This window comes from Lepidochelys olivacea (assembly GCF_965140295.1).
Source record: "Lepidochelys olivacea isolate rLepOli2 genome assembly, chromosome: 2".
In the NCBI taxonomy this organism is placed as follows: domain Eukaryota; kingdom Metazoa; phylum Chordata; order Testudines; family Cheloniidae; genus Lepidochelys; species Lepidochelys olivacea.
The window spans coordinates 244,047,165-244,119,253 of record NC_140412.1 but is presented as its reverse complement, the minus strand read 5'-3'; positions in this window follow the sequence as shown (position 1 = coordinate 244,119,253).

Sequence of the window (72,089 nt, the reverse complement as noted above, 5' to 3'; positions counted from 1 at the left end):
TATTTGTGGGGTGGGGGGAAGAGAAGGGGAAGGACTTGGCCACTTGGGGATATTTAGACAGCAAAACGGTTAGGTCTGCTCCTGCATGCCACGTATCTGGAAGGGGTTACCTTTGTTTTTCTAAGCAATGAAATGTCTCTATCAGCTATGAGACTCCAATACATCCAGCTTTCCTTAGTTAAGGAGCCGGAGCACTCACAGGTGTGACTGGTTTCGCAGGAGGTTTTTCTTTGGGTACCTCTACACTACGAGCACTACAGCAGCACACCTGCAGCTACGCCGCTGTAGAGCAGACATGTGGTACACTGACAAAAAGGGGTTTCCCAGCATTGTAGTAAAACCACCTCCCCGAGAAGTAGAGTGATAGAAGACTTCTTCTGGCAACCTAATTGTGTTTACAGTTTAAACTTCAGAACTGTGATATAAAGAATACTGCATGATTTCCTTTATTATGAAAAACACTCTCCCAGTGTCCCTTAACCAGATGTGTGTGAAGTGACATGCTGAAAGGGCTGAGATACATTCGTCATGAGAAACAGTTGTGATAAAGGGGAGATGGTGTTAGTAATCAGCGAACTTCCAAAGGTGACAGAGAGCAGCGGATTTGCCCTCCCAGAAGAGACAGCAGCTCCATCAACAAATTTGAGAAACATCCGTCAGGGTTTGCTCCAGAGATGCATCCAGAAGTTCAGATGGTTATGTGAACTTCTTTGGTCTAAAAATCTTGCTTAAAACTTCATGAGAGAATGTTTCTATTTGCTTCTGGTTTAGACCAATTTGTACATTCAGTACCTCTAGAATAGATTTCTCTCACTGCATTTGGTATTTTCCCTTCCAATCCCAGTCAAAACCAAAGAAGAATGAGGACACACATGAAAGTGACCTCCCTTTTCACTTCTCCCAAAAGTGTTAACTAATGTGACACTCTTCTCAGGGCAGCCCAGAAGCGTAAGCCAATGTATTACCCCTCTGCCTCAGCAAGAGTGAGCTTTGCTGGAGATTAGACTGTGTGTCAGCTCCCGGACACATCACTCTGCATGCCCCACCAGCATGCCAGTCTGAACGGTGCCTTGCAGATAACAATCAGTGAACTCCAGTTCCCAAGTTCCCCAGATGTCTCTCTGCCGCGTCGAGTCCCTCCCACTGTGACACTCACAGAACTAATTAAGTTCCCTGCCTCCAAAGAGACTGTGAGCACACCAGCCTGTTAGGTTAGCCGAGGATGCACACATCACTTTAATACACCACACAGAAATAGTTTGGTAATAAAGCAAGAATAAGTTTATTAATAAAGAGCACAGATTTAATTGATACTAAGCAAAAAGAAAAGAGACAGGTATGGTTACTAACAAAACAAAATACAACACACTGTCAAGTGTCTAAAGCTTGACAGAGGGCAATATGGTGTCAGGAAATTTCTCACTTATAGTCAGTTCCCAAAGACGTCAAACCACATGGTTGAAGGATCCACCTTTCACAGACTCCAAGAGGTCTGGCCTCTTTTGTCCCTTAAGTGATGGATAACTAAAATGTCTCTATGCTCCTCAAAGTCCATTGTCTTTGCCACAAGTGCTAGGAAGACTTCCTGAGGGTGCAGACTCTGTCCTCCAATGTGCTTACTAAGCTGTTTTCCACTTGTTAGCTTAATTGCTTTGTTTACCTTATATGCAAATGTCCTTTCGTTGTCCTCTGCCTGCAATTAAGCTGATCAGACAGGTAAATCCACATTCCTTTGTCTAGGGAAGGTTTGATTTATGTACATATTAAGAATGTATTTCCAGTACACATCTATAATTTTCTATACACAACCCATCCATATACCACACAATGATATTCATGACCAGTGCTTTACTAATTTACATATGGTATCTTACAAGAGACCTTTCAGATCCACATTAAGACAACAGTGCATTGCAGCTAGGGAGTGTCAGGCCTGATATGAGTTACAGTATAGTGAGCTCTCTGCCAGTTGGCATTGAGGGGCTTTTAGGGTCACAACTAAACTTTTTAGACCTTAACCAATGGGTCAGCTTCAGTTTAGTTTGAACATTGGGTAAAAAACTTGTCAGTTCATATTTCATCCAAATTAGTTTGCACAACCCTAAAACAAATGTACTGTGAGCCTTTTGAAAGCAATCCAACTTTAGCATTCTCTCTTATATGTGTTAATTGAATAGTAATTGCACTGTATGCATCACCACAGATGGGGTTAAAAAATAAAAAAAAATTTGATCCAAATGTGATTTCCACCATCTTGGCCAACACACTGGAGATCCAACAGGGGGTGTCCTGAATTAATAGCATAAAAGTCTTTACCACTTGAGCTAAAGAGCCAGGAGCTCTCACATGCCAACATCAGCTATAGCTCAAGCATAACACACACAGTTTGACCAGTTACATACTTCTGGCCAGAGGAAGGTTACATACTTCTGGCCAGAGGAAGGTCAGTCTGAGCATGTGAAATTCCAGACAAGCTCCCACTTATATGACAGCTGCCCTCTTGGACAACACCAGGGACTGATTGGAGAACCTCCCAGGCAGAAAACCTGTACCTCTGCACTGGCCTGTTGAGAGAAATGTGGGGAACCGGTATACCAGCTTTCCTGGACCCCACCCTCTTCCCATTTCTTTATTTACCCACATGTTGCAGATGTTTTGGAAGCCCCCCGAGCTCAGGGGACTAGTATAATTGTCCCTCCTTTCTCCCCTTCTCATCAGCCCTGCCTCTACAGCTTGAGCTAAAGAGCTGGGCTGTATAAATGGCAGCTTTAACAGACTCACCCCCTCTGTGGATTGGACACAGAGGAGGATGCATAACATATACTGATAAGTGGATTACACAAACACCTTTGAAATCTGGGAAAGTTCAGATCTGGATTTGCACCCCAAGCCCTCCTATTATGGCTACTTTCATCCAACAAATCATTTGACGAGATTTGTACACAAAGAATTAATCCACACAACACTCCTGTTAGTACAATAGCTGATGACTGCTATACCTATTTTACAGGTGGGTAAACAGAGATCATATTGTGCACTGAATCTAGATATCTTAATTCCCACTCCCCTATGCTAAAGCCTCCTGCCTCTCCACTAATCCCACTCATTTTATTGGCAGTTTTGTAGATAGAAGATTCAGAAAACATTCCAAGGTGTTTCAGCCCATCCATTAGTCAGCGGGGGGTGGGGGAATAAACAAAAAAACCCACCTCTTCCTATCTGCAAACCTATGAATATCTACAAGTTTAAAAGTAAGTTTCATTCACCAAATCAGTTCTGGCCATTTCTGCTACATACTTTTATTCTGTGCTCATCACTTTCTATATGGTAGTTAGTAACAGGGGTCTTTTGAGTTGCTGCTTCCATGATTACACACCGACGACACATGGCTCACAAATGAACCAACAGCATGAAAATGACTGCAGGACATGATTATAGTAAGGAATAATTGAAGGCACTTAAACCTATGGGACAGAATAAATTGTAGCCTGCCACTCATGTAGTGCTCTGTATATCTTCATTACCATTCAGTGGAAATGCCACATGCAGAAACAAAAAGTTTACTATGAACACTAGAAATTCTCACTAGCAATAAGGCAATATAGTCCAGCTGTATAAAGAATAATTGCTTGAATGAATATTTAATGGCTGCTTAAAGAGGATCGCACAGGGAGTGAGGAGAACAAAGTTTGCCCTTCAAAGATTGTTCCGGTGTAAGGTCACTGCAATTTGTTTTGCAACTCTAATGGAATCGAGTATAAACTCCCTTTTTACTTTATAAGGTTTGCCTCACTTTAATTCCTTGCAGCTACCAGACTGACAACTGTGAAAACACATGATATTTCAAGTATCCTACAAAAACAGTCCCTGCATAGCCACACAAATACTGAGAGAGTCTTTGGTGCCTCAGCAAGTCCTCTTATTCCATGTTGCCTTGAAAAGGAGAACTTAACAAAATCAGAATGCAATAGAGACTAATGCCCAGAAACTACTGCAGCTATTCATTCTCTGTACATTGATCTGAGCGGTCACTGATCTCAGTGTCTTGCAAAGTTTTATTCAAAACCAGTTGGAAGGAGAAACTCAAGGATAATAAAAGGTGAATCAAGAGTAATTCTGTCACCTATCCAAACTCAAATTTCAGGGTCTAAGAACCTCTTATGCCTGCATGGACTCAAATCTCAAAATCCTTTGACAGTATGGAGACCAATCTCTTATTTATTTATTTAATTTATTTATTTATGGATGTATTAGTTTGGGGAAAGTCCTTTGCTGTCTTTCCTGTCTACCACTAGACTTTCAATCTTTCACCTGAATAGCTATGTGCATTCAACACCATGCAGACGAAGGCCACTTCCAAAGCAGAGAGCACTTTACCTGGGCTGCTTTGTGGCTCAAGATCCCTTTTTCAGGCAGCACCTCATTGCTGCAACAAACAAACCACAAACATGCTGGTTTGGTAATGAAGTGATCTGGATTTTCAGGACTGCTTGGGGCATTATACGTATTACCTGAAAGAAAAATGAGATGTGTGCTTAGCACCAGAAAATGTGCACTGCATTGCTGTCACAGTGCAGTTTTACTCTGGCATAAACTAAGCTACATGATTACCAAGGGATTGGTAAATCTCAAAAGGTTTGGAGGTTCATTTGGGTTTGGTGTGGATGATTATCTAAACAATTGTGCTAGAAATCTAGTGAGGACAGGCAGACTTCCCAGTAAAGCTGCATGGATCTTAGAGGGTGCAGGAGGGGCTGTTTTCCATGAGTTTGGGGAAATAGTCTGCAAGGATTGGCACAAGGCTCATTCCTGACGGTTAGCGCTCGGTTTGGATTCATATATAAACTGAACAGCCCCATCTCCTTTACCCCTCTCCCAACCAACCCCCAAGACCATCGTGACTGGCCACACTTTTTATCATTTTTAGAAGGAACGTTGTTACAGGGTCATTCAGCTTGCTTGAATTCAGTAAAATTACATCCCATACACTAACGATTGTTCTTCCTTTGTTTAGGCATAGATGGCTGTTATATAAAATAAGATGAGACTTCAGTGGGGAAGAGGTAGAATGGATAGCTGCTCTTGGCTCTGTGACCTGGTCTACACTAGGGAAATTAGGTCAGTAAAACTATGTCAAGGGGGTGTGAAAAATCCAAACTCACAGCAGGACAGTGAGTTTGTGTGTGTGTGGGGGGGGCAAAGGGTGAGAAAACCTGGATTTGTGCTGGAAATGGCCCAACTTGATTATCATACACATTGTAAGGAGAGCGATCACTTTAGATAAGCTATTACCAGCAGGAGAGTGGGGTGGGAGGAGGTATTGTTTCATGGTCTCTGTGTATATAATGTCTTCTGCAGTTTCCACAGTATGCATCCGATGAAGTGAGCTGTAGCTCACGAAAGCTTATGCTCAAATAAATTGGTTAGTCTCTAAGGTGCCAAAAGTACTCCTTTTCTTCTCTTCATGTAGTCACGGATGCCTGTGCAAAGTGAGTATAAAATGTTACCATTCTGATTCGGTGCATTTAACACTCACTTCAGACAGGTGTAAATAACTATCTAAGGTACAAGACAGTGCAGGATCAGGCCCCAGATGAATGCGGGCTGGAACCCACTGTAGAAACCCACTTTTGAAACAGAGCCCAGGAGTGATAGAGAGCTGCCTGTGACTCATGGAGCATGAAATTGTCTGATCAGAATGCAATAAATGACAGTCATGACAGGTGTAAATATACAGCAGTGTAAATCTCATGAAAGCAATACATCTGGGCATTCTAGTGTTTCACTGCAGTGTACCAATCTCTGCATTTGTACAGATAAGCTCCTGTATGAAATTCAGAAATGGCTATCTAAACACAGTGCAAGGGGAAATGTGAAGGTGTATGGGGCAAGGATGGACAGACAGTAATAGACTAATCAGTAACAATTCACCACCCAGTAAAATTAATACTGTCTTTAAGACCATAAGAATGGCCCTACTGGGCCAGACCAAAGGTCCATCTAGCCCAGTATCCTGTCTTCTGACAGTGGCCAATGCCAGGTGCCCCAGAGGGAATGAACAGAGCAGGTGATCCATCAAGTGATCCATCCCCTGTCACCCATTCCCAGCTTCTGGCAAACAGAGGCTAGGGACTTTAACACAACTAGCTTGAACACATGCCACAGCCTCTAACCTTCCACCACCACCACCTTTTCCCCTGTCCTTTCCAGTATCTCTCATTGCGATGATTAGGATTTATTCATGTTCATGGAATCAGAAATCTATAAAAACTTTCAACACTGACAAGGCTGAGCTGGACTTTCTTTAAACCTTCTGGAGGCTGCCATTGGGGGGGTTAGCCATAATAATTAAACAGCTAGGACCAACATTTAAAATGAAACAGCACAGCTCTGCTTTTTTTACATTGACTGTCAGGATTAAATGGAGAAAAAAAATCTTTGAATCCATGTAAACAAAAAGGAAGTTCAACCAGAAGATGAATTTGGAAAGAAACTCCAATTCTCTCTCGGAAAGTGAGATGCTGAATGTGGCCTAAGATCTAAAACTTTTGCAAAATGCCATTAAACGACCTCGAATTTTTTTTAAAAAGCATAGATAGGTCTCCTCTGAATTGAAGGTAACAAAACACCCTTATGTAGAGAGCTGGCAATCTTTCTAATCATCACTTATCACTTCATTCACAGTTGCGGTAGCAGAAAGTAACTGAACTATTTCAAAGGAGGACTTGTGGCACCTTAGAGACTAACCAATTTATTTGAGCATAAGCTTTCGTGAGCTACAGCTTACTTCATCGGATGCATGCAGTGGAATGCAGTGGAATGCCCCACTGTATTTTCCACTGCATGCATCCGATGAAGTGAGCTGTAGCTCACGAAAGCTTATGCTCAAATAAATTGGTTAGTCTCTAAGGTGCCACAAATACTCCTTTTCTTTTTGCGGATACAGACTAACATGGCTGCTACTCTGAAACCTGAACTATTTCAAAGAGTGTACTTTCAGAATCACTGAAAGTAGGGCATGAAGGCATTGCATTATTCTCGGGGAGAACACCAGTCTAGCATGGCAGTAAGGGCTGGTTTAAATTAACAGTAGTTAGAAAAGTGAGGGTTAAGGTTAAAGCATTTCCCCTGCCATCACCCTCCACAGCTTTGTAGAGTTCACAAGGCACTATTAAAGTAGTTAGGGCAGTAGTGCCCAAACTTTCCCTCTCTCTTGCTCCCCCTTACCAGTAATGGAATGTGTCCATGCACCCCTGGGCCAGGAACGGATTCACGGCCAGACTAGAAGATGCGGTCAGGGGCCGAGAGCAGGGGGCCCGAGAGCAGGGGCCAAGCCACAGCTAGGAATGAGGTCACAGCCAGGGCCTGGGGCCAGGAGCAGAGCCGGGGCCAGGAGCAGAGCCGGGGCTGCAGCTGCAAATGTGAGCCGGGGCTGGGGCCAGAGCAGAGCTGGGGGCAGAGGAGGGCTGGGTGGCGCTCTCTCACTGCCCCCACAGTGGGGGCTGGACCGGGCCCTTCAATGCCCCCCAGATTTTCCTCCATGCCCCCCTAGAGGGGTGCACCCCACAGTTTGGGAACCACCGAGTTAGACTGTGAGCTCTTTAGGTCTTTTTGTTCCGTGTTCGTACAACACCTAATACAATGCTGTTCTAGTCACTACCATAATTCACATAATAAATAACAATAATAAATTAAGACAGAGTGTTCCCCCTAAAACTGCTCTTGTGTCTAGATATTCTAGCTCCTACAGTCTTCCTTATGGGCTTTCGCCCTGTTCAGAGCCCTCCCCACTAATGGCAGCCATGGAGTAAGTTAAAGGAAGTCTGCAAGGAAGATTAAAATCAATAAGTATCCTTCATAATAAAAAAAGAATAATTATTAATTAACAATCAAATCAAATCAGAAGCTGCCATGGTGAGACTCTGACTGGGCAGAGAAAGGACTCAGGGAATTTATGAATATATGTGAGGGCAGGGAAGTTCAATGGCAGTATAATGTACATTCTGTTACTGTTTTCTGTTGTTTTTGGTTAATTTCCCAGTGGAGAAATATTTACCCCTTTCACCACCTTAGCTCCCTGGGAATTAATGCCAAATACTCATTTATAGAACATAGATTATTTTTTCAATATGGTGGTAGTCCTTCAGACCTGTGACAGTGTTTATATTATAATAGCACCTAGAAGCCCCAACTAAGATTGGGGGTTCATTGTGCTATGCTCTGTCCACACATACAAACACTCTTGTCCCCAAAGAGATTAACTCTAAATTGACAAAACAGGCAAAGAATGAGAGAAAAGAACTTCAGTTCCCCATGTTGTCCAAAGATATATAGGAAGAGTGGCAGATTCAGGAATACAGCTCAAGTCCCCAATTCCCTGTTCACTGTCTTCGCCCTTCCTTTCTTACATCCTCTTCCTCTGTTACAGAATATTGTATAAAAATCCTTATATTACATACATGACCAAGATAACAATCACATACACTGATATGCTATCATATTCCGCTAAGCACAGATAAAAGTGCAAGCTGTGGAATAGATTAAATTTTATAGTGTGCTTGTGAATGTGCTTCCGATCACCTACAGTAATGTGCCTCATTGTTTCCATTGTAGCTAGATAATGTGAGCCCCTTGGTGTGTGCCATTGTCTCTGCAGGAGTCCAACATCAAGATGAGTCTATAACAGTGATCTTAGAAAATGAATTTTGTATAGTATTTTTCATGCAAAATGTATTCCAAAATGCTGTGCAGATTTGAATAATGCAATTAATTCTCTACTAGCAAAGAGGAAGTTATGCATATGGGAGGAAACATGTTTTCAGATGTTCTAATGAGTTAGAGATTTTTTTTTAAGGTATCAGAAGCTACAGGGTAAAAGGCTTTCACAACAAAGTAGAAAAGATTGTATGAAGAGACAGAGGAAAAAAATCAGCATTAGATGGACTGACAGAATAAGGAGAGGGAGAAGGGCAGAAAAGGTACATGAAGAGTTTGGAGCAAGTTCATAGGTTAGGTTCATTCTCATGGTGTCACTTAGACAGCATAGAGACCACTAAATGCGTTATGTGCCTCCATGATGTTCTGTCCTGAGCAAAATCTGACACATTACTGGATAGGATGTCTGTGAAGGGCAGGTGTCAACACCACCCAACCATTGTGGTTTAGGTCTTTTGAGGGGTTTTTTCCATCTTGCTTTCATTGGGTTAAAATTGAAGATGATTCTTGCAGGGAAGCTGGCAGGTATTCGGAGCAGATGACCACACCACCCCAGAGAATGTTGGGAGACTGGCTGTAAGAGCAGGACCTGTTTAGTTAGAAAATGGATCTCTTCACTAGACTTGTCTATTAAGAATTTTAAAGACAGAATGAGTCCTGAAATAAATAGGGAGACAGCTGATGTTTTTTGAGAATAGTGGTGATATGATCCCACTTCTTAGTAGGTGTATGAAGGCAGGGAGCAGCAATCTGTGCATGCTGACAGAGAGCTGAAACTTGGGGAGACCATAAGGATGTGAAGAGTCAAGGTCAAGTGCAAGTGTCAAGTGCAAGAGTCAAGGCAAGAGGATGTTAAGCCACAGGGACACTGTCAAATAGCAGGAGGAGCAAAGGACAAGGCATCCATAGCAATAGTGGCTGAACTGTGCAAATAGGCAGAAATGGAGCTAGTGGCAGTTGACCAGAGGATGCAGGGAGGGGAGTAGCCAGAGACAAGAAAGGACTGCAAATAGGTTCTGGGTAGACTACACCAGGGCCAAAACAAAACAAAAAGCCCCAAAGGATATCCTAAAACTCTCATAGATTAAATATAGATGTGTCAGAATTTAAGTTGTAAATGCATCCGCAGCACAATAAAGGGAAGTGCTAAATATGTCATGGAAAAAACACATGAATTACTGCAATGAGGGAGCAAGCAAAGATCAGTCTCAAAGCAGAAGATGCACAAACAAGCCAAACTGAAGGCTACCCAGCAACCTCCAGCATGGAGCTACAGTGTACATTCTTCCCAGGAGTCATTTGTACCTAACTGAAGGATGACGCCCATCTCGCCTCCCACTCACTGTGGAAAAACTCTTGCAGGGGCAGGACAGCTACTCACCACCACCCTACTCATGAATGTGTTTTAAAGGCATAATGTAGCCCATAATTTGGGCACCAAGACTTATTTTTGTTTCAGAACAGAAATTTGTGTAATGGTTTGAAATTTATCCTGGGGCTGGTTGTGACACTTCCCAGGTGTACGCAGGGTTGTGAGGCACCTTGCCAACACCTGCCCTTAGCATGAGAAAAACTTCTCTGTGCCTCCTGAGGGTCAGTTTCCCCAACTCCACCAGTCTCTGGCAACACAAGCACCGCCTTCCAGGACCTCCGCAGGCCGCGCTCATTTTACACAAGTTAATGATAGAAACACACCAACCCCCGAGCCCTCCAAGAGTCCACCTGCAGCATTCAGCCCCTGTTCCTTTGGCACGCACAGAATTCATAGCTTTGCTACTCTGAAAAGAATAGTATACACCAACTTACCAGTTTCACCTCAGGATCACCACTCTGCTCAGCACCAGCACTCAGATGTGTTTATAATAAAAACAGGAAGACGTTTATTTAACCAAGAACAGAGATTCAAGTAATAGCAAGTAGATAGAAGTATTGGAAACAAAGGATTACATACTAAATTAAAATCATAACACAGCCTAGATGCTGATATTGCTCACTAGCATTTTTCAGCCAATTGTGATCCCTTTTTCATGGGCCAAGTCACACTTTCAACCCCCTGCTTGTCCCCTCAGTAAATGATCAGAATGTAGTTCTGTACCTACAGTTATAGTGCACAAATCCATTGTCTACACTTGCAAACAGGACTCCCTCATGATGGTTTATTTCTTCCTGTAAATTCCCCTCTATGGAAGATTTCACAGTCCCTTCATTAGCATTCAGATCAGACAGTAAATGAGTATCCATTGTGAACCATACCATACTCAGTTTACATGTAGCCAGACAAACAAACATGTCTTGCCTGAAAGAAACCCGTATCTCACCTTAGCCCCAAGTCACAGACTTTAAGAATACAATTTTTAGTATACACACATAACTCCTTACCTATTATCCACACATATATTTCACCATGATTACAAGGACCAGCGTGACACAGGCTTTCAGTAGAAACCTTACATGACACTCTTTGGTGAGTTACTACGTAGATACCAAACCCAGGAAATCTCTGTAACCCAGAAGCTCCCAAGCTGTGGGTCATGACCCCAAATGGGATCATGCCATCAGCAGATGGGGTAGCGGCAATCCCTAGTGTATGAAGGATGTTATTTTGCTCCTTCTAGCATGACCTCACATGTATGGTGCATGCAAGGTCATGATGCATGGAGGATGCCATTTTGCTCCACTGTATGACATCCTCCATGCAGTGTGACTTCATAAAAGTGATGTCATGCTGTGTGGAGGACACCATTTTGTAGAGTAAAATGGCATCCCTCATCAGGTGTGACCTGACATATACAGTGCATGTGACATCATGCTGTGCAGAGGACACCATTTTGCTCTTCAAAATATTGTCCTCCGTGCTGTCTGGGGTCCAGTGAAGAAATAATTAATTAAAATGGGGTCATGCCAGCAAAAAGCTTAGAAGCCCCTGCTGTAACCCTTATGCACCCCTGCGCCCTCTTCAAGTTGGCACCAAGAAAACCCTGGGTCATTCCTGTGGAATACAGGAACTTTTGTGATGACCACTTATACGGCTGGAATGTTATTGAAATCCTGTAATTTGATGTATTCTTATGGTTCAGTTATTATTTGATACAACTTTTCTCTGCCTTTTGATGTCTAAAAAGTTAAATTAATTTTAAAGAGCCTCCTTCTGGCATGCATGAGACATGCATGGCTGGGCTTGTATTCTCTTACCATTTGTATCCCTTTAATGATTTCAGCCTTCAAGGGGGCTAACAGCATTTCTTCATTTGATCAGTAGCATGAACAGTTGCTTCAAGCTGTAGCTTGCAGAGTGGAAGGGATGGGTTGTTGGCCCAGGGAGTCCTGCCATTGGGGCAACTGCAGCACTACCCCATTTACAAAAATAAGTAGGAGTGAAGAAGTCTCCATCCCAGTTTTATGTGTCCTTGAGAGTTCTTTACTGATTCAGAATAGCTCTAAATTCAGATGGTGGCTCCACGCATATGTTCCAAAGCAGTGGCTTCATTGGTGAGCTCCCTTGTTATGGCAGAGCACTGCGGGGCATTCTAAGGTGATGTCTACACTGCAGCCAGATAGATGCTCCAGCAATCGATGCACCAGGGGTTGATTTAGTGGGTCTAGTGAAGACCCGCCAAATCAACTTCAGATCACTTTCTGGTTGACCCCGATACTCCACCCCGAACGAGAAGAGTAAGGTAAGTCAATGGGAGAGTGTCTCCCATTGCCCCAGCATGGTGTAGACATGACAGTAAGTCAACCTAAGCTACATCGACTCCAGCTACGTTGTTCACGTAGCTGGAGTAGCGTAACTTAGGTCAACTTACTGCGGTAGTGTAGACATAGCCTAAGTAATCATCATGTCTTGGGACACTTTATAGTGCCTCACTCAAAACTGTGACCAACAGTCACCCTTAGGAAAGTCTTCAGTTAAATTTTCATTGGTTGTCCCAAAACTTTGCCTCATGTCATTTTGAAGGGAAACCCATGAAAGGAGGGAGGGAAATCTTTGTAAAATCATAAATGCAGGAATGATAATTGTGCTGAGAATATTACCAGTGTTTGAGAACAAGGCTAATCTTCCCCAAGTTTACACTCAGTATGAAAGTGAGATCATGTCATCTACTGTGCAACAGTGTTGCCTTAGACCATCCTCTCTTCCTATTACTTTTCATTTAAATCAGGTTGGTAGGGACTTTAAATGGACTGAATAAACATATCTAAGTGAGAGACGCACAGATATGTGTGTGGAAAACTGAGCTTCTGCAACAGTGTACAACAAGGTAATAGGCACCTAGGTTTCTCCACACATTTAGGCTTGCTTTTTGGGTTAGAATTGTCATTCGCTCATTAGGGTGAGACCACTGAAGTAAACATGAGCAAATCTGTCACACACGGGATGACCAAATAAAATCGAACTTTAACTGGACAATTTTTTCCGTTCCCTGCCCCTACTCTCCAGTCTTTCAAACTGCCATCTTTTCCCTCTAATGAAAATTCCAACTCCCCCCCCGCCCCCGTGCCCATCTAGTGAGTTGTCCTACCCTACCCAGAGCTCTTTTACTTTTCAACATAGATGGTGCAGCATTGACTTCTGGGCTTCTGCTGCCCATCCTTCCACTGAGATCAGATTTCTCCTAAGCTTTCAGCATTTTCTTCATTTTAGGGCACTCTAAATAAGATTGTGAGCACACTGAAAATATCCACAAACTAAAACCATCAGATGAGACAACATCACTAACAAAATTTTACAGGTATTTAGTACCTTACCTCAGGTGGGATGCTAAAATGCTTTACAAACTATATGCATGAAGTACCACTGAAATACAAGCAACCTCTCTGTGCAGGGGTGGGGGTAGCAACCAAATGGCACACAGCCTGCTCCACAACTGTGAGAAAGAATAGACTTTTGGCAAGTCTTTAATCCTGTGGGAAGTGTCATGAGATCTTTCATGTTCACCCACAGTAGATGGGTCTTAAGACTTCATTTGAAAGACTAGCAGCCACTGAACTACTGGGTAGAAAATTGATGTACTTCCAAAGGATAAAGGGTTGAGCCTACCAGTTTGTTTAATCTGAGTTCAGACTGTCTTAGTATACTAAAAACAGTGCTTACACTACAGTGACAGTTGCACTGTGGACACCTGGTTTTAATCTGTACTCATCTACTGGATCATTGTATGACCTCAGGTAAGCCAAATAACCCCCCTACATACGCATGTGCAAAACTTGGATAACAACAATTATGCACCTTTGTAAAGCTCTAAGACTTTTGAATGAAAATCATGATGTAAATACGAAATATTCTTATTGGACGCAGGGTGCATCGGGGTGGGGAGACATAGTAAGAAAAGGGTGAAGAGATAGGGCTTAGGGCTTCCATTCTAAACTATTCTGGGTAAAGGAAAACTGATCAGAACCTGTAATTGTTTCATGCTTTTTTAGGTCACCCACTGTGGTCTCATCACAAGGAACAAAACAAAAAAAACCTGTTTCGTTACCTCCCCTAAACCTTTACAAGTGCTTGTGTTGGACAGCTGGGTGTTCCACAATTGATAAGTCTCTGCAACATTGTGCAAAATCCTTTACAGTCCATCAGAAAAAAATGAATAATTTCTCACTAAGATTTAAGCCAGTCCTCAGGTTACAGAACAAGCCATGTGTACATTTTAATGCAAGTCTGCCAGGGATGATTATTACCCTAGCAACTATGTTCATTGAATGGGGGGGAAGGGGAACTCCATTAAATTCCTTGGAAGTTTTTTTCTGATATTTGTAATTGTTCTTTACACTTCCTGTTGTCTCACACTGTGATCTTCCCAACTTGTTTTGTATGTGTGCCAAGCTGTTATATGCCTCAGGCAGTTAATATCATACCACATTAAACAGTACAGAAAGAAATAAAGAGAGACTATCTCAGATATTCACATAATATTTCCACTTCTCTCAGAAATTTTATTGTCAAACCCTTTCCTTTGAGGAAGTCTCAAACTAAACTCATTTTGTTGTATTTATTAGGAAAGCCCAACACCACAGACACCTATCCAGAGTAGCTCTTTATCAGGTCATTTGTAAGTGATTACTGCTATTTCACTAGTTAATCAACTTGGTAATTAGCAAACTTGCTAGGGGGTAGAGCGAAGTGTATGTCTGCATTGGATTCTATGTACTGTAATGCTCTCAGGCCTGGTCTACACAACAGAGTTAGCCCTGGTCTACACTGGGACGGGGTGGGGGGAGTCAATGTAAGGAATGCAACTTCAGCTATGAGAATAGCGTAGCTGAAATCAACGTACCTAGATCGACTTACAGCGGTGTCTTCACGGCAGTGAGTCAACAGCTGCCGCTCCCCCATCCACTCCGCTTGCTCCTCCCGTGGCACTGGAGTTCCTGAGTTGATGGGAGAGTGCTTGGGGATCAATTTATCTGGTCTAGACTAGACATGATAAATCGACCCCGATATATCAATCGCTACCCGCCGATCCAGCAAGTAGTGTAGACCTACCCTTAGTTCGATGCAAAAGAGCTAACTACATCGACTTAACTATAGAAGTGTCTACACTAAAATTTCACTCCTGCTGAGGCAACTGCCCAGCTATGCTGACTTAATAACTCCACCTCCACGAGTAGCATAGAGTCAATGTAGTTAGGACGACGCAGACAGTATAATCTGCGTCGTCCTAACTACAGTATAGTTACTGCGTCAGTATAATCTGTAGACAGTGCATTGCTTATGTCAACTGTTACTGGCTTTCAAAAGCTGTCCCACAATGCCCCACACTGACAGTATAATCAATTCAAGCTCCTGATGAGGATGTGCACCGCCAACACACAAAGCAAAGTGTAGACATGCACAAGTGATGTCATTACTATAGCAGCTGTGTGCCAACTTAAGTTAGGTTGATTAATTTTGTAGTGTAGTCTGAATTTTAGATTTAGCTGTTGCCACTAGTATCCAGAAACATTGTAAGAAGCTTTTGTATTGACATAAAGGAACATGTTTCATTCTGGTTCTATCCCATGTTTGAGGATCTGGGCCTACTATGGCCCAATTCAACTCATCAAAAATCAATGGAAAGTCTCCTTCACTCACTTCAGTGGAAGCTGGGTCAAGCTTTTAAATCTACATTTGTTTCATTTCCAAGCACCTAGCATACTTTTGTAGGTAGACACAGTAAAAATAAAATTCATTCTGGTTATATTACTGTATGTGGCCCTTCACTCATTGGACACACTTGTTTGTCGATAGAAAACAGAGCCAACAGATGTCTCCAACTTTGGAAAAATTCCAGAGTGGCAAAGTTACAGAGTTTTGTTTTTCCTTTTGCCACTCTGCAGCTTTTCCAAAGATTGTGAAGTTTTAGAAAGTTAAAAAATAACAAAAGAAAAAAAGAAATAAAAATGAAGAGGGTCTGTGATAATAAAGGCGGGGTGGGGGGGAGTAGCTCCCTTTGATGGACACCCAGCCAGCCAGTTAAAATCCCTCTTGGTAGCTGTTCTCTACTTGCTTTCCCTGTAAAGGGTTAAAAAGTCCCCCAGGTAAAGGGGGAAAAAAGTGGGCACCCGACCAAAACAGCCAATGGGAAAGCTAGAACTTTTTAAAATTGGGAAAGAAACTTTCCCTTTGTCTCTTGTTCTCTGGGCTGCAGGGACACAGAGCAGCAATACTATAAGCAGGAATGCTGTGTAAGGTTTGAATCAGGTATGAAAAAGTATCTTCCATACCTAGAAGAAATTATTTGGATAGCGAATGTTTAGTTAGACACAATCAGATTTATTTCTTATTTTGGCTTGTGGATCTCCTCTGTGCTAACCCCTGATACTTTTGTTTGCTTGTAACCTTTAAGCTGAACCCCCAAGAATGCTAGTTTGGGTGCTTAATTTTTGGAATTGCTCTTTTAAAAATCTAGCAAAAGCCTAAATTCCAGATGTATTTTTTTTCCTTTTTGTTTTTAATAAAATTTACCTTTTTAAATAATAGGATTGGATTTTTGGTGTCCTAAGAGCTTTGTGCACAGGTTGTTTGATTAGCTGGTAGCACAGGTAATTTCCTTTGTTTTCTTTCTCCGCTCTTCTTCGGGGGTGGGGGGGGGCTGAAAGGGCTTGAGGGTACCTCACAGGGAGGAATTCCCAAGTGTTCCTTCCTGGGTTCAAGGGGTTGGGGTTTTTTGGATTTGGGTGGTGGCAGTGTTTACCAAGCCAAGGTTAGAGAAAACCTGTAACCTTGGGAGTTTAATACAAGCCTGGAGTGGCAAGTATTAATTTTTAGAACCCTTCCAGACCCCCACCTTCTGTACTCAAAGTGACAGAGTGGGGATTCAGCCTTGACAGGGTCAGGGAGAGAAAGCCCTTGGACATCATCCTTTTTATGGCATTCAGTGGCAGAAAGGAATAAAGAGGGGAAGGGAAAGAAACAGGAAAATACAAAGTCAATGAAAATGCAAACATTTCAGGGTCTGAGTAAAAAACATGGAACATTATGAAAAATCAAAAGCTCTTGCAGAATGTTTCTGGTTTTAAAAGAAAGGCCATTTTTCCATCAAAAAAAGTTTTCAGCAAAAAGTCTCCAGGTGTAGGCCAACTCATGTGAACTAGTCTGGCACGACTGAAGTCAGTGCATAAGGGATGGTGGGTGTCCTTTTGCAAATGTTTTTCCAGCACCATGATACATTTGAGAAGCAAATTCCACAGGCATGGGGAAGGGATCAGGAGAGTGACCCTCAGGATGCCAGCAAACCTAAGAGGGGGCAGCAAGAGGCCAACACCATTAAATAATAATGAGCCAAATCCTGCAGTCTTGATTCAGGTAGAACTTCCATTACTTTCAGCAAGAGTTTTGCCTAAGTAAGAACTGCAAGGTTTGGCCAATATACAACAATTAGCACTTCTATTGTGCTTTACATCTTCAAAGCTTTCTAATTAATCCTCACCACATCCCTATACAATAAGTGAGAAAGTATTTTCATATCATTTCAAAGGTGGAGAAACAGACCCCAAGTGCTTGCCTCAGGCGCCACAATACAGGTACAGTTGTCGAGCCGGTGGTTAGGGTACTAGCCTGGGACTCTGGGTGCAGTTCCTTGTTCATCCACACACTTCCTGTTAGGGCCTAAGCGACTCTCTCTCAAGGTCAAGCTCCTATTAATTTCAGGAGTTAGGAGACTAAATACCTTTGAGACGCCGGTTAATCTCTCTCTGCATCAGTTCCCGACTTGTAAAATGGGCATAACAGCACTTCCCTACTGCACACATGTGTTGTGAAGACAAATTCATAGACTGTGAGGCATTCAGATACTACAGTAATGGAGGCCATAAGTACCATAGACAGAGCATCACATTCTGTGCTCAAACGAGGGTGACCACTAGATGTCCCAATTTCATAGGGGCTGTCCCAATATTCAGGACTTTTTCTTGTATAGGCGCCTATTACCTCCTACCTGTGTCCAGATTTTTCACACGTGCTATCTGGTCACCCTCTGGTCATCTCAGACCATTCCATACTGCTACTTTCCTCACCACATTAATTGGTGTGATACATTTCTGTTGAAATTTTAAGTCATTTTTAAACATCCTATAACATGTATAGTAAAGTACCATGATTCGTGTGACTTATTTATTGGGTGTCCAAAGGAAGGTACCTTAAATGAGGTTTGATTTTCAGAGGGTAGGTGTTCAGCACTTTCTGACAATCAGGCCCCTTTAAGGCATCCTATGTTGGTAACCCAAAAATGAAAGCATCCAAAAATCAACTCATCACTCTTGGCCTAGAAGGCTCATTTTTGCAATTACAGGAATAAAAGCTGGAAGCTGTACACTTTTGTGATGTCACTTTTTCAAGAGCAGAAAAGCTTGCCTTTCTTTTCTGCCACTCGGAGCATACAGGAATTTCAGACTTGATCCTGCTACAACAGTGGAGTTGCAATAAAATGGAATAACTTTGTCCAACCTGACAAACTTGGGAAGCCTAACAGCAGCGGGAGATAGAAGGTTTCTGTTGCCTTTCTTCCTGTTTTCCTTTGTTGATCATTTTTTTCCTCTGGATATTGCAAACGAACATGGTAAAAGGAGATAGGGGCTTGAATTCACAAGATATGAGGCTTTTATGTTAAAGAAGCTAAAACTCAGTGCATCCAGAGCTCCGATGAGCACAGACAGAATACCTAGCTCGGTCTGGGGAAGTGATGTCACATTAATAACTGGCAACAATGATACTTCAGAAAAAAATTCAGAAATGCCTCCTGGACATTAAATCAAGGGATATGTTTTCATGTTAACTGCCTCCAAGCAACCTGGGGTAATAAACTACTGTATATGCAAGACTTCCAGATCGCTTACAGTGCAAGTGCTTCAGAAAATAGGGGCTTTCCAAGTACCTGGAAAGACTTGTCTGCCGGATTGTCTGTCTACAGTTTTTCTTTAAGCTATTTTAAGGATATGATCCCATCCCAACTATTTAACTCAGGAACCTGTCAATTACATGCAGGCTAATTGAACTCTCAGATACTGCAGGATTGAGAGCCACAAAGCACAGGAACAAAAATGTTGGAAAAAGGCTTTGTGCTGTTATTTCATTCTACAAATCCAATTTGAAAAGGTCAGATTTCAGATTGCAAAACCCCACTGAAGTTTAGCTACAAAACTGGGACAGTCATAAAAATAAAATAAATCCTTTTTCCCCATCCTAAAGGCAAAAGGGAGGGGAGAGGTGGATCATTAATACTGGTTACTTACCAGGCTATAGCAAGGGCTGGCGGGGGAGAGGAATAAAACCTGGGAAAGGAAAAATGAGAGTCATTTTTGCACTGCTGAGCTAGTAATGACGGACTGGCGAATGTCTCCCTGAGAGGGGCTTTGCAGGCTTGCTTACTCTCCTTTGATTTTGTTATTGGGAAGAAAATATGGGAGACAAAATAGAGTTGGGGTTAAATAACAATTGGAATAGGCTGCAGAACATCTATAAATAAATTAACTAAATATTACTTACACAGAGAGGGAGAGGGAGAGAGAAAGAGAGAGAACAGTTTTACCCTGGGTCTGATCCAAATTGAAACCTCCCATTGACTTCAATGGGCTTTGGATCCAAACCTAAATGGAGAGTTTCACTATAATAAGAACTACAATTGTCACCCTGATGTGTACTAAACAAATCTAGGAGTTACAGTCTACTTCCTCATGAATGGATTTTCATTACCTCGGCGTTTAATGTTAATGGATTGACTGTATAAAACAAAACTAAAAGCCAGATCCCCAGCCAGTATAAATGGTCACAAATCCACTGAAGTCAAATGGAGCTTATGACAATTTAGACCAGCTGGGGATATGAGTCTGGAAGAAGTTGACTCAATCCTCCAAAAGAGGGACAGAATTTAAAATGCTCCATGCTCTGAAATAAACAGAGAGTGTCTGCAAATGGTTAATGGTGTTGGTTTATGACTGACCAACAGTTGCTTGTAAGAAAGAAAGAGCAACCACATGATTTTCAATTATGATTGCCTCGAAATGTAGTCAGAAGTATGTGTGGCACACTCTTTCATATTTAGGGGATAATTGAGTGTTAATTCCACTGACCTTATTTGCAGCACCTCTTCCATCCTGGGAGCATTAGTTACCGTCAGGCAGCATACTTTACATAACTGTCTACTTAATGTTTTTCTTTTGACTGAATTTTTTACCTGAGGCATTTCAGTCATGTAACTTCAGCAATCAATTTTGGCCCAAAGCAGCATAGGCCTCAGTCACCGAGAAGCAAGTATTTGCATGCAAGCTTGCAGTTTAAGCACCAGGGAAAAGAGTGAGTCCACACAGGCTTAAGAAGTAGGAATCTGAGTAGAATCATCACACAGTCAGCTAAATTACTGGGCATGTAATTACCCTTTTTGGGGGTCTGTTAAATTGTTAATCCCTTTGCTGACTGTAATTGCCTTATTGAATCTAAATTAATCCAGTGTTTTACAAAATAATCATGCAATTCTAATGGTTACATACGCGTAATAAAAAATGGAAACTACTTTGTTTGAAACCTAATTTAGATTAGACTCTGCTGGAACAATTCGTCTTGGAAAAGGCATTCTGTGCAGAGCTTTATGGTAGGACTTTATGGTTTGTTTGTATTTTTTAAATTTTACAATGTGTGAGGACAACAGTTTCTGTTAAAAATAATCCACTAGATTGGTACTACACCCTGAATATGACAAAAGAGTTACTACCAAATCAGAGCTGGACCCACATCAGGAGAGACAGCTAGGGGTTAGAAATTTGTAGAAAAGTGGTTAACAAGTTAGGAGACAAACCTAAAAAATCCTCCCTTTTTCAGTACAAATCTAGATTCACTCCCAGCCATTCATTTAGAGATGAATTTCCAAACCAAGCCAAAATCCCTGAGTCTAAAATATATAGTCATTAACACATTCTATAGTACACAGTAACCGCAGCTGGTCCCAGAAGAACATACTCAACTTGAACAAGAACCATAAAATACCCATAGGCAATCAGGTTTTATCTGACCCAGTCTGAGGCAAAAAATGTCAGCCAGGTGTTTGGTACTTAGCTCACTACTAGGAATTACTTCATTATCCTACAGCACTACTGTCATCAGAAAAAGGCCAAAGGGGCTGGAGGGGGGGAGGACATGGAAACAGGAGAAGGAGAACAGATAAAAGTGAAGCTTGAAAAAGAAAAAAAACACGTTGCTTCTTAATTGAGCTTGGAAAGGAAGCAGGAGGAGGAGGAGGATGACATATTTGGCTGTATTGTGATTTATTCCCTCTAGTGATCTATGTCTGCAGTGGCTTGAAGTATGTTGTTTTCCCTAATATGTAATTTATACCTTGTTTATCAAGTGGAATGAACAAGTTTAAGCAACAGGCAAAGCATGATGTCTGATTATAGTCAGAACCATCCTAATTTAATCTGGGTGTTCAATGAGCAAATAAACATTTTCCTAATTGTGTCGCCTGTGAAGATCCTTCACTCAAGGAAGAGTCTACTATGGATGGATTAGCGGAGATAATGGAGTACTTTATATAGCACCTTAAGCACACCTGGTAAAATCCTGGCCCCATTAATTTCACCCACAGCATCACATATGCTGCACCAAGAAGTCAAGCATCATTGACAGAAGACAAGAAGTTTAAGGTGAAATTTAAAGAGAAGGTTGGGAGCGGAGAGTTCCAGATTACAAATGGAAGCATGATCCATATTTTCCTCTGGCCATCGCACCCTGGAAACAGAAAAAGAGTGCATGTAAAAACCCGCAGTCACATGCACAAACATGTAAAGTGAGCATTTGTCAAAAGTTCACCTTGGTTTTAGAGGTTCCGGCACCATTCCCCATTTTAAGCATTAGGTTCTATTGCTGGAATCAGTAACACTGCTGACACTGGAATGAGCTTGTTGAGTTTGCCCACTGTAAATGTGTGCAGTTACCCTTTTGAAAAGCACAGATACCTTTGAAAACATCGCTCTGTAAATATCTTGAAGAATCATTTACCCACAGCCAAAATGCTGCCATCTCAGGGATGAGGCAAGATGGCTGTTCAACAACAGGCTGCAATGAGATGGCTACATCTACACTGCACATCACTGGCAGCAGCGTTTAGGGCATGTGCAGCTATGCACCACAGTGAAGAGCAGGCTGCTTCCATGCTGTGGTGTGTAGCTACATATGGCAGTGAGAGCTTCTGGAGGGGGAAGCAGGTGGGAAAGGCTCTGGCAGCAGAATAGCAGCATAGATGTGGGAGGCACTACTTAGGCATGTAGAGAGCCAGGTAGGGTACCTACACTGAAGCTTCAGGCATGTCTTTACTCACCTAGAGCACTGCCTCACCATCTACACTGCTATTTATACCAGGTGTACTGTATGTACTCTACACACCGCCAAAAGAAGTGTGCAGTGTAGACATACCATATATGGTTACCCTTTGGTGATGGTCTCCTAGCCAGTTCTGCCCATGTGACAATACTCAGAGTCAAGCCAATCTGAATTAAGTTTGAGAGGAGGATTACAAGATGAAAGATAAAATAGTTCACCATCATCAAAATACATGACTATAACCCCTTTCCCATCATCCCTGAACTTTATCGTTCTACCAGAAAAGCATCATATCTGTCTGGCCAGATATATACTTTTGAAGTCCATGCATTTTATCACTTTGGGTCCCATTATCTCTTACAGGCTGAATCCTGTGGTCCTTATTCAATTTTTTATTCAATGTTTTCACAGCCAATCTCCCCGACCCCAACCCCTCATGAAGTCAATGGGAGTCATCTTAAGAGATTTAGTGATATTTTTCTCTTAATATTTTTTCTCCATTATTTTACAGAGATTAGAAGATTAAACCTATGTAATGGTAACTGACCATTTTTGGAACATTGGTCCTCTATTAATACATTTGCTTTCCTCCAATCTTCTAGTATCAGGTACCACCCCAAATTCTCTGTGCTTTGTTCTAGTCGATGACTGCTTAGCTCAATGACCTCACAACCACACACACACACAGTATGTAGGGTCTATTTCTTTAAGCAATCTGGATCTGATTCTCCTCTGGATTTCTTGGGGATAGAGCAAAGGAAAAGGGAGGGTTAAAAAGTCTTTTAGCCACATATATGTCACCCCGATTTTGGGCCATCTGGGGGCCAATGTGGCCCCTAGCCTAAATTAGAATGCCCCAAAGGCTCCTCTAATTTATGGTAGCCTCCCAATGCCAAGTGCCTGTGTCACAGCCCGGAATCTCCATAGCACCATGTGTGACTTAGCTGCCCCTTGCCACCTCCTATGCCTGTAGTTTGCAAGTGAAGTAATAATAGAGCTGTTTATGTTGCATGATGCTGCTCCTGCACTGGGGGAATTCTCACCACCCTTTGTAATGCCTGTATGACCCCTGCATGCTGCCAGAGTAGTGTATAGGGGTCAGGGCAGAGGAAAGAACCTCTTGCTATGTATGCAGATGTACCATTGTGTGGTATTTTAAGAACTGTGTTGGAATTGCAAGCTATCATATTAAGAGGGAGGGAGGCAGGGGAAAGGGTGTTCTGCTCCTCCCTGCAGGCTAGGGGACACTGTAGGGAAGTGTATGATTTGGACCCAGCAGCAGTTACATTGCAGCAAGTGGAATGAGTTGTGCATCTCTGCTTTGTATCTTTCTGTTCTTTTCTTTTTTTATAATCCCACCCTCATTGCCAGTTTTTTCTGCAATGTTTACACAAAGAAATGAGATAAAATATAAATACTCTTGCTGGAAGGTTGCAACATCACACTATTTTATTTCTTAGAATCCAGAACCCTAACACACAAGAACCAAAAAAACAGAGAGAAACAAACCAGGCTGCTCCCTAAACCAGAGAAGCACAACTCACCCCACTGTATTCTAGGCTGGCTGGCTGCAAACTAACTGCTGCTAGACCCAGATCACACACTTCCCTATAGAGGCTCCTAGCCTGCTGCAAGCAGGAGCCCACGCACCTTAAAGTGATAGCTTACAACACCAACACCGTCCACTATGCACCACACATTGAAGTGAACAGGAATTCTGTGCACAGAGCAGAAGGTTTGTAGGACTGGGTTCCAGGACAGTTCAAAGGAAATACCTGAGCTTATCCTCCCTGCTGAAAACAGTGTCCTGGTGTACTTTGCTTTCATAAAATACTTTTCCCCATTCATGAGAACAATAGAGAAAGGCAAAAACCAATTGCTGTTGAAAGTATCTAATATTTTACTTCTCCCTGTTGTGCTGCACCTACTTGGCCAAATTCTTCCCTAGTAATAACGCCACTAGAGTCAATGGAGTTACGCCAGAGACAAATATGATCCAGTGTACCTTAGTATCAGTGGGAATTTTTGTACCTGTCTTAAAACAAATCCATGTCTGCACATCTCCCCTAATATAGTTGCACTAGCATCAAATACTTTGAAGCACAGCCAATGTACTTATTAAAGACTCACTGAAGAAGAGAGAATAGCACTCTCTCCTACTCTGTAGTATTTAGCACCGTGAGCAAAACACACACCCTACCTAACAAGACATAGCATTTTAAAATGGTTATTTCGTTTGCAGTATTGCTCCAAAATCTTTGTCACCAAAAGGTTTGTTTGGGTTATTTTTAGTTATTTTAAAAAACAGACATACATATTATTGAGTAGTGATAAGAAGGCACAAAGCCATTATTCTTCCTGCAATTTACCACTGTTCTCCTCCTCCTCTGTTTCCAGCTGCAGGACCCACATGCCAAACTAACTAGGATGACAGAGTCCAGAGCTAATTGTGTTGGCAGCCTTAGAGTTGCCTCTGGGTCTGTCACATTGTCATGGGCTGTCTTGCCTCCCTTGTTCTCCTGAATGTCATTTCTTTTCCTTTCAGCATTAGTTTCCTATAATTTGCCAATATTTTATCTATTCATGAATAACATCCCAATCAAATCCATCATGAAATACATGTAGCAGGCCATTAAGCAATCAAGGCAAATGGTTTGCCCAAGCTCCTGTATGTTTTTGGAAGTAAATCCCTCAGAAATAGAACTCTGCAGTGCACAGCCTTCTGTCCAGTGAATCCTTCTATTTCAGCCAGAAGTGAAATCCACGCTGACTTGACCGAGTAATCAACCTGCTCAGTTGTCAGCAGAGATGTGAAGCAAGTCTAAATAGTACACATGAATCTTTATTCTCTCAGCCATTTCTTAGAACACTAGACTCAGCTCTTAACTGGAAACAAACTACAAAATTCAGATCAGGAGCTAGATTTCAAGTAATCCTTGGGGCTGTTCAGATCCAAATGGTTTGATTTGGCCCATTATAAATATTAGGGCAATTTACAATATTTGGATCTGAATCCTGCCTTGGATTTCATTCCCTAGGGCCCAAAGATCAGGGGTGTATCAGTCACTTAGCCTAACATATATGCTGTTACGTTATACATATGCACCCGTGCTTTCCGCCCAAGGATGTGATCCTTTACCGCCAGACTGTGACTGGTCTTTGCAAAGGTTTGCAGGGTGGGGGAGGAGAATGTAAGGAGGGGGATAGAAGCCTCCCCACCTTTGCATACATTCCCCAAGGGCTGTCAGAGCCAGAATCCTTAAGCTTCAGGGAATACAGGGACACTCCAGGGATGTAAAATTGCCAAAATGGGTAGGGAGGAGCAGGGAAAAGGTAAGGTTTTGGCCCTACCTTCCCTCCCACTCAGTCTGAGGCGTGGGCTGTGTGCACCAGGAGGAGCAGTCCGTGCCATCCCTTATAGTATGACAGAGCATGCACATCAGAGGGACTCTGCCTCCCTGGGGGTATAATCGCTTTCCAAGTTCTATTCAAGTTTCTCCACACTGTTCCAATCCCAGGCTGCACCTTGGATGGTGAGACCCATATCCACAAATGTACCTACGTGCCTAAACCCCAGGTTTAGGTACCCAATTTTTAGACACCACTTCAATCCACAAACCTCCCACGCAGCTGCTGCCTAATGCAGTAGACGGAACTCGTACAGTTTCTAACCGTTTGCAGCAGAAGTTCCACAGGAGCGTAAGTTTCTGCCCATGGGATGCTCGCTGCTGCCTCACTCCCGGTGTCTGGACACCTATCCCCCCTGCCTAACATGCTGGCTTTTGTGGCATTTTTAGGCGCTTCCCTCTCCCTATTCACTGAATAGGAACCTAGGTGCCTAAGTCAGGCAACCTGGCTCATTGTTGTTCCTCTGGGTTTCTAGGTGCCTAAAAGTTAAGCTTGTGACCATGGGCAGCAGGTGAAGCTTCCCCTTGGGAAGGCTAGCCCACTGCCCCGCCTCTTCCAGCTGAGGCCGCACCTCTTCTGGCCGAGGCCACGCCCCGCTCACTGCTCTCAGCCCCCTCCATGGCTGAGAGTTTGGCCCCTCCTGGGGTGGGGGAGAGGGCTGAGAGCTTGGTCAGTGCCATGCGCGGGTAAGGGCTCCGAGCCTGGAGGCCCTCCCCCTGGCCAGGGACCGCAGCGGCAGCCCTCTGAGACCAGAGCCCCTTTCCCCTTCTGCCCACAGCTCCGCCCATGGTCTCACCCCATTCTGACTCTTCCCCCATAGTGCTGCCCCTGTTCCCCCTCCACTCCGCCTCTTCCCCCAAGGCCTCACCCCCTTTGTACTCCTTTCTGCCCTCTTCCTCTCCCCCCAACCCCTGCAGCCCCAAGATTGAAAAAGCTCTGGGACCTCCTTCAGTCCTGGGTCTATGGTGGAGGGGAGATTTTTTTCAGGGTCCCCAAATCTACCGGGGCCCCTGGGTATGGGCTCCATGGGCCCATGCAGTAATCTGCCACTGCTGCTCCCCCGCCCTCACAGCATGAGGTCTGGGGAGGCTTAGTCTCCCCTAGACTCCATTACATGCCGCGCATGCTTGCAACACTCAGGCTAGCTGCGCCACTGTAAGCTCTCTCGTATAGCCGCTCTAAAATGATGGGACCAAGCTCTCCGGTCATCTTAATTAATCCACCCCCAAGGAGTGGTGGTAGCTACGTTGGCAGGAGAAGCTCTCCCACCCCTGAGCGACATAAGTTATACAGACATAAGTGGTCGTGTAGACATAGGCACTGAGATGCTAAGGCTAAATCACTTTGTGGATACAGGCCTAAGTGCCTGTTACATCATAAGCTTCTCAGGGCAGAGACTGTGCCTTTATATAGGGCTTATATTACACCAAGCAACCTATAGGTGCTTAACAATAATTTAAAAGGAATCTCAAATCTCTTCACAAATGTTAATTCAGGTTCACAGCACCCTTGATACATGCAGCACACAGCAGACATTATTATACCTAAGCAATGGGTAAACAGAAGCACAGAGAGGTAAAGTGACCTGCCCAAGCAGTGGAAGATTTGGAATAGAATTGAAGATTGTTTATTTCCTATCCATTGTTTTAAATGCTAGGCAACGCTCCCTCCCTGTAGTAAAACTGTTAGCGATCACATTAATTAACTGGGGAAGAAAATTTGGTTTATTAGGTTTCCAGAAATTTTATGAGAAATCATCTCTTGCTATGAACGATGCCATCGGCTCTGCTTTTCCAGTATTTCACGTGCTTGAGCTAAAAATAGTGCACATAACACATGTAAAGGGACTGCGTTCCATTCCAAGGTGGGAAATAACTGAAGAAGAGTTTCTGTAAACAAGCCCTTCCTGTAGAGTGTTAGGATGATCGGCATGAGGAGCACTTTCTGGATTGCTAATCCCACAAAATTCTCCTTGTTCCTCCCAGATAATAAAGCAAAACAGTATCACAGAAAGCCAGAAACAGGGATAAAGATAACTAATGAGTCCAGTCTACCAAATATCTTCTTAACACTGTTCAAGACCGAGATGTTCACCTCAGTTAGCCTCTTGAGGTAAAAGAATATGCATTCTCCTGCAGCCAAATAACATTCTCATCTCTCTACAACTGATCCTAGTTTAAAAGCATCTCCATTCAGAACTTGAATGAGGATGGAATAAGTTTGGGGGCTTTCACTAAGTACAGCAGGTAACTTTGCAACACTGTGCAATTATTTCAGCTGAGTGAACTGTTTGTGGCCAATTATTTTCTCCACTAATTTAATCTAGGTTTCTGCTTGTAAAATGCCATGGGGTTGCAATTTTTCTTTCATTTTGTTTTTCTTTCGTATTTTTTTGCAAATTATTTTGTGTTTAGTTGTGCCTGGTTATATAAGTATTGCTTCTGTCTCTGACTGGATGAAGGTATTGTTCTAATAAGGAGGAGGGCATGAGGAAGCCAGGGGTCTTTGAATATCCCAGGAAAAACAAACAAAATTAGAAAGTTTTTGGAAACACTTTAGACCATTCTTCTTTCTGGCCAATACAGGTCTTGTCAGAAACATCATTCCTAGAAGAATTAAGCTACTGTCAATTTTATTGTCTAGGAGCAGAGATTACATTTAGTTTCTCTCATTACATCCACATAAAGGAGAAGGAGCATCACCCTAGCTGCAGATGATTGCTGTCATTTAATTGCCACAGTGCCACCGTTCTGGCAAGATTACTACAAATATATCAAACTTGTCCTCCATTCATTTCAAATCAAGTTCAAGGGCACACTGGAACTCTCTATCATAAGAGTCAAGCTCATCTGTGGGGGAGACAGAACTTTCTCCAGGGGTTGTCCAAGACTGTGGAATAAACTCCCCCAGCAACTAAAGATCATCACAAACCACAAAGCTTTCTGCTCCTCATGCAATGTGCATTTCTTTGACCATGCCTTGTATTATACAAACAGATAGCAAGAGGTATTATTATATTAAAAACGCACACATCCCTACCACAACAAAAACACTCTACTGCACACGCTTCTCCCTCTGGGGAGAGGATGAGATCAGATACTATGGTAATGAGCGTGGTATAAAAACCACATAGAATAGAACAGAGAATGCTGTACCCCTGCTGAACGGTGTCCCATCCTATATCAAATATACCAAGTGCACTGCATTTACAGGAAGCTGGTTTTCTGTCATTACCCAACCATTGCCAGAAAGTAGTTACATGTATGCCTGGATCCAAACTGTGAAGGATGCCCGCAGATCCTTTAATTGCCTTTGTCAGGAGGGTTGTGCACTCTTCCCATTTGGTGTGTCAAATTGTCTGAGGGACTCTGCTTATCCCCTGTCTTTTTTATTAATAAACCTTCCCTGAAAAGGAAAGAGACATTGCGTACCCGACATGTTTAGGCCTCAAGCAGACATCAAGGACCAGTCTTAACATCAGTACTAGCACAGCTTTGTAGTTACAACATAGCCCATTTGCCATCTGCAAATACTTCAATAAGCACACTTAAAATTAGCTTTCTACAAGCATTCATGCTGGCAAAACTTGATCGCTCTTATGTCTGCAGAAAAAGATGTGCAAATATGGTTGAAGATAACTTGTTTTTAAATGTAAGTGAATACTCATGAAAATATTTTATAGGGCTCCCTTAGGAATTGTGATGTAAAGTCCAAATCAAAAGCAGTTAAGAAGTCCATTTAGAGTCTGCATTACACTTTTTGTACCTCTTATGCAGGTTAGACCAATGGCTGCATAGTACAGATAATACACCCCAAACCAATTCAGAGACATCCAGTCCTTTGTGGCAAGGTCACTTTAGCGTCCTCATTTACAATATGTTATTTGTTTTCCTTCTCCTTTGGGCTTGGGAGGGGAGTGAGAAAGGCTTGTTACAAACTAAAATTGCAAGATGTTATGTAAAAAAATTAAATAAAAGAGCAGATTTGCGGGGAGGGTAAAAACGTTAGTGTTTCAAATCCAAATCAGACCAGCGAATTAAATATTCTCTGATGTTTCTTTACTTGAGATCTCATGTAGAGGTGCAGCATGAGACTAACACCTGTAGTTTAACAAAAGATTGTCATTTGTCTTTACATACCTTTCCTTCTCCATCACAGGTGGATCTCATCTTTTCCAGAGTGACGTTGTTCACACTGAAATTTTCACAAACAAATAAAATAAAGGAAAAGTTTGGTAATTGTTTTGCTGTCTCTCTCTCACACTCATACACACACATACCCTTTTGTTCTGTACACAGCAGTTTGGCATGAACAAGATATATGCCTGTGTTTGAACAGGTGGGAAAGCTTTGTGGTTCACAGACACCTGAAAATCAAAATAAAGTCGGGGGGGGGGGGCAGTTCTGAAATTCAATTTAGCTAGTGTAATTCTTCCTGCCTTCAGGGAATGTTTGATCACCTGCAAAAAGAAAAAGAGAAATGCACTCATTTGGTCAAAACCCGAAGATACAGTTGCTTAGATGTCTCAGTCCAGAACAGCATCACCCTCTCTGGAAGTGTAAAGAAGACAAGAGAACTTACTGCCGGCCACAGAGCCTGCTTGCAGATCACAGTTGCAGTCTCCTGTACGATAGATTCACTCAGAAATATTTAGGTCAAGGGTTTGGGCGCAGTTAAGCAACAGTACCATTAACAATTCAAAACACTGCCACCGAAAATTATGCTTGACATTTAGCATATCATCGGGAAATGGGCAGACATGCCTTTATAATGTTAGGACATAGCATATGATTTGTAATACAGTATCAATTAACCAAATCATCCTTCAGAGCCTTGATCATAGATTTCATACCCTCTATTTTTATCACTGAAGAAGACATTTTACAAAAAGAAAAGGAGTACTAGTGGCACCTTAGAGACTAAATAAATTGGTTAGTCTCTAAGGTGCCACTAGTACTCCTTTTCTTTTTGCGAATACAGACTAACACGGCTGCTACTCTGAAACCTGACATTTTACAAAGGCTGTCTTGGTCTCATGTTACTTCCGTGTTGCTCAGACAGAAAAGATGTTGGGACAGACTGCTCTGAAAAGAAAATGTGGCCCTACCACAGATGAAATGCTAGCATACCTGAAGACCTACATGGGATCTTTATTGATTAAGACAACTACAAAATGTAATTAATTTCTGTGTAGAGGAAACTGAACTCAATTAATAAACTGTAAATGCAGTGTATACAGCTAACTTCAGTATAAGATTTATTTATATTATTTGTATCGGTCATCATTAAAATGACAGTGTTTACCCACAATTATCACACACACAAGTATCTGAGATGCTTTTATTCATATATGAGGAAAAGTAAGCCGGCAGGTCTAAATACAAGAAGCAGCTGCAACACCTTAGATGTAGGCAATGCTGACTTTTTAAATGGCAACTACTAACAGTTGAATTATGATGACCTAATCCTGCATTCCTTGCACAGCCAAAACTCCCACTGACTTCAAATGGAGAAAAAGGTTGAAATGGCAGAAAAATAGGAAAATATACGACTAAGAAGCAAGTTTGTCCTATTGAATGTGTGTGATTAGTCTTGAACCATTACTAAGAAGAGACTTAAATTTTCTTGCCACTTTTCTCTGAAGAGATTTGATCTTTCCTTGTAGAGCTGAATGGCTTTCCCTTCAAATCCACATTAAATAAAGTTGCAAGGGTTCATCTTAAACATAACTGCAAACGTTTACATGTTTTCCTTTTATATAGCACTTTAAATGCTATGGCACTGAACCTTTTACTCCAGAAGGAAAGCCAAGAAACAGAATGGTGGATTTCAGCTAGTTTTATGTTGAAAACAATTATCAGTAAACCAGAAAGTCTTGAAACTACTTTGGGCTTGATCCTGTCCAGTACAGGCGCATAGTATTGTGCATATATAAGTGCAATGTAAAAAGTACTTAGTAGTGTAGAGAATGCAGGGAAATGTGCAGGGCCAAGGCCACTATGAAAACTTTACCTTTCCAGTGGACTAATCTTAATTTTTCCCACTGGTGCTTCCAGTCCCCAAGCCAATTTCATGAAGACTTTGAAATACCTAGTCCTGGTGCAGTATGTAGCAGAGTGTACAATGTTCTTGCAATCCAGTACACCTCTTCATAGAGGATCCTTATGGATGCAAGTAATGTTAAGAACTAGGCACGCCACTCTCTTGACTGTAATTAAATTCTCAAGCTGCCTGTGTACCCACTTTCCTACTCACACATAAACAGGGTAAAACAAGGCCCAGCGAGAATGGTGTGTCCAAGGAAATACATGGCCTTAACCACAACTGTCATCATGCTAATAACAGGATTGTATTTACTCCCCTCTTTGATCTTATCACTGCTACAAAGCAGGAACAACTTGGTAGCTATGCATCTAACTAAAGCAGGTTCAGGATTTCCTGCAAACTGTTCTGCTCATAATTTGTTACCTTAAACTTGTCTATGCAACACTCTGCACCTAAACTATGTGGGGTTAAGCCCTTCGTGGCAATTGCATGAACTTCTCTTGAGTATTACTAACATGGTTATTGGTGCATCGAGTTTTGTATACAGTAGATAAAATAGATCTGAGCACCTCTTCAAAATGGTAAGGAATTTAAATAGATAAATCCCTGGGTCTTGCCCAAAGTCTCTCCTTTCATTATAATTTTAGTGTTGTTTTCAGGCTTAACAATCTCTTCCTTCAGAATCAACTGACCAGTTCAGAAAATAAATTACAGCAGGTAAGCCTGGCTAGCCACAAGGAAATCTGTCTGTTCACCTTTTCCCAAAATATTTTCTTTATGTATAACAATAAACTTTCCACTATTTATTGTTCCCCTTGCATACAGCAATAAGCATGAGCAATTCACTGGATTTTGTTCCCTTACCATACAGGACCAAATTCTGACCTTGGTTACCCCATAAATCTTCACTAACTTCAATGGGCTTACATGGAGTAACCAAGAGCAGAATTTGCCTCATAAAGGAAAAAGTGAGTGCAATCCCAGTCAGCATATGTCCAGACTCTGGTAATACATGCAATAAATTAATCCATACATACAGAATTACAAATAGTAGTGCTGGGTCAATGCCAATATTTCCCATCCAAACTTTTAGACAATTCAGAACTGGGGCCAAGTGTTGCAGGTGCTCAATCTCTCCAAAACGTGCTGAGCCCAAATCACAGAGTTCACCATGCTCTCCATTCCTCCCTTGAGCTTTGGTGATGTTTCAATACAGAGCTAAAGTTTGCATCTTGTACCTTTTTTTTAAAAAAAAAAGACTGCATCTTCTGACTCCATTAGAGAAAATACTGCATAATTTAGTACACAGACTCAAGTGACTGCATTATACAGCTGTCCTGTCCTATATATATTGTTGTTAGGGCTTGCCTATCCAGGAGAACGTTTGTGCATTTTTTCCTCAGAACATCACTTCCTATGCATAGCACTGCTTCATTTATAAATTTCATGGGGTTTTTTGGGGAGGAAGGGAGAAGGTTGGGGTTTTTTTGCAAAACAGTTTTTTACAGAAACACACAAACACAGTTATCTGCAGGATAACTTCAACTAGGAAAACCTCAGGAGTGATGTAATTACCCAATTAGATACATTACAAAGCTTACACTTGCATAAACCACTTTCCAACTTTCCAATGGAAACTAAGTTTTGACATTGACTTCGGTGGAAGCAGGGCTCTATGAATGAGAAAATCCTTACTATGTTATTTATTAACTTGTAACGTTGCATGTCCGAAGGGATGTTAAGCATTAAAGAAGGTGTTCTCATCTCTATGCGAGCCTCGTGTGTGTAATTCCCCACTCTACACTTAAAAACAAATCTATATGAACACAAGCAACTTCCTCCTAGACAGTTGTTTACTTATTTAAAATGTATGTTTACTTAAAATTTTGCTCCCTGGGATAGCCTCATCATGACATTCATTTAATTTTAGTCAGGATCCTAAGGGATTCGACAGTCAATCTTACACTAGCTACTTCAGTAAAACCAATGTAATTCAGGACACTCAGACTGAAATAGCAGACAACACAGCACAAACGCTTGTTCAGTTCCGTTTACACTGATGAGATAGCTGAAGAGCAGATGGTTCTAGACAATGTCTGTGAATCTAATGGGCAGGTTACTATCTAGCTCTCCATCTGAGGAGATTTTATTTCCCCCAACAACAATTGGTATCTGGATACCTTCCACACCAAATAGATTAGCAATAGTAAAGTCCCTGTCATAGAGTTGCTGGCTTTTCTCCCAATAAAGCTTTGTATGGGATAGGGTGTTTGTTTGTGGAAATGGGGGAATAGGGGATTGGTTGGTTGTGAGAATGTGCTCCTGGTTACAAGTATACTTAAGGTTTTTTTTAAGCTGCAGCCACAAAAGCCTAATTTAAAAGTGCCTAGTGCTAAAATCAAGAGACTTGTGCAGGCCCGCCGACGGGGGTGGGCTGAGGTGGGGGGACAAAGGGGGCAATTGCCTAAGGGCTCAAGCAATTTAAAAGGGCCTGGGGGCCCCCAGCCACCGCCACCACCAGCAGTGCAGTGGGAAGAAGGCAGGCTTCCCACCCATCCTCACTCTGCGCCACTCCCGGAAGCGGCAGGCACTTCCCTGCAGCCGCTGGGGTAGGGGTCTCTGCAAGCTGCACCCACCCCAACACTGACTCCGCAGCTCCCATTGGCCGGGAACTGTAGCCAACAGGAGTTGCAGAGGCGGTGCCAGTGGGAAGTGGCACATGGAGCCCCCCCAGTCCCCCCTGCCTAGGAGCTGCTGCCAGAGGGGTGTGCCAGTTGCTTTCAGGAACCGCCCGAGGTAAGCACCGAGCCCCTGACCTCCTCCTGCACCCAAACTCTTTCCCAGAACCTGTACCTCTCACCTCTCCTGTACCCAAACTCCTTCCCAGAGCCAGCACCCCATCCCGCACCCAAACTCCCTCCCAGAGCGTGACCCCGCATGCCCTCCCACACCCAAAGTCCATCCCAGAGCCCCACCCCTCACCCCTCCCACAACCAAATTCCCTTCCAGACCCTGCACCCCGCATCCCCTCCTGCACCCCAGCCCCTTGCCCCAGCCTGATGAAAGTGAGTGAGGGTGGGGGACAGCGAGTGACGGAGGGAAGGGGGAAGAGCAGAGGGCAGAAGAGCGGGCCCAGGAGCGCAGCCAGCAGCTCACTGGGCACCAGCCAGCGCAGGTGCAGCACCGCCGAAATGTCAGGCGGACAGTGTCCTCGTGGGCGTGGCTTGTGCACGCATGGGGGCCCATTGACTGTTGTGCCCTGGGGCCCAGAATTGCTGTTGGTGAGTTGGACTGGTGTGAGCAAAGGACATATTTTGTTCCCCTCATTTGGACTCCAGATTTAGTGCTGTCCCATATGTAGAACACCCATATGTAGAACACCAGTTCATTAAATTAAATTAGGCCTTAAAAAGGAAAAAATGGATTTCTGAGTAGAATTTATGCTGTAGAGTCTAACTCCCACTGAGCGCTATTGAAAGGCCTAAAACTATATTTGTCCAGGATTCTCAAACTCTTTCCACAGTGTGGACCACAAATGGATACAAACAGAGTGGGGAAGCACTCCCTCTCTCATATGTGATCAATAGACCATTTCTATTCCTAGTCACAATCCCAGAAGTACAATCCATAACAGCCCTGTAGCTACCGAGGGAATTGTTCACATAGAAAAGTATACTTATATCATGTTTTTTAGTGAGGATGATGTTTTATTGTATATTTCAAATCTTTCAAAACTAATCCCAAAACTATACAAAACAATAAAGTAATATGGCTTGATTTCTGGCTCTGAGAAAAATGACATGAAAACTGTAGCTACAATGCGATGCTGAACAGCAGGGGTCCAGAAAAAATTGATATCAGGAATAAATTAAAATTGAAGGGATTCAGGCACCTAGAAACAGAAATAAAGCCACATCTAAAAGACTAATTTAATGCAAGCTATTCCAGGGGGGGGAAATGATTATGTAGATGATATGATCCGCCTTTATCTTTATTAGCTTTAGACTAGAAACATTCAACATCAACAAACCTCCCAAGATTATTATTTTTGTATCAATACCTTCCATCACTAACCCCCAGAGAATGCATAGACTGCATTGACAAACACATCCCATGTTCTTTATATGGAACAATAATAAACTAGGAGTAAAACATAAATGCTATTACAAAGGAAAATGGAGGGACAGCCTAGACAAATGTATGGTTTACTACTGAGCAAGCCAAAGAAAGTTTATTTTGAATTGAAATCATGATGAGACCAAATGGTTAGAGGATGTAAAAGGTGACAGATAATAAATTTAATGCCCTGACCTGGCAATTGAAAACATAGACAGACTACTGTGCCCCCTGCTCCCCCGGTACCTCTATTGAAGTCAATGGGACTCCTTGCAATAGCAGTGGTCTGCCAGTGTGCTATCGAATGCAGACTCCAGCCTATTTATTGGCCAGAAAAAAATTACAGAGCAAATAATTTGTGGAGTCCAATGTGTTGGAAAGATGGGAATGAATGAGAAAATGAATAATATTCTTGAGGGATATGTCAAAATTGATCAGTATTCCTAATATATAGACCACCTAGTTTCCATAAAAGGTCTAAGGGGGAAATGGGTACAAAAAGGATTAAAGAAAAAAACTGGGCTAAATTCTTTCAATCAATTATAAGAAGAATATAAGTTAGAAAATCAGAACTTATCTATTTTCTGAGCCTTAGGATATTATTTACAAAATCCTGAGGCCCGGAGACAATTTAACCATAATCGGGGAACTATGGACAATATTGTGCCATTAATTTTTAAGCATAACATCTCATTGAGCTCCAGTGGGCCATTCTGCTTAAAAATGTGAAGGCATAATAAGATTCAGTGTAAGGAAATTACATGATAATTACATCTCCAATTTTAAAAAATTAAGTATATCAAATACACTTTGTTTTCTATAGAACAAAAGGGCAATATTTACAATGTGAGATTTGATTGGGGAAAGGACAAGATGACTGGATGACTGGATGATATTATGCTAACCTTTCGTAGGGCATTCAGATCCCATTGGTGATATGATTATGCCCCTGCAGAGAACACAGCAAAATCCACCCATCTATCAATCTAAAGTATTAATAAAATCACTTCTCATTTGTTATCACCATAATAAAATGAGGGACGCCATAGTAGTATGAGGTGTTTTCTGGATATGTCCCAAATCAGAAGAGCATCTAGAAAGATGATGCAGGAGTTATTTTAGAGATAACCCCACCAAATCCTGATGACTGTGGTGCTGGGGCAATGTCCAGTTCACTGAATTTAAACAAAGAAATCTGTTTATACCTCTTAACTGCAGCCAGGAAGTGTATTTCACCCTAAGGCTGCATTCATGCAATTACATCTGTGTGTGGGCCCTTATATGGCACACAAAGCCCCACTGACTTCAGGATCAGGACCTAGGCTGGGAAAAACCAATATCCATTATAGAAATGTGGATCACAAGAATAAGAGAAATGGAGTAATGTATTGCCTGTATTAGATTCACAACTGAACTCTTCAATGAAAGATTACCCAAGTGGAATGAACTGGTTAAAAATAAATTATGTATATAACGTCTATAAGAAAGTCATGTCTAGTCTCTATAACCAATAATGTATGCTTCATCAGCTCTTCTGTATTCTGTTATCTTGTATCTGTCACCCTCCCCTTTACTACTTAGATAAGGGAATAACTTTTAGTGTCAATAGTTCTGTTTATCTTTAATAAAAATATTAGTGATTAAGAAATAATTGATAAGATAACAAAGACATGGCTTCTACTATTAGGTATATTAGTTTTACTGGATTATTGGTTTGTTCTTCATTACTATTGCTTCAGAATATACTGCCTTTACTTCAGCTGTAAATAGCCCAGGAAAACAGCACATACCTTAAAGGGAAACATCCAAAGGAGAAATTCTTTTCCTCCTATCTGAGGCCTTTCCCTAGGGAACAGACCACTTTGGGAGGTGTTATTGCTTCATGCTTGCAGCACTAAAAACAAGAATATAGAAATAATGGGTTGGCTGAGCATATTATGAAAGGATTCCCCCTATTATGGAATTCAGAACAAATGAAAGTCAAGATAAAACAAATTGATGGTTGGGAGCTTGGGGAATTTGTACTAGTTTGGGTATATTAGCTTCCTAGTTCTTAACAGCTGGCTGTCAAATGTCAATCGCCAGGTTGTTTGGGTTTATCTGATTACCCTGTACCCTTACTCCTGTTGTTGATCATTAAAATCATGGGAATGTATTAGCTCAGGCCCAAAATCTATTCTCCTGTGTTTATAAAGATCATAATAATGAAAAAACTTAAGACTTTGCTTTCCTTATTATGTATATACACACATACAATGAAACAAAAGAAACACTAAGTTTGCTTCCTTACTTGTCCTGACAGAATTTGTGCATGCACACTCATTAGAAGTTACTGGCCATTCTTGTGCAGTTTTTAATGCTAGCTGTATGATGAAGCACACCAAATGAACCACAAGTTATTTAAGAAAATTAAATAAGGAAACTTTTGAGGTTGTAGCAGGAAGACAGTCTGAAGAGAGCGCAGTCTGATGTAAATGAATAGACGGCTTCAATGAAAATGAAAGAGGAGAAAACTCCCTCCTGGGGTTCATTATGCCTCTTGAGCTGTTGGTAGTAAAGTTAATTTTTAAATGCTTTGAGGTGATTAAGAACTCAGGCATCACTCTAAATGTAAATAAGTCCTGTTTCATTTCCTCACAGTTAACTCTTGATTGCGACAGTCACCAGCTACTTAGTCTGCTGCTGATGTATTTAAGATCCACAGTCTAGTTCAGGGGTGGGCAAACTTTTTGGGCCAAGGGCCAGAACTGTCTGGGGAAATTGTATGCAGGGCCAGTGCAGGGGTGCGGGAGGGAGTGCAGAGTGTGGCGGGGGCGGGGGCGGGGGGGCGGTGTGCAGGAACAGGCTCAGGGCAAGGGATTGGGGCAGAGGAGGGGTGTGGAGTGTATGAGGGGGCTCAGGGAAGGGGGTTGAGGTGCAGAGGGGTGCTGAGTGCAGGGGGGGCTTAGAGCAGGGGTCCAGGAGGGGTGCGGACTGTGGGAGGTAGCTCAGGGCAGGTGGTGGGGTGCAGGAGGGGTGCAGGGTGCAGCAGGGGGCTCAGGGCAGGGGCTTGGGGTGCATGGGGCTGCAGGGTGCAGCAGGGGACCAGGGTGCAGGAGGAATGCATGGTGTGGCAGGGAGTTGGGGCGTCGGGGTGCAGGAGGGATTCGGGCTCCGGCCCGGCGCTGCTTACCTAAAGCGGCTCCAAGGTGGTAGCAGCGTGCACCGGGGCCAGGGCAGGTGCCCTGGCCTGCCTGCCCTGGCCCCAAGCAGCGCCGCTCCGCGAAGCGGCCGCAACCACATCCCTGGGGGGGGAAGGGCGCTCAGGGCTCCGTGGGCTGCCCTTCCCACGCCTCCAGGTACCCCTCCGAAGCTCCCATTGGCCACGGTTCCCCATTCCCGGCCAATGGGAGCTGCGGGGGGCGGTGCCTGGAGGCAAGGGCAATGCACGGAACCCTCTGCTCCTCGCCACCCCCGGGCCACAGGGACGTGGTGCTGGCCGCTTGTGAGAGTAGCGCGGGGCCTGCAGCACCACAGGGGGCAATCCCAAGGGCTTGATCCAAAGCCCTGATGGGCCAGATCTGGCCCGCGGGCCATAGTTTGCCCACCCCGGTCATAGTTAACCCTTTTGATATGAAGTGAAATTCTACCAAGCCCATTTTAAATGTAAACACTCAGATCTTGACAAATTCACTCACTAGTGAAAACAATTATTTATATTTGCAAATAATAAAAGGACATAATAAAGAGGGTGTCACATAATTAATTGGTGGGTTTTGGTTCACTAGCTAAAAGAGACATCTTTTTCCACCTCACACTGCAGCTTAAAATCAGAAATAGAATAGAAACTTTCAATTTAGTAAGGTGACTTCTTTAAGTTACAGTTTGAAGAAGCATTGCAGTGAGTCAACTCCATCTACTCTCATGTGCATAGTCAATAGAAAATTGCAAAAACTTTTGTATATACATTGCAAGAGGTCAGTCCCATTTCTTGCTGAAAAACCTTTTGTTAATGTTCATTTTTGAGCTCCGTACATTCATCATTGAGGTATAACAGAGAGCTATAACGGGTGTTTAAAGATATTGGACTAGGACCTCAGAAACCTGGGTCCTAATCCCAGATCTGTTACTGGCTTCTGTGGAAAGTTGTAAATCACTTAGGCAGAAAGTTTCAAAAGTGGCAACTGATTTTGGGTGCTGTGGTTTGTGGGTATCCAAGCTGAGAAAACTTAAGGTATAAACAATTAAGATGCCTCAAGATGGATACCCCAAAAATCAAGGCAGCCACAAAATCTGGCCACTTTTGAAAATGTTGGTTTTAACTCTCTGTAGCTAAAGTCCCCATCTTTAAAATGATGGCAATTATACTTCCCTTCCTTAAAGGAGTGTTCTGAGGGTAAATCCATTACTATTTGTGAGGTGCTCCAATGGAGTCAAAGCTGCTATGTTCTCATCATACACTTTGTGAGTACCCTTCCGGGGAAACTAAAGCAGCAAACAGCAGACCGAATCTGGATAATCCAGATCCTGGTAACAGTAGTACTGGAGACATAATTTTTAGGTTCTTCACTTGATATTCTTCAACGCAGTGTGGAGGGGCTGTCAGCTGAAAGCACTTAGTACCAGAGAATATTGCCCCCTGTCATGGGGTTGACATTATCCATCTCCAAAAAATGCAAGTAGCTTCTATCTTTGCCTATAATAAAGGCTATGACATTATTAGCTATTATCTTCATGGGAAATATGACAGAGCCATTTATGTGAAATCTTATATGGATGATGTGGAGGCCGTACCAACTAATTCACCTCAGTGTGACACTGTAAGAGTCAATCAGCCACTGCAAACATTTATAAACCTCCTGATGAAGCCTGGAACACACCACCTTTACCAGTATTTCAACAACCATCCATCTATGTTTGGGACTTCAATAGCCCTCACACCTCATAAGACTAAAGAGAATCTGACAAAAATGGACTGGATCGCATAGACTGGGCTTCTATAATGACCTATATCTCTTGCTTGATCCTAAGCAGACAGCCACCTTTTTCTCTGCATGGTGGAAGCAGGGCTACTTTCCTGACCAAATTGGGTCACCTCAGGAGGGGACCAGCTATTACCAGCCTTCTCAAAAGGTCTTGGAAACTTCCCTCATAGCCAGCACAGCCCCATTCTTACTAGGACAGGAGTGACAATCCCCTTAAAAACCACTATTCTAGACTGCAGTGGAACTACAGAAGAGCAGACTGGAAACAGATACTCAGAAGTGAGAAATGAGTATATAGTGTGCATGCCACTCAATACCTCAGTAGAAAATACCTTCACTTGCCTCTCCAAAGCAATTTTTAAATCAGCCACTAAATCCATCCTATGTGGTTACTACAAGACTTATATCCCCCGCATAGATGTGGACTGTGCAAAACTTCTAAAGCCCTATGAAAAAATCTGGTGACTCAGAGATAGCAAACCACCTAATTCACAGCCTCAATGCCCATCATAGGGAACATTAGAAAGACGTTACATCAAATATGGACATGACAAGGTCTACCAGAAAAGCATGGTCACTCATGAGCAGCACAGAAACCACCTAAACATCAGTGTAAAGTGTACCAGAAGAGCATCACCACATACGAACACAGCAAAAGCAAACAGGGATGAGACCTTTGAGGAGTCTGTAAAAAGGGAATGGCACAGATACAGACAGACTGCACCTTGGAGTGAGGAAGACATTGTTCAGCTTTTCTCCACTGAGGACTGGAGAGAGGACTGAGCTGCAAGAAAGCAGAAAAAGCAGGCAGCCTGGACAAGAATTCACCAGAAATGCTATTACACCTTAATAAGAAGATCACAAAATGGCTGTCAATGTTCATATCCCATGTCATCCAAGAGAACAAGGTGCCTAGGAGATGACGGAAAGCTAGGCTAATAGCTATACCAAAACCAGGAAAGGACCATTCCCTTCCACCTAGCTACTATCCAATATCACTTCTGAACTATGCTTACAAACTACTTCTGCAAAGAATTATCCCCACAGTAGAGCAGGCAGGTTTCAGGCCTAATAGGAGCACTTGTGATCAAGTTCTTGCTCTTATAGAGAATGTAAGAGAAAGAGAAGTCAAGGGTTGTGTTTCTTGACTAGACAGCACCACATTACACCATCTGACACACTGGCCTGCTGTTCAAGATGCCAAATATGTTACCTCAATAGATTGTTATGGCTACTGAAATGATTCTTCAAAACAGACCATTCTAAACAAAACTAGGCAATAAATTGAGTTCATAGAGGATCCAGAAGAACAGACTCTCCCAGGGATCTGGTCTTGCTCCATCTTTCTTCACGATATTTACAAATGACTAGCCTCCAACTATCTCTAGGCATTCAAGTATGCAGATGACATCTGCTTCGCTTCAAGAGACAGAGACTTAAAAAAGATGGAGAACAGCCTGAACCAAGACACGGCAGCCTTAGTGGCTACTGCAAGAAGTGGAGACTTAATCCTACTATCAAAGACAGTGCTGTCAAGTTTCCATCTCTGTCATGCCAGCGCTTCATGAGAGCTCAACATCTTCTTGAATTGGGAAGAATGATTGGCACATGACCCAAAGCTTATCAAGGTAGCTCAGAAGAGTAAGCGTAGAAATGGTCTCGTAAGTGGGTCAACTTGTGCAACCGGTGCACAGCTCAGCACTTGCTCTCTACTACTCATCTGGAAAATACTGTGGTCCTGTGTGGTAAAATTCTTCCCACACAAAGCTAGTTGATATATAACTGAATCAAAAAATGAGAATACCAGGGGCTATGAGATCAACAAACACCAAGTGGCTACCAGTCCTCTTTAATATCCTGCCTCCTAACATCAGGCATTATATTGCAGCAAAGAACCTCCTTGACAAAATTCAGGAGAACCCACAACTGCCACTTGTCTAAGGCATATGGGAAGCACCTTTACACTGACTCCTCAGCAAAAGATCAGTCTGGGCTCTGTTACCGATCATCTCTATGATAGATGCTACCACATTGTGGTGAGAAGAATGGGAACAAGCTGCTCCCTCTGTAAGAAAGTCCTTCCTCATCACTTAGCCTGATGACAGACTGCCTAGTTCGAGCTGCCATGCTATCTCTGGAGCAAGCTCAACTGTTTCAAATAAGGGGTGGTGAGGTGCACACCTGGTGCATACCCTGTGACTCAGGAACAGCCCTCTCTCTAACTGTGGTGTAGCTGAGGATGTCAACAGACCAGCACAAGATTTTTGGTTTACTAGCTAAAAACTAACCAAGATTTTGTAGTAGGAGTACAAGAGGACTTTCCAGACTCTATATTGCTGTCCTTGAGGCTATTGAATGGCTAAAAAGTGTGATGCCTACCTAAGTTCTCTTGACACTTTTGACATTTTTTAGCTTGTATCTCTCATTTGATCTCTGTACTTTACATTTTGAACTTTTTCCCATCTTTATTGTACCACTTGTGTGTTCAGTATGTGACAGGGTCGAGCCAGATGGCTGTAGGAGAGTAATAGAAGGCAGATATATTAGCCCAAGGCTAAGTAGGTCCCTTTTCCCTGGGTAAGGTAACAGGGAGGGTTCCAGAACAATCAGGAACCTTCTGGAGGCAATTAAGACAGGCTAATTAGAACACCTGCAGCCAATCAAGAAGCTCCTAGAATCAATTAAGGCAGGCTAATCAGGGCACCTGGGTTTTAAAAAGGAGCTCACTTCATGGTGTGCGTGTGAGGAGCTGGGAGCAAGAGGCACTAGGAGCTGAGAGTGAGAACACGGACTGTTGGAGGACTGAGGTGTACACGCATTATCAGACACCAGGAGGAAGGTCCTATGGTGAGGATAAAGAAGGTGTTGGGAGGAGGCCATGGGGAAGTAGCCCAGGGAGTTGTAGCTGTTGCACAGCTGCTCCAGGAGGCACTCTAGACAGCTGCATTCCACAGGGCCCTGGGCTGGAACCCAGAGTAGAGGGCGGGCCCAGGTTCCCCCCAAATCCTCCCAACTCCTGGTCAGACACAGGAGTCGTCGACCTGGACTGTGGGTTCAGAAAAACGGCCAAGCTGAGGGCTGCCGTGAAGCTCCAAGGCGAGCAAATCCACCAATAAGCACAAGACCCACCAAGGTAGAGCAGGAACTTTGTCACAACTAATAATAGATGCTCCAACACTTTATTTATTTTAGCTTATAATAGGTATTTTTAAAACGTGTCTCTCTCGGGCTCTGTGCGCTACTGATATTAGTTAAAGATACAATCACATAAGAACTAAGCCAGACGTTTCCATACCCCCAAAACCAGAAAATAAACATTCAGAAATAAAACTACAGCTAAACAACACCCTACCTCACCCATAAATACCAGCTGATGTCACAGATTGCCTTCCTCAAAGAGATGGGTATGGCATTGTGGTCTGAAGGTCAACACAGTCAGGTTATTTCAGCCAAAGGGTGGAGTTAGTTTCAAAGTTGAGGGGGCCCCAGTGGAACAGTCCTGTTGGTAGCACCCTCTTGTAAATAAAGGGCTGTTCAGCTGAGTCCCTCCAATGTTTGTGGTTGTGATAGACATGGGAGAGACATGATCTCTAAGTAGATTTCATGCCATCCAGGGCTTTATATATCAAAACTAACCCTTTCAACCCCACTCCAAAAGGCAGCCAATGCAGATCATGGAAAGCAAAGACTCCATATTCACCTGGTGAAATACACTGTTTAAGATGTAAGCCACCATATTCTGCATAAACATCAGTTTCCAAGTTGGTGTAAGGTGTAGACCCATGTATAACACACTGTAGTAATATAAATTTGAAATGACAAAGGCATGGGTTACACTAGCAATATCTATATCCAGCAACCTCTGCTCTTGTGGTTAAGATAATGGTCTGAGACTCAGGAGCTCTGGGTTCAGTTCCTACTCTTCCACAGGCTTCTGTGTGATCTTCAAGTCACAATTTCTCTGTCTCACTTCCCCATCTGTAAAACTGGGATAACAATAACACTACCTTACCTCAAAGGAATAATGTGAGAATAAATCCATAAATACTTGGGAGGCATTCAAATGCTCTTGTGATGGGGACATATAAGTAGAAAGAAAGAAATGGTTGTGATATCCTGGCCTGATGGAGATGAAAAGGGGCTTTCTGAGACATTGCTGCTCTCTGATCATCTAACAGCAGCTGGGGACCCAACAATACCACAAGATTATGAACTCTAGTATCAAACCCTACCACACTTTCAAAGGGGAAGATATAATTTACCTCATATCTTCTGGTTTCCAATTACCACAAACTTATCTACATTAACCTTCAGACAGCTAACCCAAATTTTGACTCGCCACTACCCAAGGCATTCAACAGCACTGACTGGGTCTATAAAAGAAATACAGTCACAGGCACACGGCAGCCAATACTACCTCACTGACCTCCCAATGGCCTCATATGCTCATTGAACAAGAAAAGAGAAAAGATGAAACCTTGTTGAACATCTCATGACAGTGTGTTTGTGGGGTGGGAAGGAATCACCCAATCACTCTCTGGGAGTCCTCTCAAGTGAAGAAAAGAACCACCCAAAAGCAGTCCCATCCATTTTCATTGCATTATGCAGGCAAGTCAATAACATTACATAATGTATGGTATGAGAGGCAGCTGATAGATCTAACAATATCACCAGGAACACCTGATTAGCATCCATTTCCAGAAAATGATCATCTACCATTGACTTCACCACCATTTCTGTGCCAAATCCAAAACCAGACTGACATGGGGCAAGGAAGTCTGAGGTATCTAGGTTCTAAGAAATGTTCTCACCATAAACTTTCCTATACTTGTAACCAGAAACAGGAAATTATATATTAGATAATAGTCAGAATTTCATCGTTTCTTGAGTAAAGGTCACACAACAGTTTCTTTAAGAAAGGCTGGCTACCTGTTCTCCCTAAGAAAAATATTTAAAATCTCCATAAGCAGAAGACCTAGAATCTCGCTTCTGGTCTTCGCCATCCAGGAAAGAGAAGGGCCTGAAGGGCAGGTTTGGAAAAAAGGGTTGACGCCCAAGTAACCAGAAATTTCCTCACAATGGGAAGAACTTGAATCAGCCACCAAATGAAGGCAGTTTAGATTAAGCATGCTGTGCATTATTCAAACAAATCCAATTTTGCAGATGCTATGTTAGAAGCAAAGAAATGTTTCTTTTCCTGCCATACAGCCATTTCATTAAAATCCAAAACTCTTAAAGATGCAATCTGTCAGATTCAGCATAAGACTTCCAGCATTGGCTCTATAATCATCTCTCCCACTTCATCTATTGCAGGTCATCTGAAAACACAAGTGATATGTGAGGACAAAACCAGAAAACAGGACACCTAGGACATGCTATTTCCATGGTTGTGGAGAAAAGATTGTAAAAAACGCTACCACATCTCAAGAGAGTAGTCCAACAAAGGAATAATATCTTCCTTCACGGCCTTTTGGACATTCTCTTGTTCCATTAACTTCTGAGGGTGGACCACTGAAACTCTGTGCCATAGAAACACCTTAATGCAAAAGAAATTTTAAAAAATACTGGGTTTGGTTACAGATTCTCTCCCCCCCATTTCTTAATCCCTGTTATGGCTGCGAATGCAGGGTTTTCTGAAGTAGTTCTGTTTCCTCACAGACTACTGAACTGCTTCATTTTCCCTGGTGACAATTTTTGGCACAGGAAAGGCAGATAAGCTCTGAAGTTAGAGGCTCTTCTAACCATACAGTGGCTTTCCTCCATGGCATTCAGCCACAAAGCATTACCATCAGACTCCAATTATGAAATAATGGGAATCCTGGTGCCTGGCTATTGGGTCAGGCATTATCTACTGATTCCAGAGATTTTGCAAAAGACCAGAAGATGAACGATGGGTCTGGGCTGATAGTCTGGGGCCTCTTTGTGCGTTGCCAGCAGGGAGATCAAGTCTGGAGTGCTGGGCAGAGACGGGCTCCATCTTACGAAGAGAGGGAAGAGCATCTTTGCCAGCAGGCTGGCTAACCTAGTGAGGAGGGCTTTAAACTAGGTTCACCGGGGGAAGGAGACCAAAGCCCTGAGGTAAGTGGGAAAGCGGGATACCGGGAGGAAGCACAGGCAGGAATGTCTGTGAGGGGAGGGCTCCTGCCTCATACTGGCAATGAGGGGCGATCAACAGGTTATCTCAAGTGCTTATATACAAATGCATAAAGCCTTGGAAACAAGCAGGGAGAACTGGAGGTCCTGGTGATGTCAAGGAACTATGACGTGATTGGAATAACAGAGACTTGGTGGGATAACTCACATGACTGGAGTACTGTCATGGATGGTTATAAACTGTTCAGGAAGGACAGGCAGGGCAGAAAAGGAGGGGGAGTAGCACTGTATGTAAGGGAGCAGTATGACTGCTCAGAGCTCTGGTACGAAACTGTAGAAAAACCTGAGTGTCTCTGGATTAAGTTTAGAAGTGTGTGCAACAAGTGTGATGTAGTGGTGGGAGTCTGCTATAGACCACCAGACCAGGGGGATGAGGTAGATGAGGCTTTCTTCCGGCAGCTCACGGAAGCTACTAGATCGCATGCCCTGATTCTCATGGGTGACTTTAATTTTCCTGATATCTGCTGGGAGAGCAATACAGCGGTGCATAGACCATCCAGGAAGTTTTTGGAAAGCGTAGGGGACAATTTCCTGGCGCAAGTGCTAGAGGAGCCAACTAGGGGGGGCGCTTTTCTTGACCTGCTGCTCACAAACCGGGTAGAATTAGTGGGGGAAGCAAAAGTGGATGGGAATCTGGGAGGCAGTGACCATGAGTTGGTTGAGTTCAGGATCCTGACGCAGGGAAGAAAGGTAAGCAGCAGGATACGGACCCTGGACTTCAGGAAAGCAGACTTCGACTCCCTCAGGAAACGGATGGCCAGGATCCCCTGGGGGACTAAATTGAAGGGGAAAGGAGTCCAGGAGAGCTGGCTGTATTTCAAGGAATCCTTGTTGAGGTTACAGGGACAAACCATCCCAATGAGTTGAAAGAATAGTAAATATGGCAGGCGACCAGCTTGGCTTAATGGTGAAATCCTAGCGGATCTTAAACATAAAAAAGAAGCTTACAAGAAGTGGAAGGTTGGACATATGACCAGGGAAGAGTATAAAAATATTGCTCGGACATGTAGGAATGATATCAGGAGGGCCAAATCGCACCTGGAGCTGCAGCTAGCAAGAGATGTCAAGAGTAACAAGAAGGGTTTCTTCAGGTATGTTGGCAACAAGAAGAAAGCCAAGGAAAGTGTGGGCCCCTTAATGAATGAGGGAGGCAACCTAGTGACAGAGGATGTGGAAAAAGCTAATGTACTCAATGCTCTTTTTGCCTCTGTTTTCACTAACAAGGTCAGCTCCCAGACTGCTGCGCTGGGCATCACAAAATGGGGAAGAGATGGCCAGCCCTCGGTGGAGATAGAAGTGGTAAGGGACTATTTAGAAAAGCTGGACGTGCACAAGTCCATGGGGCCGGACGAGTTGCATCCGAGAGTGCTGAAGGAATTGGCAGCTGTGATTGCAGAGCCATTGGCCATTATCTTTGAAAACTCGTGGCGAACCAGGGAAGTCCCGGATGACTGGAAAAAGGCTAATGTAGTGCCAATCTTTAAAAAAGGGAAGAAGGAGGATCCTGGGAACTACAGGCCAATCAGCCTCACCTCAGTCCCCGGAAAAATCATGGAGCAGGTCCTCAAAGAATCAATCCTGAAGCACTTACATGAGAGGAAAGTGATCAGGAACAGTCAGCATGGATTCACCAAGGGAAGGTCATGCCTGACTAATCTAATCGCCTTCTATGATGAGATTACTGGTTCTGTGGATGAAGGGAAAGCAGTGGATGTATTGTTTCTTGACTTTAGCAAAGCTTTTGACACGGTCTCCCACAGTATTCTTGTCAGCAAGTTAAGGAAGTATGGGCTGGATGAATGCACTATAAGGTGGGTAGAAAGCTGGCTAGATTGTCGGGCTCAACGGGTAGTGATCAATGGCTGCATGTCTAGTTGGCAGCCGGTATCAAGTGGAGTGCCCCAAGGGTCAGTCCTGGGGCCGGTTTTGTTCAATTTCTTCATAAATGATCTGGAGGATGGTGTGGATTGCACTCTCAGCAAATTTGCGGATGATACTAAACTGGGAGGAGTGGTAGATACGCTGGAGGGGAGGGATAGGATACAGAAGGACCTAGACAAATTGGAGGATTGGGCCAAAAGAAATCTGATGAGGTTCAATAAGGATAAGTGCAGGGTCCTGCACTTAGGACGGAAGAATCCAATGCACCGCTACAGACTAGGGACCGAATGGCTAGGCAGCAGTTCTGCGGAAAAGGACCTAGGGGTAACAGTGGACGAGAAGCTGGATATGAGTCAGCAGTGTGCCCTTGTTGCCAAGAAGGCCAATGGCATTTTGGGATGTATAAGTAGGGGCATAGCGAGCAGATCGAGGGACGTGATCGTTCCCCTCTATTCGACATTGGTGAGGCCTCATCTGGAGTACTGTGTCCAGTTTTGGGCCCCACACTACAAGAAGGATGTGGATAAATTGGAGAGAGTCCAGCGAAGGGCAACAAAAATGATTAGGGGACTGGAACACATGAGTTATGAGGAGAGGCTGAGGGAGCTGGGCTTGTTTAGTCTGCAGAAGAGAAGAATGAGGGGGGATTTGATAGCTGCTTTCAACTACCTGAAAGGGGGTTCCAAAGAGGATGGCTCTAGACTGTTCTCAATGGTAGCAGATGACAGAACGAGGAGTAATGGTCTCAAGTTGCAGTGGGGGAGGTTTAGATTGGATATTAGGAAAAACTTTTTCACTAAGAGGGTGGTGAAACACTGGAATGCGTTACCTAGGGAGGTGGTAGAATCTCCTTCCTTAGAGGTTTTTCAGGTCAGGCTCGACAAAGCCCTGGCTGGGATGATTTAACTGGGAATTGGTCCTGCTTTGAGCAGGGGGTTGGACTAGATGACCTTCTGGGGTCCCTTCCAACCCTGATATTCTATGATTCTATGATTCTATGATTCCAGTAATCCATGGAGGCATTTTCACAAGTAGCCCAGACTGAGGGGTAGAGAAAAATGTTAAGGTGTGTAGGAGTCCAGAGAGCAGAAAGATTGTGCTGCTCCTGAGGAAAGGTCTAGCTATAATGACTCGCCACTAGAACCTGTTGCAGCACTAGTGTTAGCAACTCAAATGACATGGGAATCCATGGGCTGGATGTTGGTCATGAGAAAGGCTGTCCCTTTGAAACAACTGTCCTTTTGCTCAGTGGTGGCCAAAGACTCCTTGGCATTCATGACACATGAAACAATTGGCTGATTCTACATCTCTGTCCATAGGGGCACAACCAGAATTGTCCTAAGAAAGGGGCCTAGAGCTCTCTCTCCACTGCTCTGCACCTAGACCCATGCTCTCTCCCCTTCACTCAGCTCTACATATGCTCCACCTCCTACAGCTCCACCCCCAACCCCACAGTCTTCACCCCACAATGCCCCACCCCCAACCCCAATGTCCTGCACCTAGTCTCCATGTCCAGCCCCAAGCTCTTATCCAGAGTGGTGGTCAGACTGAAGAGCACCACCCGAACCACAACCAGGCAGTTCTGGGAGCCCCAGACTCCATTGTTCTCCTCCATCTCCACTTCACCAGGAAACACCAAAAGCCTGAATCCAATCCTTCCACCCTCCTGGGGAGTTCCTGGTGCTCCCTGCTCCACTTCACCCTCAGGGCTGGGGATGCCCAGTGCCCATTGGTACCAGAAGAGCTGCAAAGGTGAGCAAAGCTAAGCAGGTACCCAGGATCATAGCACCACTTAAATTTGGCCCAGCTTCCCCTCCGTCATGGTGGAGATTAACAAGGCCACATTTCCAGCTCCAGTTAGAGGGCCCCCCATTGTATCACTGTTTGTCCACTCTATTACAACTGCATGTGTCTGATCAGCCTTTTTCTCTTAGGTTTCATTGCCTGACCTGTAGCCAGGCTGTCTGCCATCTGCTTTCAGAGATGAATACCACACTGGTATCATGAGTTGAAAACTGGTAATTACATGGTGCTTAAGAAGGGGTTAGGCATTTGCTGCTCACTTGCAACACGCATTGTCCTGCTCTGCAGTGACAGTCCTTGCTGGTTGTTACTACACGGGTACAGGAAGCTGCCTCTTTTGTTTACATTTCATTTTCTACTTTATTTTCAAAAGAGAACTGCAGAGCTTTCTAACTTTAGCTACTGAACATTGGGCAGCTGCTTTTTGATTTAATGTCTGTCGTATCTTGGCCCACCTGGCCCTGCATCTTGGGGGTCAGCTCCTTCCTGCGGGTAGGAAAGACAAAATCTTCCTTGGACAGAATAAACACAGTGAGGAACTCCATTAACAACATCAGCACATTTGGAGAGCCTCCTGCAACCTGCCATTGCCGCTCTCTGAGTTAGAACTCTCCCCTGCATCACATCATCGGTTGGGGGTACACTTTTCACATTGCACAGGGAGCAATCAGTTGTGTCCAGTTGTGGGAATTGCAATTCCCAAAAGAAAGGCTGTCAGAGACTCCTCCAAACCCAAGGTACCAGGTGTCACACAGCTGTCAGATCTACCTTTCTCTTTCACAGAAGGAGAGCAAAGATATCCAAGTGACCACGAAAAAACTGGAAATATCTATGGGGAATAAAACAAGCTTGCCAGCTGAATTTCATCCACTACTCAAGTGTCAAAGAGATGGTAATTTTCAAGCTAGTAACAAAGTGGTAAAATCGTTATAAAATAAATCCCCCAAAGTTGTATTTGCTCTTCTCACAGCATTGATGTTTAACCGTTTTAACCCCAACTGTGTGAAAAGGGTGGAAAGGGAGACATTTCCTGAACTCAGAAGCCAGTAAGGCCTTCAAAAACACCTGGATATCTTAGCTTGGCTCAACACATGCCAGAATCCTCTTATGGTCCCAGAACATCTTAAATTGTTAATACCTTTGCTAGCATAAACTTCCCCCATGCATCTTGAACAAAAGCCTCGGCAATTCTTCTATACGCCCTTACCTCCATGGCTTTTGCCCCCAATTTCCATTCCCTCGCTGAAAAAACAGTTTCTCCTTAAAGTTGTCTCCAGTTCAAATATTTCATTATAGCTTTATCTCCCAAACATCTTACATACAAATGAACATCTGGATTTCTACTGCTTTCCTTCCAGCAGAGAAAGGGTAGTACAATAATATTTGGCTAATGATAATATCTAGCTAATGAGTTGGTCTTCTGCCACATTTTAACTCTTAGCTTTTATGTAGTTCAGCAAAGGAAGATTTTTTTTCCTGTTAGTTTGCAACTTTTCAAACAAATTACAGCAAATATTACTCATGTCTCACTTCCTAAACCTCACACTTGTAACTGGAAAAAGATATGGGGGTGAGAGAAGTTGATCTAGTCATTTATCAACGACAGGGAGGTTCAGGCTACATCTATTCAGTTGGGGAGTACGTTGAAGCAGGTTCCCTCAATCCTGCAAACAAAAATTTCTCCGATTGTTCACATTTGCCAAGTAAAGGTTCCCCGGTCAGCTGCCTGCTGACAGCCATTGAAAGGCAGTAGCTGGGGATATTGTACTCTTCACAAGGCATCCTGAGAAAAAAGCTTTGTTACTCCACAGGAAAGTTCATGACATCTGTAAGTAACAACTAAAAGGGCACAGCAAAATCAGTGGGAAGTGTGTATTCAGCCAGGTCTCTAATTTATACAGTTACATAAATATATGATTTATGAAGGGGTTTTTTGGTGCTTGTATCTCCTGCAAACAATAGTTTGATTCAGCAATAATGGTTCATTCTCAGGTTACTGTGCTGTGCTACATGCTAGATCTATTGTGCTAGAGATGTTCTAAAGGATATTGTTAATATAACTTTGAAAGTTAGGCACAAAATGTTCATGCAATTGCTGTGGTTGCATACATTGATTGATCTGTGAGTGAAACTGCCCATTTGATCTTGCAATTACTGCATTTACATTCAAAGCACAGTAACTGCCTACACAAACAAGGGGTAAAATTCAATATGCAAGTTTGCATTCATAAGTGCATATTTCTATTTGAAAATAAGGCCATTCGTATATTATTAGGTACATCATTTGGGAATTCTAAACTAATAATTATGATTAGTATTTATTGTACTATAGTAGCACCTCCGAGCCCCAGTCAGGGATCAGGACCCCTTTGTGCTAGGCGCTGTATAAAAAGCGAACACAAAGGTAATCCCTACCCTGTTTATTTGAACTGCTCCCACAATATGAGGAGTTGAAGTCATTCTATCAGGTACCACTGCGACAAACCCCATAGATTACCTATCAGTAAATGTGGCTTTAGAAAGGTAACTTCTGTTACATCATTCTGCAATACAATTGGGGATTCTAAATGTCTGCAGTATTAACAGTGTCCGTACAGAGGCAAACAAGTGTTCATTATTTTGTAGAGTTGCTCCCATGCCCTCCTGACCCCATACCTCACTGGCATGTGCAGGGTTGGGCTGAAGTTGCTTAGCAGGTCTCTTCCTCCACACTTATCCCTCACTTATGCCTCTACCCCTCGTCCCTCACACATAGGGTGTGTTCCCTTCTTCTTTTTTTCTTCTCCATTTGGCTGCTCAGCACTCCCTTTCCTGGCATCCTCTTCCACTGGCTCCCCGAGTATCTCATTGGAGAGGACAGGAGGAGTTAAGGCGAGAATCCTGATCAGTTGACAAGGGGAAGGAGCAGCAGGAATCCAAGCAGCCCACTTCCCCCACCCTTGCTAGACATCACAGATGCAGCAGAGAAGGCTCTGAGTCTAACAGAGGGATAATAGGAGGGAAACATGCAGGGTGGTCAGGGGCTGGAAGAATGGGGCGGGAAGTGACAGAGTGTCATAGCAGATGAGTGAACAGGGGAAGAATGACATCCCCCAGAGGCTGGAGAGAGCGAGTGGAGTACCAGGGAGGATGACTGCATTAAATACACAAGTAATGTTGGATTTCCAGCATGAGATGGTCACATACAAATTGGCAGGGGGTGACTTTCCCTAATGGCTTAAAAATCAGATGGCATCCCGAAAGCAGTCCAGCACATTTATTTTAAATCTCAAGATTTTTAATGCAATCTCATTATTTTTTATGGGATGGGAGGAAGAGATGGCTGACCTGATTTCTAAAGGTGAGACATTGGCAGCTAATATAAGCAACTAAAAAGACATTGACTGTTGGCCCTTGGGGAGGGACAAGAACTTTGGGGTACTGTTCATGTCTCTCTTTTGCAAATTACTTACAGCAACCTTTCTGTGTCATTTCTTCCCCATCTTTAAAATAAGTATAATAATAGTTACCTCACAGAAGGATTCATTTTAAGAACTGTGTACAGGAGTTTGAAAAATTAAAGTACTGCACACAGTGAGTACAATTTCTTAACAACTGCTAGATACAAAAGTCTGCAGTAATGTCCTGTTCTGGCCCCCACTGGTTCATATCCTGAGACATGCTGAGAGCTCCCATTGAACTTAATAGGATTAACGGGTACGCAGCACCTCTCAGTTTTTGGCTAGAAGGGCCTAGTCCTACAAAGCACTGGGCACCCATATCTTTCACTGGCACTTAGTGGGAACTGAGGGTGGAAGCATCTCACAGAATCTCTCAGCACTTCTGCAGAATCAGGCCCTAGGTCATGTCTGAAAAGGTTTTGGAATTTTTAATTTTCACACTTCTCAAGTTCAGTTTACATTGTCTGGTTTTCTGTCTTTCAAATCAAGTCAAAGTCTTACTTTTGGCTCATAGGGATTTAAGGAGAAACACGACCTTCTTTCATTAAAAGCTGCTCTTTATCAAAGATCGTCTTGATATGTGTTATTCTGGTAACAGGGGGATCATGTAACCAGGAGTGTTTATTTTCTATCAGGCAATTAAGGTTCAGAGATATAGCCGTAATTGTATGGGCTTACTTGCAAAACTATGTGCTCACTTACACCTGGACTCAGATGGGCCTGGGCAGTCTGGCACCAGTTACCAAAGCTATTTGTATATGAACTTATCAAGGGCTCTGTGAGGGCAGAGAGAGACTATTCAATCAGGACCTGCAAACCTTGGCTGTGTAAACAAAAATCTTATCATTTTTAGAAAAACTATTGATTTTTATATCATGTTCCTCTTTCCCCTGACAAATTTGAAAGATGTAACACCGACGACTCTGATTACAGAGAAATGCAATGCAAATTTCTAAAGCAGACTTTTATTTTCTTGTTCTGCTGTGATTTCTTTATCTGCTTAATTTTTTCCATATCAAACAACTGCTCACCTGAAGTCACTTCTCTCTTGTTCTTAGCACCTGTGCAGGATACTCAGATCTAATCTCCTAGGCATGAGACTGGGTGCATTCTCTTTTCTCTGAGTGTGTGTATAAACCTTCAGGGTAGGAATATCAGGATAGAACACAAGCCAGGCCGCGCAATGGCCATCACACACTTGTTTGCTAGGCTAAACAAGCCAAGATCTTTCAGTCTCCTCTCATAAGAGAGGTCCTCCATTCCCCTGATCATGCCAGTAGCCCTTCTCTGAACCTGTTCCAGGTTTCTTGAAAATGAGTGACCAGAACTGTAGACCATATTCCAAATGCGGTTTTACCAGTGCCATGAACAATGGCATTAATGCATCCCTTTATCTACTGGAAATACCTTGCCTGATACATGCTAGGATCACATTTGTTTGTTTGTTTGTTTGTTTTTTGAACAGCCTCATTACATTGGTGGCTCATAGTCATTCTGTGATCGACTATGAGATCTTTCTTCTCCTCTGTCATGACGAGCCTCCAGCTTATAGCAGAAATTTTTATTAGCCCCTAAAAACATGACCGTGCACTTTGTACTATTAAATTTCATCCCATTTCTATTACTCTCATCCTCTAGGTCATCCAGTTCCTGTATAATATTCCTGTCCTCTATATTGATGATGCCTCTCAATTTTGTGTCATCAGCAAGTTTCATTTGCACGCTCCTACTCTTTGTGCCAAGAGCATTAATGAAAATAAACTCCACTAGTAACCTCCCTCCAGCCTGATAGCTATCCTTTCAGCACAACCCATTGTCAACCACAGTTCCTTACCCACTTCATATATCCTGTACTAATCCCTATCTTCTCCAGCTTAACTACTAATTTCCCATGTGGTACCGTGCCAAATGCTTTACTGAAGTCCAGATAAATTAGAACTACTGAATTTCCCTTGTCTAAGAAATCCATTATTTTTTTCAAAAAAGATACCCAGCTAGTGTGGCACAATCTAATTTTGGTAAACCCATGTTGTGTTTTATCCCGTTTTCCATTTACCACCATGTCTTTAATCATTCTTTTCTTCAGAATTTGTTCTAAAGTCTGGCATACTATTGAGATCAGCCTAATGAGTCTGTAGTTGCCCAGATCACTTTTCCCCCCTTTCTTATATATATATTTCTTACATTTGCTAGTCTGCTCGTCTCCACTCATACAGTACCATCCCCAGTTGATAGACTTAAAAATCCTCGCTACCAGACTTACAATGTCACGTGCCAGTTCATTCAATATTCTGGAATGGAGATTATCCAGTCCCCCTGATTTGAGCACATTAATCTCAGAGCTTTATTTTCCCTATAGTATGTGTTCATTTCCATTTCTATACACTCATACACATTAGCCATCTTGCCTTCCCCACCCACCATATTGTACACTAACCTTCCTTACTGAAAACTGAGGCAAAGTATTAATTTAATTTTAGTGTCATACCTACATCATCTTTAATGCCTCCCCTGTTCTCACTGCATAACAGACCCACTTCTTCTCTTCTTGTTCACTTTTTATTTAGGTAGCTAAAGAACCTTTTATTATTTGTTTGAATTTCCCTTGCAAGCTCTAACTCAGCTTGACTTTTGGCAATTCGCACTTTATCCCTAATTTTTGTTTAACCTCCAAGATGTAGCTTTCTTTGTTGATCAGTCCCTTCTTCCATTCCTTGTAGGCTCTTTGCTTTCTTGCAATATTCTTTTGAGGTGTTGATTCATCCATTTAGGCCTGCAGGCTTTCCCTCCATGTTTTTCCCATTGTTTAGGATGCAAATTCCAGGTAGTTTTTGAACCTTTGACATAAAGAAATTTCCAGCCTCCTCCACATTTAAGTCCCTGAGCTCTTCAGTCCAGTTGACTGCACTTACTAGTTCCTTCATTTTCCTAAAGTCTTCCCTTTTGAAATCAAAAGCCTTAGTTACTGACCTATTTTTATTATCCTTCCATTTAATTTAAACTGAATCAACTCAATCATTTAATCCAAAGTTATTTTCAATGTCCTCACTACTTAATAAAACCAGATTTAGAATCGCATTACTTCTTTTTGGCGCAATGACTATTTCGTGAAGACATCTAACAACTATTACATCCGGGACCCTATCATTATTAGCAACATGTGATCTGCAATCTATATGTGGTACGTTAAAGTCTCTCATAAGGACACAATTTCTGTTAGTATTTATCTCTAGAATAATACTAAAAAGAGCTCTCTATCTATATACAAATCCAATCCTGGCGGTATATAGCAAACCTCTAACACTCCCCAATAGAACCTCTTATACTGTCCTTCCGCACAGAGATGTTGACACAAATTGATTCTGTTTTATCAGTGCTTTCACTTATTTCTTTACAGTCTACCACATTATTGATGTACAACGCTACTCCACCACCTGTGTCTTTATTTCTCTCTCTCCTAAACAGCACATACCCTTTAAAATCTGTATTCCAGTAATAAGTGCTATTGCACAATATTTCTGTTATGCCTATATCCAGTTTCATGTCCTACATCAGTAATTATAGTTCCTCCAGTTTTGTTTCCCAGGCTCCTCACATTAGCATACAAACATCTCAGTTGTTTCTCTCTGAACTCACCCAATTTCCTAGCCAAATTAGGTATAGTCCTTTTGCTATCCATATGCCTATCTTCTGCTGTTCCTTTATCCTTTACTATATCCTTATTTACCTGAGTTTGCTCTTTAAATTAAACCAGAATTAAAACCAGACCTCTCCCAACTTTCCCCCTGCATTTCTTAGTTTAATGTTCTTCTTATCAAACCTGCCAGCCTAGTCCCAGAAGGATCAAGCCTTTGACAGCCTTTGGCAGTGAGGACTGCCAGATACTAGAATGAAAGATTAGCAACCTGTCCCAACTGGAATCCCAAATCTAAACACCCCCTAACCGTGGAACTTCCAAAATCTGAAGTTGGCCCTGAATCCAAATGTTGTGATTAGGCCATTTCCCTGCAATGGGCCAAACAACATCCCAGTTCTGAACACCTGAAAGATTTGGATTTGGAATTCAGTTTTAAACTCAAATCAAGTTTTTGTGCCTCAGACCTGCTTCATCTATCTCTTTTTCTTACTGGGTTGCTGAGGTATGCATCTCCTGAATGCACTAGCCCGTAACAGAAGGCTGAGAGAGAGGGAAGCCTGTCTTAGATTCTGCTACGTAAACAAAGCCTTATGGGACAGGGAGAGAGCTACTTAGAGAATAGGATGACTAACAGACTGTTTACAATGCAGTCTACTGTTTGCAAGAATGTAGAATACCAGCGTGACTGCTACTGAGTGGGGCAAGTTCTTCCGGTAAAAACATGATGCCAATTAACATTTATCCTGGGCTGACAAGGCTGTGTCTCGCATGTAGTCGGCTTTACTCTCTGTGAAGCTGCAAGCGCTGGAGGTTGTCCAAGATGAACGAGTTGTCTGATACATAGTTACTCAGTCAATACAACCAGCCTCCTTGTTATATATTCATCCAAGAACTGCTAATTACAAAAAGAATGACTTATACTACAAAACATATTTTTAAAAACCTCTTGAGGAAAGTGATTTTTTCTCTTGTCTGATCGCCCAAGAAAAGACTTAATAGAATAAATATCAGTATTTCCTCCTACACACTGGTTATTCTCAGCCACATCTAATCTCTCACACCTGTTCAGACTCATTAACCCTTAATGTCTGACAAAATTTTTACAGTCTCTCATGAAGGCAGACATTAATTAACTCAATTAACAGTGCAGAGCATGCAGCTGAAAATACAAAGCAGGGTACAATCTAATAGAAATGTCTGGGTGCCAAATTATCCTGAGTTCAAACTACACACTTTTCAAGGACAGATACACAGTTGGCCAATGAAACCCCTTTTTCCCCAGGCTAACAGCCAACTCCTGCTTATCCAAGTTCTTCTACTGACCTCAGACAGAGCTCATGGAGGAAGAACAGCTGGTTGAAGCTGAACCCAAGCAAGATAGAGGTTATGTTGCCAAGCCACAGAAAGCACTTTGAAGAGTTTGCAACCATGGGTCTCCTTCGGTTGAAGGCACACACCCACAATTGGCCAATTTAGTCCATAGCTTAGGAGTGCTGCTGGTTTCATCACTGGTGCTAAGTTATCACATAGCAGCATCTGTGCATAATGCTTTCTACAATCTCCATTTGGCAAAGAGACTCTATCCCATCCTGGCAAATGACCACCTGGCCTTAGTTATTCACCCGTTCGTCATCTCTCAGCGAGTAAGCAATATACCTGGCCACGAAGACTTAAGCATTTAAGAACATCTGGTACAGAACACCACAGCACGTCTCCTCAGCAACACTGGCTACCACAAACACATCACATCTGTTCTCTGCTCCCTACACGGTCTTCCCCTAGAATACGAAATCAAGCTCAAGGTGTTGGTCCTTATCTTCAAGGTATTCCCTGGCCTGGGCCCAGGATAGCTAAAGATCATCAGGATGAAGACTGTGGTCAACATCCTTACTTCTCTGGCACAATGAAACTTTCTGTAATAAGGGTAAAGCTCATGTGTGCAGGAGACAGAGCTTCTTTCAGGGGCTGATCTGAGAATGTGGAATTAACCCCCAGAGGAATGACGGACCATCACAAACCTCACCACATTCTGCTGTAAGGGCAAGAGACATTTCTTTGACCTTGCCTTCTCTAACAAACATATAGCAACATGTGCATATATTTAAATGCCAAAACAATACACTCCATTGTACACACTTCTTTCCCTGGCGAGAGGATGAGAGAGAGAATGAACCAAATGTCACAGTTGCCTAATGCACTGCTGAAAGGCACTCAGAAATTATGGAGATGAGTGCAATATAAGGATCTTGGTAGAAAAATTGAAGAGAAATTATATTAGCAGGGTCTAGCCCTAGAAGTAAACCATTTATCCAGAAAAGAAACATCTCCTTTGAGAACATGAGAAATGGAATTAGGTTCATCACAAGAATAGTACGGATGTAGTTTGGGTTGTTCATATTTTAACAAATAAATGGCCTGGAAGAGAGGCAGAATCTAAACTATTAGTCACAGGAGCTCAAATATACCCCAGGGTTGGCCATGGTACAAGAAAATAGACACAGACAGACACATCTAGAGAACTTAGGAAACTTCAGACAAAAATGGAATGATAACTGCCGAATCCAGATTTGTGGGGAGCAGTAGTGAATTGTTACTGATTTAATCAGAATCTTTTTGTAATGATCAAAAGACAATTTAACTGAGTTAGGGAGGTGTGGAGAAGGAAGGGCTTTAAGATGAAAGAGGATTACACAAGGACAACTATTTCTTAAAACCTGCATTTAAAGAGTTCAGGGGCTGATTCTATTTGAATGTCCTCCATTTTCTAGTGTGCTGTTATCTACAATTACTGATCTGTAATTATAGGACTCAGACAGTGGCCCATTTGCAGGAAGCCATGATTAAGTGTTTGTACTAAATTGTCCCCTTCTGTATAAGTTATTATTTTAATAGCAAGTAGCGCTGATTCTCTTTTGACATCTGCACCAGTTTCAGACTCCTGTGGGTTTACTTAGGATTTACACCTTTATAAACAAGAGAACACTCCAACCTGCTGTATTCAAGTAATTGTCTGAGATATATTTTCCTCTAAATACCAATGACATGTTGCATTTCAGAAATGACTAACTTCAGATCCTAATAAAGTTAAATGCTTCAGTTAAAAAGATTGTTTAGCTGCTATAAATACACAAATCAACTTTACTATCATACAGAGAAAGAATTAAGAAATACTAGGGAACTTTAATTTGCATTTTTATTTATATAACATCATAACTGTGAGTGTATATATAAAGTGTATTGTGGCCAGAGGGGTAAAAATTGGGACCAATTCACACTAAAAGGCTTTCCCCACCCCCATAGTTCATCTCAAATGAAGATAACGAGAACGGAAGTGTGGGGCACCTTATTAAAATAGATCAGCACAAAATTTTTTAAAAAACATGGCTAGCTCTCATGATAAAGGCCATATGTCACTTGCAGCTGCATGTCGAAAAGCAAGACTCCAAAAGTCCCAGTCCCTTAAACATAACGACATCATGCATTTCATTTGGGGGATGACCCCGCGGATCAGATTATCTAAAGAGCTGAGAACTGTTTGCTCTTCACAAAGCAGAACTATAGAAGCAAATTGCATGCCTGCCGCTTGTGTGGGGTAGGGACCATCTTTTTGTTCTGTGTTTGTACAACACCGAACACAATGGGGTTCTGGTCCATGATTAGAGTCCTGGCACTATGGTAATACACATAAAAATAATGCACGTGTAATGCTGAGAGACCCAGGTCGTCGTCGGGTGGGATCGAACCGGGGACCTCTAGCGTTTAGTGCATGAGCCTCTATTGCATGAGCTAAAAGCAAACTGCCTCTTAGCTAAGGCTGTAGAGCAGTCTCTCTCTCTCTCTCTCTCTCTCTCTCTCTCTCTCTCTCTCTCTCTCTCTCTCTCTCTCTCTCTCTCTCTCTCTCTCTCTCTCTCTCTCTCTCTCTCTCTCTCTCTCTCTCTCTCTCTCTCTCTCTCTCTCTCTCTCTCTCTCTCTCTCTCTCTCTCTCTCTCTCTCTCTCTCTCAATAGTAAATAGGAAAAAAAAAATCCCTGCTACAATAGGTCATCATTTCACCAAGAAAATTAAGGCCTCATTTAATGCTACCTCAGCAGCCGATTTCAACAGGGGAGGGGCTACAGAGAGAAACTAACTAGAATGGAGTGCTCCAGGAGCTAGCCCATATTCCAGCACTAGGAAGCAGAACCAAAAGCTCTTATTAAGGCTGTAACAAAATAAGCCTTGTTTTATTGCTTTGCTTAGTTCTGTCTGCCTACCTTACTGTTGTTCAGACACTGTAGTACTGTATATTAAAGTAAATTTGCAAAAGCCAGTCAGCTGTATTAATATAGAAGGAGAAATATGCAAAACTCTTGATTTTGATTTACAATACTTTTTTTTATGTGAATCCTTTCCCACAACACATTCTGATAGATCCCATGCTCAGACGTTATTCCCAACCAAAGCCAAGAGCCAAGTCTCACCACACAGCAGTATACCCACACCCATAACAGAACCCAGGGCTCCCTTTCCTTTGTGTGGGCACATTGGTCTCAGTGCCCCTTCACTCCCAGCATTTTGGGGTGCCATGTTGTCCCACTCCTCACTCCTGTACCCAAACAGGGATATGTGCTGTGTTTATGTGACCTAGGAGTCAATGAAATACACAAGATAATTCCACTAATACATTTCACTTAGAAATGGAACTGGTACTAGTAGAATTTTTGCCAAAGGCAAAAAATAAACCACTCGTTCTGTCCTCCCTAACTGCATAAAGATAGTAATTCTGTCTGTGAAGACACATATTTATATAGACATTATATATATATATATATATATATATATATATATATATATATGTATAGTTAGAGAGAGAGAGAGTCGGCACTAATATATATATATATATATCAGTGGACCAACAAAATTAGGGACTAGTTCAAAGAATTTGAGCACAAAGTATTCAGTCTAATGTGTTTGTTAATGACAAACAATCAGTAGCTTTGTCAATAACTAGGTCTTGTTCAAATAAACGAAAATGATGGCCATTGCACTGAGGTTTGTGTTGGAAGCTGAAAACAGCCAGGTGAGGTTGGCATCACTGGCAAAACAGAAGAGGCAGTGGCAACCTGGCACGGGGAGAGAGGATAAGTAGGGGGAGTGTTAAAAGGCCTTAAGCACAAGTAGTTTAAACTTAAATTCAAATGAGCAGAAGATATTTTCCAGAAGTCACCCACCCATAATATACATTTTCTAAAAGCTCTGAAAACTGACCTTGGAAACCAAAAGAAATGTATATTTACAGGGACTTAAGGGACTAAAATTAGATTAATTTTCATGTGCAACTTCAATGTCCTTTTTTCTTGCTACGTAGACCTTCTATGAGTTTTCCAGATTCCATTTACAGTGATCTTCCTCATTTATAACCTTCACTGTAGGTAGTTAAATGTGAACAATGACACACAAGAAAAACTAACTCCATATCACTCAGGGGAAAAACATCTCATGGCCCCCTAGCATGGGAGACACTTATAAGGAGTCATTACCATGTGGAAGGTATCTTATTTCATTTCCCCCTCCAGTGCTTTGGCAAATACAGTTTTCCATATTTCAAAGGAAAAATCTAAGAACTCCCAAATTTTGCAGCCAGTAGATCCTGACAGCCTTCTGATAGCTGACTAATGGATGCTGCTGCACTGTTTACATAGCAAGGATGTGGAGGGAAAGGGGCCAGATAAGCAAAAGGATTTCACATCCTTGTGTGGATGAATAGCAAGAGGGGAATGTCCTCTGTTTCAGCAGTCTGCGGAGTTTATTTGAAAACAGAACTTGGTGCAGCATAAGATTTACAGTGGTCTGCTTTATTCCCCTCTAACAACTGCTGTTAATCCAAGGACGGTGTAAATGAGGAAGAGTAAAAGCATGATCCTGCCAGGCGTTGCTCGAGTACACAGTCCTCACTCTCACAAATAGTTCCACTTACGTTAGTGTGAGCATTCACATTACTAAGCTAGCCATGTGAATAAGGGTTTGCAGGATCAGGCCCTAAGACTGTGTCAGCTGTGGTTTAAGATGCCAGACACTGATTGATTACCCAGTCTATCCGTTGCTAACAAGCTCTGCTCTGCGTACCAACCATCCATTCCTCATTCTATTAGCTGGGCATTTAGTGAAATTTCATTGAGGCCTTGCAGAACTTTTCTACCTGTTAACAAGAAAAAATTAAATCCTCTGATAAATAGCTACAGGAACTCATTTCCTTGACTCATTAAAAATCACCTGAGTACTTTGTTGTTGCCAATTTAAAATTCCATCTGGACTATTCGAAGGGAATCTAATTTCCTTAGTTTTTCATTTCTGATAAACTCAGGTTTTCCCCAGTTACAGAAACTGAGGGTGTTGTCTGCATAAACAAGGATCCTTTTAGCTCATTTACTTTCAGAAGCACAAAACAGAGACAAACCCTGGCAATGGAAGTATGAAGCATATTTCGTGGCAGCTGAAGCTAGGATGCACTCCCCCTGTTCTATGCAGCACTTGAATTATGTCCCCCCTGTTGTGGCCATGAAACATTCATTTAGCACAGGTGAGAAGCAACTATTTTTACATTAGACATTGACCCCGGTGCTCAACTGCTCCTCTTGGCCTGTTGGGAAAACCCTGCTCTGAATTTTAAATGAAGCGGGTTTGGTAGGATTCAGTGCATGAGCTGTTTGTTGCCCTCTCCACCGCACAGACTACAGCAATGCAACAGGTTCTGTGTGTTTGATTTTTCAGGGGAAGGGAGATAAAACCAGACCTTGTTTATTTTTTAAATGGAAAAAAATAAACAAAACGTGGGAACGGATTACTGCTGCTCTCCTTGACAAAGTCCTAGAGATTTTCATTCTAAATTAGAACTATTCCATAGGCTCTTTTGAAATATTTTGTAGAATAGAATGCAGAATTATGCCCCTGCTAAAGAATTCTATTAGGTGGCTCAAAAAATACCCTTGTAAAGGTTAGCATTCTCTTTTCAGTGTTATCGGTTATTAGAGTAATTAGACCCTAGTCATTTGATCCCTATGAAATTCTAAAAGACTTTTCTGTAAGTGGGGAAGAGTTTGGGTTAAAAATGCAAATCCCATCACTTCCATACAAATCCAAGCCCCGTCTCTCCCCTTTCAGGCTGGCTATAGGACTTTCCCATAAGGAAATGTTTAAGAAGTGTGGTTTGAACCAAACTAACCTTTATAGGAAAGCCCTGTACCCAAAACGGGAAAGATGTCTAGTTCCCATACTGTGGGGATACTAGGCAGAAGAGTGGCTAGTTGCAGAAGTATGCTGCACCCTCCTCAGGGGCATAGCAGCATTGCACCATTCCGCATACGTGAACTTTGGTTCACTGACTTTTGTGGCCAAGCCCTGAATTAGACCCTCTTCATATTTGCCCACCCCTAGAGTGTTCGTACAGCACCCAGCATAATGGGATCCAAGTCCTTTGGGCACTCCTATAATATTAATAGGTACTACTAATTATTATTATAATAGTGTTATTGCTCCCAAGAATTGCTTCCTTTCTGTCTCCTCTCTACACCAGAAGTCATGCTTTTGCACTGAACACTCTCTCCCCCTTTCATCCTTCCTGCCCAACTTGCCTTAATCTATGAGGGACTCTAAACTGCGCTCACTTTTCCCCTTCCTCATTGCTTCATCCACTCTCCCTCACTGGAGTCAGTCTAGGAAAATACTTCCTTGCAGGTTTATTGATTTAACTTTTCGGCTCTCGTTACATTTCACTCTGCTACAGCTTCATCTGTCATTCTCCCATTCTGCCTGTTTGAGTATTGTACCAACCCAGATACCTACAACTATGGGGTCAGTTCAAAAATTAGTCACAGGACAATAGAAACTTTGCAAGAGCATTCTTTGAATAAACCATTTTGTTATGAGATTGCAAACTCGAGAGGAGTTTGGGGGCCTACGCTGTAAAAAGCAGTGGAAGAATAAAAGTAACAAGAGGCCTTTGCTGTTTTCATGCCTGTCACCCACGTGCAGATCTCCTTCTCCAAACCCGGCCCCCAGACACCCTCCCGCTTTGTCCTACATCACCACCAAATAAGCAGTAGCACAGCTTAGTAGCTAAAGAAAGGAAGAAAGCACTCTGATAGCTCAGTGGTTTGAGCATTGGCCTGCTAAACCCAGGGTTGTGAGTTCAATCCTTGAGGGGGCCATTTAGGGATCTGGGGCAAAAATTGGGGATTGGTCCTGCTTTGAGCAGGGGGTTGGACTAGATGACCTCCTGAGGTCCCTTCCAACCCTGATATTCTATGATTCCCCTGCAAAGTACCTCACTTCTTGTGGGACAAGCGTGAGACACTCCAAGAGCTTTTTTTCAGCCCCCTTGCTGTACGCTCCAGAAACACAGAACATGAAGGACGATTTCATTGCCTTTTATCGTGGTTTTATAAAGAAAAAAGTTATGAAAAATAAGGAGGGAATACCCAATTCCTCAGCACCAGCCGAGAGGGGGGTGGGTGTATATAGAATTGGCTTTTTTTTTTTTAAACAGGAAAAAACAGAAAATGATTATACCAACCCAGTAGAGTTTGCAGCAAGGCATATACAGCAATCCAGCAGCCACTGGCATTTGGAAAGAGCAAATCGGACTGGGGCTCTTAATTTTGTTTGCTCCTTTGCAGTGGCTAAATTACTGCTGCATGGGTCAGTCAGTACCAAAGATCATGCATTTGCCATGTTGCTTTATGCCTCCAGTAACAAGATGATCTGCTTATACTACTAGTGAATTGCAATAGTGTAGAAAGAGTTATATTCACTAGACACTAATATCTACAGTACCTGATTTACTAAGGCAATCACATTAACAACTTTTATACCACCCATGAATACGGCCCATTGCTTTTTGTGTACAAATATTTATTGCTATAATTACACTCTTTACAACGATATCTGAAAACACAAATCTCTTGTATTAGTTTCATAATACAACAGGGATGTAAATAAACTCATGGAAAAAATAATCAGACTTGATTCCTATACATGTGCAGAGTAATATTTTTAGGCCACATATAATAGACAAAAAGAAAAGGAGGACTTGTGGCACCTTAGAGACTAACCAATTTATTTGAGCAAAAGCTTTCGTGAGCTACAGCTCACTTCATCGGATGCATGATGTAGCTCATGAAAGCTTTTGCTCAAATAAATTGGTTAGTCTCTAAGGTGCCACAAGTCCTCCTTTTCTTTTTGCGAATACAGACTAACACGGCTGCTACTCTGAAACATATAATAGACAATAACCGTTGTCTGGAAGCCTACACACACATCCCTAGTGAACTGCAGGATACACACAATAATCTGGTCTGCAGATAGTTCACCAGAGGAGCTAGAACTGGGGTTAGCAGCAGTAGCATGCAAGCCAATTGTTCAGAAAGCTTCAGGCAAAGCAAGTCTATGTAAGTACTACACAAATGCTTGTCCTGAAAGACGATAAAACTTAATCTTAGGGATGAGCCAACCTTGAACCCGATTGTTCAACAAATGTTATTAGGAATTGGCATGCAGTGAGAGCAGCTACACGGTTGAAGCTATAGCTCACGGGAATAGAAGCATGAGTGCAGACTGCAGAGCATTTAATAAGGACCATGGACCAGCAGCTGAGCCAGCAGGAATCAGTAATAGAGAACTTGGTCCCTCGGTCTCCTTGTTGCCGGTGCACAGATTTTATTAGCAGTGGATGTGGACTAAGTTATTAGGACTGGCCAAAGCCTGTTTTTCAACCAAAAAAAGGGGAGTTTTCAACAAGACAAAATATTTTCTGCAAAAAATATCTGTTTTAAATGGAAATTTTCAGGTTTTTGTCAAAAAACAGAATTCCCAGAAGCTGAAATATTTAATTTGAAATCTATTTTTTTTAAAATTGGATATGCTGCTGCAGTGCCTCATGGGAGTTGTAGTTTAGTTGTCTCATGTCCCCATTCTCCTCTATGGGCTATGCTCTTCAGCCAAACTACACCTCCCATGAAGCACTATAGCTAGGGACTGCCATGGATCCACAGTACAATAGAGGGTTCCTGATGATGAGAATTGGCTAAGTTAACTAGGACTAAAATAGTTCATGAGCAATATCTGCATTCATGCCGCCTATGTAGTCATAATGACACCTGGGCCCACATTGACCAAGTCAAATGAAATCTTATGTTAAATTTTTGATTATTCACTTATCCCCAGGACCCAAAAATGTTAACATCGATTTTTCTGTGTTTAGGTCTGCATGAACAGTTGAAATCCACATGTATATAAGAAGCAGCCTTGCTCAAGTCTGGCAAATAGATCTGAAATTTTGCCAGTTCCAGTTTCGAGAACTTACAAGGCTACAGATGGGAGCATGGGGAAGAAAAGTCTGGAGGAGCTAATATGGGGATGGGCTGTAGCCCAGGCTCCTGCTGCTGCATAGCAGCACTGGCTGTGACTCAGCCCTGCCGGAGCATCACAGCCCAGAGTCAGCTGCAGGGGAAGGAAGGAAAGGGACTTCTTCAGAGGAAAAATATTAGTGTTTTAATATTTAAACAAAAAATGTTACTATTTATGTAGTAACATTCTCCTGGAGTTCAACTAGTATTACTGGCCTGATGACTCACACACTAAGTACATGACAAAAACCATATGCACAGCATGTTGTCTTATACAAAATGCCGATGCATAGGGTAGCCATGGTATTTTTCAATCAGCTGTGCCAGCTGTGTAATAGCAGGTGCATTTTTTACCAAAAAAGGAATGTCGTTTTCTACCCTGAACTGCAGCCCTCGACCACGGTATTCACAAATGATGTCACCTTTCAACAGGACTTCACAGCAAGCAGCAGCTCTAAAAATCAACCTAATTCTAATTCCAATCAGTTTGTTTTTATCAGTGTACTATCCCATTGTTCTTTAGACCAAACTCAAAGGGTGCACGGTATTTTGAGGAGACAGCAATTACCAACAGAAAAGGGGACAGAGCTTGGAAGGCAGGAGCACTTGGAGTGCCAGGCCTAACTCTGCCACTGACTTGTTGTAAGACCCTGGGAAAATACTTAGGGTTTCTCAAAAGCGTGTAAATGACTTAGGAACCCCAGTTCCATTTTTAAAAGTGGCTTAGGCTCAGACTGTTAAAGGTAGTTAGGCAGCTAACATCCATTGATTTCAATGGGAGTTAGGCACCTAAATACATTTAAAAATCTAGGCCCAAATCTTGTTGAAAGTCAATGGAATTTAGGCTTCTTAAGGGCCAGATTCTCAAGGGTATTTAGGCATCTAATGATGCACATAGGTACATAGTGTGGTTTTCAAAATCACTTAACTCCTATTGAAATCAATGGGAAATAAAGTCTGATCTCAGTTACACAGGCATAAATCTGGTGTTAAGTGCATTGAAGTAAATACTCACTCCAGAATTACATTGGGGTAAATGATACTCGACTCTGCCCAGAGAATTTTAATATCCCCATTGGTATGCCATTTTAACCATACAGATTTTGGGGTCTCTGAGTGATATTCCTCATCAACCAATATATTCTATACTTTGAGACAAAGAAAAAGACAGAACTGTCCATGTTAAAACCAGTGCTGGAAAACAGAACTTCCTTAGTAATGCTCAGTGTCGGGAATCAAAACTCAAAGAAACTCCATAGCTAGGTTGTAACTAATCTTCCATTATAAGTTTGAATCCCGCTCTAATGTCCTCTTAAAAATCTACTTTCCATCTGAAATTGCTCATGCATGTTCCATAACCAGAGAAATGCTTGTTTGGTTTGTTTTTTCTGCAAACTCTGATATGAGCTGGACAAGATATCTTACTATAAATTCTGAAAATGTAAAATTAATTAGTATGTATTAATAACCTTAATCCTTTCTTAAAGGATTTATTTTGGTTTTGGTCTGAAAAGCTATAGTTTGTGGAAAACCACTTTAAAAAAATACCTATTAGTTGTAGTTAAAGTTTATAGAAACATTTCTTCATACCGTTGAATGAAAGCTGTTACAGGAGGGCAAAGAATTGTTATTTACTATTAAATATTATTGGGAGAATAAAATAGAAATATAAGACAATATGGTGGAAAGATCTGGTTAGTTATAGGGAAGGGTATAAAAAAACCAGATCTGTACAAATCTCAGCTGGAAGAATATACATTTGTAGCTTCTTTGAAAGAACCATTGTGCTTCAATATCTTATGCTGTAGTCTAATCTTACTCACACTAAAGTAACACTATTGATTTCAGTGGAGTTACTCCTGAGTTACACCAAGATAAGCAAGATCAAAATTAGATCCATACTTTCTACACCATGTAGGTCTGAGTAACTCCTCTGGGTATATTTAGGTTAGGAAGAGAAGGGAAGAGCTCCATAGCCAGTGCACAAAGTGGGATTAACACGTGACAAACCCACTAGCCCAAGGGAGTGCTTAGCTTGAACTATATGGTATGACAGCTACCACTCCTCTGACAAAGCTGCTGCTTGATATTTAGGAATCCTTACAGTTCAGGAATTAGCACATTTCTCTTCCATCGAGAAAATATAAAGCCAGTGCTTAGGTCTGCATTAAAGTGTAGTTGAGATCAGAAATGTATCCATGTAAAAATGGCACCTTCTTACTCATTATATTTGCTTCCTGTGTGTCTGAGTCATATCTGCTTACTTTACTGACAAAATCAAGTTTTCAGTAGTTGGTTGCAAGTTGTCAGTGCTCCAGGGCCAAAAGGTGGATTTTATTCTGCCTCATACATCATCAACAATGTGCTCAGTTAAGTTTAATTTGCAGGCTCTTTGTTACATGTGACAGGGCATGGGACAGAAAGACCTAACTTGATTTTCTGGCGCATCTGCAACACTTTCCCATTAGAAAAATCATATGAGCATATATGATGTGGAAGTTATTGAAAAATAAATATGGAACTCTGCAATATCATTGTTAGAGTAACTTCAAAGTACAGTCAATGTCAGACAATGCAGCAGGTATTCTTTAGCTGTGCAGAACAGCAAGTTAGTGTGGGGAGTAAGAGTAGGAAAGTTTAGAAGGGCGTTTACAGCACACCCAGATTCATTGTCTGACACCTCTTGCATGTTAGCATTTAAGCTGCGTTTTTAAAATAGATATTCATTTAATTATCATTATTAGCAATGATCTGATTGAATTAAAGCAACATGTAAAGGCCCCAACAGAGATTGGCACCCCATGTGGTAGGTACTGAACACACAGTAAGAGGTAGCCCCTGCTCTGATATGTTCATAATTGAAACAGACATGACAAAGGGTGGGGAGAAAGAAGTATTATTACTCCAGTTGCACAGGTGGGAAATTGAGGCACAGATGTAAAGTGGCTTGCCCAAAAATCACACGTGAATCTGTGGCAGAGCCAGGCATTGAATCTAGATCACTTAAGTCCCAGTTCAGTGCTCTAATTTCATTCCTCACCAAAGACTGGCACTGGATTAACACGTACTATTAAAGGCATCAATTTTTTCCATTTTTCCTTATTTGTCAAAAACTAGGAGATACATTTTTGGCATCTTTACTTGATGCAGAAAAGCAAAATTTGGCAGACAATACTATTTTACTCACTCTTCAATTCTGCTCCCAAATTCTGCAACATTGACCCTAAGTCCTGTGCCAGTAAGACATGTCCACAAGGAATTCATTAGAACCAATGAAATATCAGCAGTGGAGGCAGAGAGAGTAGAAGAAACCCCAGTCTAGGATTCTATTTTCATCACATAGTTTCCATTTACTCTAACTGGAATTAATCACCCACCCTGAGAAGGAAGCACACCCCACATTTTTCTTTTGGTTGCAAATGTAATAAGTTAAGTTGATTTGGGTCATGTGAAAAATACTCAGATGACTACCCCAGAAGATGGAAGTGCTCTCAATCCACCGGACAGCAGTGCAAGCTTCCCCACATGCCGTCCAACCTCTGTCTCATGGCCATGGTCTGCAGGGACACATTCAGAAAAACCACCCCCCTGAGCGCGGCAGGTTTCAGCGCTGTAAAGTGCCGGTGTAGACAGTGCACCAGCGCGAGGTGCTCCCAGTGCAGGTCGCTATGCCCCTCACGGAGGTGGGTTTTTTTATAGCTCTGGGAGAGCTCTGCACCACGACTACGCAGCCACATTAAAGCTCTGCCGTGGCAGC